This window comes from Osmia lignaria, unplaced genomic scaffold (genome assembly GCF_051020975.1).
Source record: "Osmia lignaria lignaria isolate PbOS001 unplaced genomic scaffold, iyOsmLign1 scaffold0005, whole genome shotgun sequence".
NCBI classification, from domain to species: Eukaryota; Metazoa; Arthropoda; class Insecta; order Hymenoptera; family Megachilidae; genus Osmia; species Osmia lignaria.
In genome coordinates this window covers 15,301,511-15,373,599 of record NW_027478162.1, presented here as the reverse complement: position 1 = coordinate 15,373,599, position 72,089 = coordinate 15,301,511, and positions in this window count along the sequence as shown.

Here is a 72,089-nt window from a genome sequence, read left to right as displayed (position 1 = left end):
CTGGAAGTGGCATTTGCGGCTCGCACTAGTGCAGAGTTATCTCAAAGAAAGGGGCCACGGTGTTTCTGTATCTCTATCATCTTGGTGCGGCTTCGGAACTTTTAAATATCTTGATATATCTCGAGAACTACGCATCTGATCAAAAAATATCATAGAACGTAAAAAGTAGGAAACTTAATGCTCTACAAAAAAGGTCTCTTAACATTTTGCCATTCCTCGCTTCGTTTCCGAGATATTTGCAGATTTATGTCAAGGGAAGGGGCCTGACGGACATATTTCGAGATATTTCTTCTTCTTGTTGTTCTTCTTCTGCACAGCTAAGCTGGAAGTGGCATTTGCAGCTCGCAATAGTGCAGAGATATCTCAAAGAAAGGGGCCACGGTGTTTCTGTATCTCTATTATGTTGGTGCGGCTTCGGAACTTTTAAATATCTTGATATATCTCGAGAACTACGGGTCTGATCAAAAAATATCATAGAACATAAAAAGTAGGAAACATAATTCTCTACAAAAAAGGTCTCTTAACATTTTGCCATAGCTCGCTTCGTTTCCGAGATATTTGCAGATATATCTCAAGGGAAGGGGCCTGACGGACATATTTCGAGATATTTCTTTTTCTTGTTGTTCTTCCTCTGCACAGCTAAGCTGGAAGTGGCATTTGCGGCTCGCACTAGTGCAGAGTTATCTCAAAGAAAGGGGCCACGGTGTTTCTGTATCTCTATTATGTTGGTGCGGCTTCGGAACTTTAAAATATCTTGATATATCTCGAGAACTACGCATCTGATCAAAAAATATCATAGAACATAAAAAGTAGGAAACTTAATTCTCTACAAAAAAGGTCTCTTAACATTTTGCCATAGCTCGCTTCGTTTCCGAGTTATTTGCAGATTTATCTCAAGGGAAGGGGCCTGACGGACATATTTCGAGATATTTCTTCTTCTTGTTGTTCTTCTTCTGCACAGCTAAGCTGGAAGTGGCATTTGCAGCTCGCAATAGTGCAGAGATATCTCAAAGAAAGGGGCCACGGTGTTTCTGTATCTCTATTATGTTGGTGCGGTTTCGGAACTTTTAAATATCTTGATATATCTCGAGAACTACGCATCTGATCAAAAAATATCATAGAACGTAAAAAGTAGGAAACTTAATGCTCTACAAAAAAGGTCTCTTAACATTTTGCCATAGCTCGCTTCGTTTCCGAGATATTTGCAGATTTATGTCAAGGGAAGGGGCCTGACGGACATATTTCGAGATATTTCTTCTTCTTGTTGTTCTTCTTCTGCACAGCTAAGCTGGAAGTGGCATTTGCAGCTCGCAATAGTGCAGAGATATCTCAAAGAAAGGGGCCACGGTGTTTCTGTATCTCTATTATGTTGGTGCGGCTTCGGAACTTTTAAATATCTTGATATATCTCGAGAACTACGTGTCTGATCAAAAAATATCATAGAACATAAAAAGTAGGAAACATAATTCTCTACAAAAAAGGTCTCTTAACATTTTGCCATAGCTCGCTTCGTTTCCGAGATATTTGCAGATTTATCTCAAGGGAAGGGGCCTGACGGACATATTTCGAGATATTTCTTCTTCTTGTTGTTCTTCTTCTGCACAGCTAAGCTGGAAGTGGCATTTGCGGCTCGCACTAGTGCAGAGTTATCTCAAAGAAAGGGGCCACGGTGTTTCTGTATCTCTATTATGTTGGTGCGGCTTCGGAACTTTTAAATATCTTGATATATCTCGAGAACTACGCATCTGATCAAAAAATATCATAGAACATAAAAAGTAGGAAACTTAATTCTCTACAAAAAAGGTCTCTTAACATTTTACCATAGCTCGCTTCGTTTCCGAGATATTTGCAGATTTATCTCAAGAGAAGGGGCCTAACGGACATATTTCGAGATATTTCTTCTTCTTGTTGTTCTTCTTCTGCACAGCTAAGCTGGAAGTGGCATTTGCGGCTCGCACTAGTGCAGAGTTATCTCAAAGAAAGGGGTCACGGTGCTTCTGTATCTCTATTATGTTGGTGTGGTTTCGGAACTTTGAAATATCTTGATATATCTCGAGAACTACGCATCTGATCAAAAAATATCATAGAACGTAAAAAGTAGGAAACTTAATTCTCTACAAATAAGGTCTCTTCACATTTTGCCATAGCTCGCTTCGTTTCCGAGATATTTGCAGATTTATCTCAAGGGAAGGGGCCTGACGGACATATTTCGAGATATTTCCTCTTCTTGTTGTTCTTCTTCTGCACAGCTAAGCTGGAAGTGGCATTTACAGCTCGCAATAGTGCAGAGTTATCTCAAAGAAAGGGGCCACGGTGTTTCTGTATCTCTATTATGTTGGTGCGGCTTCGGAACTTTTAAATATCTTGATATATCTCGAGAACTACGCATCTGATCAAAAAATGTCATAGAACATAAAAAGTAGGAAACTTAATTCTCTACAAAAAAGGTCTCTTAACATTTTGCCATAGCTCTCTTCGTTTCCGAGATATTTCCAGATTTATCTCAAGGGAAGGGGCCTGACGGACATATTTCGAGATATTTCTTCTTCTTGTTGTTCTTCTTCTGCACAGCTAAGCTGGAAGTGGCGTTTGCAGTGCGCTATAGTGCAGAGTTATCTCAAAGAAAGGGGCCACGGTGTTTCTGTATCTCTATTATGTTGGTGCGGCTTCGGAACTTTTAAATATCTTGATATATCTCGAGAACTGCGCATCTGATCAAAAAATATCATAGAACATAAAAAGTAGGAAACTTAATTCTCTACAAAAAAGGTCTCTCAACATTTTGCCATAGCTCGCTTCGTTTCCGAGATATTTGCAGATTTATCTCAAGGGAAGGGGCCTAACGGACATATTTCGAGATATTTCTTCTTGTTGTTCTTCTTCTGCACAGCTAAGCTGGAAGTGGCATTTGCGGCTCGCACTAGTGCAGAGTTATCTCAAAGAAAGGGGCCACGGTGTTTCTGTATCTCTATTATGTTGGTGCGGCTTCGGAACTTTTAAATATCTTGATATATCTCGAGAACTACGCATCTGATCAAAAAATATCATAGAACATAAAAAGTAGGAAACTTAATTCTCTACAAAAAAGGTCTCTTAACATTTTGCCATAGCTCGCTTCGTTTCCGAGATATTTGCATATTTATCTCAAGGGAAGGGGCCTGACGGACATATTTCGAGATATTTCTTCTTCTTGTTGTTCTTCTTCTGCACAGCTAAGCTGGAAGTGGCATTTGCGGCTCGCACTAGTGCAGAGTTATCTCAAAGAAAGGGGCCACGGTGTTTCTGTATCTCTATTATGTTGGTGCGGCTTCGGAACTTTTAAATATCTTGATATATCTCGAGAACTACGCATCTGATCAAAAAATATCATAGAACATAAAAAGTAGGAAACTTAATTCTCTACAAAAAAGGTCTCTTAACATTTTGCCATAGCTCGCTTCGTTTCCGAGATATTTGCATATTTATCTCAAGGGAAGGGGCCTGACGGACATATTTCGAGATATTTCTTCTTCTTGTTGTTCTTCTTCTGCACAGCTAAGCTGGAAGTGGCATTTGCGGCTCGCACTAGTGCAGAGTTATCTCAAAGAAAGGGGCCACGGTGTTTCTGTATCTCTATTATGTTGGTGCGGCTTCGGAACTTTTAAATATCTCGATATATCTCGAAAACTACGCTTCTGATCCAAAAATATCATAGAACATAAAAAGTAGGAAACTTAATTCTCTACAAAAAAGGTCTCTTAACATTTTGCCATAGCTCGCTTCGTTTCCGAGATATTTGCAGATATATCTCAAGGGAAGGGGCCTGACGGACATATTTCGAGATATTTCTTCTTCTTGTTGTTCTTCTTCTGCACAGCTAAGCTGGAAGTGGCATTTGCGGCTCGCACTAGTGCAGAGTTATCTCAAAGAAAGGGGCCACGGTGTTTCTGTATCTCTATTATGTTGGTGCGGCTTCGGAACTTTTAAATATCTCGATATATCTCGAAAACTACGCTCCTGATCAAAAAATATCATAGAACATAAATTGTAGGAAACATAAGTCTCTACAAAAAAGGTCTCTTAGCATTTTGCCATAGCTTGCTTCGTTTCCGAGATATTTGCAGATTTATCTGAAGGGAAAGGGCCTGACGGACATATTTCGAGATATTCCTTCTTCTTGTTGTTCTTCTTCTGCACAGCTAAGCTGGAAGTGGCATTTGCAGCTCGCAATAGTGCAGAGTTATCTCAAAGAAAGGGGCCACTGTGTTTCTGTATCTCTATTATGTTGGTGCGGCTTCGGAACTTTTAAATATCTTGATATATCTCGAGAACTGCGCATCTGATCAAAAAATATCATAGAACATAAAAAGTAGGAAACTTGATTCTCTACAAAAAAGGTCTCTTAACATTTTGCCATAGCTCGCTTCGTTTCCGAGATATTTGCAGATTTATCTGAAGGGAAGGGGCCTAACGGACATATTTCGAGATATTTCTTCTTCTTGTTGTTCTTCTTCTGCACAGCTAAACTGGAAGTGGCATTTCCAGCTCGCAATAGTGCAGAGTTATCTCAAAGAAAGGGGCCACGGTGTTTCTGTATCTCTATTATGTTGGTGCGGCTTCGGAACTTTTAAATATCTTGACATATCTCGAGAACTGCGCATCTGATCAAAAAATATCATAGAACATAAAAAGTAGGAAACTTAATTCTCTACAAAAAAGGTCTCTTAACATTTTGCCATAGCTCGCTTCGTTTCCGAGATATTTGCAGATTTATCTCAAGGGAAGGGGCCTGACGGACATATTTCGAGATATTTCTTCTTCTTGTTGTTCTTCTTCTGCACAGCTAAGCTGGAAGTGGCATTTGCGGGTCGCACTAGTGCAGAGTTATCTCAAAGAAAGGGGCCACGGTGTTTCTGTATCTCTATTATGTTGGTGCGGCTTCGGAACTTTTAAATATCTCGATATATCTCGAAAACTACGCTTCTGATCAAAAAATATCATAGAACATAAATCGTAGGAAACATAATTCTCTACAAAAAAGGTCTCTTAACATTTTGCCATAGCTCGCTTCGTTTCCGAGATATTTGCAGATATATCTCAAGGGAAGGGGCCTGACGGACATATTTCGAGATATTTCTTCTTCTTGTTGTTCTTCCTCTGCACAGCTAAGCTGGAAGTGGCATTTGCAGCTCGCAATAGTGCAGAGTTGTCTCAAAGAAAGGGGCCACGGTGTTTCTGTATCTCTATTATGTTGGTGCGGCTTCGGAACTTTTAAATATCTTGATATATCTCGAGAACTACGCATCTGATCAAAAAATATCATAGAACATAAAAAGTAGGAAACTTAATTCTCTACAAAAAAGGTCTCTTAACATTTTGCCATAGCTCGCTTCGTTTCCGAGATATTTGCATATTTATCTCAAGGGAAGGGGCCTGACGGACATATTTCGAGATATTTCTTCTTCTTGTTGTTCTTCTTCTGCACAGCTAAGCTGGAAGTGGCATTTGCGGCTCGCACTAGTGCAGAGTTATCTCAAAGAAAGGGGCCACGGTGTTTCTGTATCTCTATTATGTTGGTGCGGCTTCGGAACCATTAAATATCTTGATATATCTCGAGAACTACGCATCTGATCAAAAAATATCATAGAACATAAAAAGTAGGAAACTTAATTCTCTACAAAAAAGGTCTCTTAACATTTTGCCATAGCTCGCTTCGTTTCCGAGATATTTGCATATTTATCTCAAGGGAAGGGGCCTGACGGACATATTTCGAGATATTTCTTCTTCTTGTTGTTCTTCTTCTGCACAGCTAAGCTGGAAGTGGCATTTGCGGCTCGCACTAGTGCAGAGTTATCTCAAAGAAAGGGGCCACGGTGTTTCTGTATCTCTATTATGTTGGTGCGGCTTCGGAACGTTTAAATATCTCGATATATCTCGAAAACTACGCTTCTGATCAAAAAATATCATAGAACATAAATTGTAGGAAACATAATTCTCTACAAAAAAGGTCTCTTAACATTTTGCCATAGCTCGCTTCGTTTCCGAGATATTTGCAGATATATCTCAAGGGAAGGGGCCTGACGGACATATTTCGAGATATTTCTTCTTCTTGTTGTTCTTCTTCTGCACAGCTAAGCTGGAAGTGGCATTTACAGCTCGCAATAGTGCAAAGTTATCTCAAAGAAAGGGGCCACGGTGTTTCTGTATCTCTATTATGTTGGTGCGGCTTCGGAACTTTTAAATATCTTGATATATCTCGAGAACTACGCATCTGATCAAAAAATATCATAGAACATAAAAACTAGGAAACTTAATTCTCTACAAAAAAGGTCTCTTAACATTTTGCCATAGCTCGCTTCGTTTCCGAGATATTTGCAGATTTACCTCAAGGGAAGGGGCCTGACGGACATATTTCGAGATATTTCTTCTTCTTGTTGTTCTTCTTCTGCACAGCTAAGCTGGAAGTGGCATTTGCGGCTCGCACTAGTGCAGAGTTATCTCAAAGAAAGGGGCCACGGTGTTTCTGTATCTCTATTATGTTGGTGCGGCTTCGGAACTTTTAAATATCTTGATATATCTCGAGAACTACGCATCTGATCAAAAAATATCATAGAACATAAAAAGTAGGAAACTTAATTCTCTACAAAAAAGGTCTCTTAACATTTTGCCATAGCTCGCTTCGTTTCCGAGATATTTGCAGATTTATCTCAAGGGAAGGGGCCTGACGGACATATTTCGAGATATTTCTTCTTCTTGTTGTTCTTCTTCTGCACAGCTAAGCTGGAAGTGGCATTTGCGGCTCGCACTAGTGCAGAGTTATCTCAAAGAAAGGGGCCACGGTGTTTCTGTATCTCTATTATGTTGGTGCGGCTTCGGAACTTTTAAATATCTCGATATATCTCGAAAACTACGCTCCTGATCAAAAAATATCATAGAACATAAAATGTAGGAAACATAAGTCTCTACAAAAAAGGTCTCTTAGCATTTTGCCATAGCTCGCTTCGTTTCCGAGATATTTGCAGATTTATCTGAAGGGAAAGGGCCTGACGGACATATTTCGAGATATTTCTTCTTCTTGTTGTTCTTCTTCTGCACAGCTAAGCTGGAAGTGGCATTTGCAGCTCGCAATAGTGCAGAGTTATCTCAAAGAAAGGGGCCACTGTGTTTCTGTATCTCTATTATGTTGGTGCGGCTTCGGAACTTTTAAATATCTTGATATATCTCGAGAACTGCGCATCTGATCAAAAAATATCATAGAACATAAAAAGTAGGAAACTTGATTCTCTACAAAAAAGGTCTCTTAACATTTTGCCATAGCTCGCTTCGTTTCCGAGATATTTGCAGATTTATCTCAAGGGAAGGGGCCTGACGGACATATTTCGAGATATTTCTTCTTCTTGTTGTTCTTCTTCTGCACAGCTAAGCTGGAAGTGGCATTTGCGGCTCGCACTAGTGCAGAGTTATCTCAAAGAAAGGGGCCACGGTGTTTCTGTATCTCTATTATGTTGGTGCGGCTTCGGAACGTTTAAATATCTCGATATATCTCGAAAACTACGCTTCTGATCAAAAAATATCATAGAACATAAATTGTAGGAAACATAATTCTCTACAAAAAAGGTCTCTTAACATTTTGCCATAGCTCGCTTCGTTTCCGAGATATTTGCAGATATATCTCAAGGGAAGGGGCCTGACGGACATATTTCGAGATATTTCTTCTTCTTGTTGTTCTTCTTCTGCACAGCTAAGCTGGAAGTGGCATTTACAGCTCGCAATAGTGCAAAGTTATCTCAAAGAAAGGGGCCACGGTGTTTCTGTATCTCTATTATGTTGGTGCGGCTTCGGAACTTTTAAATATCTTGATATATCTCGAGAACTACGCATCTGATCAAAAAATATCATAGAACATAAAAACTAGGAAACTTCATTCTCTACAAAAAAGGTCTCTTAACATTTTGCCATAGCTCGCTTCGTTTCCGAGATATTTGCAGATTTACCTCAAGGGAAGGGGCCTGACGGACATATTTCGAGATATTTCTTCTTCTTGTTGTTCTTCTTCTGCACAGCTAAGCTGGAAGTGGCATTTGCGGCTCGCACTAGTGCAGAGTTATCTCAAAGAAAGGGGCCACGGTGTTTCTGTATCTCTATTATGTTGGTGCGGCTTCGGAACTTTTAAATATCTCGATATATCTCGAAAACTACGCTCCTGATCAAAAAATATCATAGAACATAAATTGTAGGAAACATAAGTCTCTACAAAAAAGGTCTCTTAGCATTTTGCCATAGCTCGCTTCGTTTCCGAGATATTTGCAGATTTATCTGAAGGGAAAGGGCCTGACGGACATATTTCGAGATATTTCTTCTTCTTGTTGTTCTTCTTCTGCACAGCTAAGCTGGAAGTGGCATTTGCAGCTCGCAATAGTGCAGAGTTATCTCAAAGAAAGGGGCCACTGTGTTTCTGTATCTCTATTATGTTGGTGCGGCTTCGGAACTTTTAAATATCTTGATATATCTCGAGAACTGCGCATCTGATCAAAAAATATCATAGAACATAAAAAGTAGGAAACTTAATTCTCTACACAAAAGGTCTCTTAACATTTTGCCATAGCTCGCTTCGTTTCCGAGATATTTGCAGATTTATCTGAAGGGAAGGGGCCTAACGGACATATTTCGAGATATTTCTTCTTCTTGTTGTTCTTCTTCTGCACAGCTAAACTGGAAGTGGCATTTCCAGCTCGCAATAGTGCAGAGTTATCTCAAAGAAAGGGGCCACGGTGTTTCTGTATCTCTATTATGTTGGTGCGGCTTCGGAACTTTTAAATATCTTGATATATCTCGAGAACTGCGCATCTGATCAAAAAATATCATAGAACATAAAAAGTAGGAAACTTAATTCTCTACAAAAAAGGTCTCTTAACATTTTGCCATAGCTCGCTTCGTTTCCGAGATATTTGCAGATTTATCTCAAGGGAAGGGGCCTGACGGACATATTTCGAGATATTTCTTCTTCTTGTTGTTCTTCTTCTGCACAGCTAAGCTGGAAGTGGCATTTGCGGCTCGCACTAGTGCAGAGTTATCTCAAAGAAAGGGGCCACGGTGTTTCTGTATCTCTATTATGTTGGTGCGGCTTCGGAACCATTAAATATCTTGATATATCTCGAGAACTACGCATCTGATCAAAAAATATCATAGAACATAAAAAGTAGGAAACTTAATTCTCTACAAAAAAGGTCTCTTAACATTTTGCCATAGCTCGCTTCGTTTCCGAGATATTTGCATATTTATCTCAAGGGAAGGGGCCTGACGGACATATTTCGAGATATTTCTTCTTCTTGTTGTTCTTCTTCTGCACAGCTAAGCTGGAAGTGGCATTTGCGGCTCGCACTAGTGCAGAGTTATCTCAAAGAAAGGGGCCACGGTGTTTCTGTATCTCTATTATGTTGGTGCGGCTTCGGAACGTTTAAATATCTCGATATATCTCGAAAACTACGCTTCTGATCAAAAAATATCATAGAACATAAATTGTAGGAAACATAATTCTCTACAAAAAAGGTCTCTTAACATTTTGCCATAGCTCGCTTCGTTTCCGAGATATTTGCAGATATATCTCAAGGGAAGGGGCCTGACGGACATATTTCGAGATATTTCTTCTTCTTGTTGTTCTTCTTCTGCACAGCTAAGCTGGAAGTGGCATTTACAGCTCGCAATAGTGCAAAGTTATCTCAAAGAAAGGGGCCACGGTGTTTCTGTATCTCTATTATGTTGGTGCGGCTTCGGAACTTTTAAATATCTTGATATATCTCGAGAACTACGCATCTGATCAAAAAATATCATAGAACATAAAAACTAGGAAACTTAATTCTCTACAAAAAAGGTCTCTTAACATTTTGCCATAGCTCGCTTCGTTTCCGAGATATTTGCAGATTTACCTCAAGGGAAGGGGCCTGACGGACATATTTCGAGATATTTCTTCTTCTTGTTGTTCTTCTTCTGCACAGCTAAGCTGGAAGTGGCATTTGCGGCTCGCACTAGTGCAGAGTTATCTCAAAGAAAGGGGCCACGGTGTTTCTGTATCTCTATTATGTTGGTGCGGCTTCGGAACTTTTAAATATCTCGATATATCTCGAAAACTACGCTCCTGATCAAAAAATATCATAGAACATAAATTGTAGGAAACATAAGTCTCTACAAAAAAGGTCTCTTAGCATTTTGCCATAGCTCGCTTCGTTTCCGAGATATTTGCAAATTTATCTGAAGGGAAAGGGCCTGACGGACATATTTCGAGATATTTCTTCTTCTTGTTGTTCTTCTTCTGCACAGCTAAGCTGGAAGTGGCATTTGCAGCTCGCAATAGTGCAGAGTTATCTCAAAGAAAGGGGCCACTGTGTTTCTGTATCTCTATTATGTTGGTGCGGCTTCGGAACTTTTAAATATCTTGATATATCTCGAGAACTGCGCATCTGATCAAAAAATATCATAGAACATAAAAAGTAGGAAACTTGATTCTCTACAAAAAAGGTCTCTTAACATTTTGCCATAGCTCGCTTCGTTTCCGAGATATTTGCAGATTTATCTCAAGGGAAGGGGCCTGACGGACATATTTCGAGATATTTCTTCTTCTTGTTGTTCTTCTTCTGCACAGCTAAGCTGGAAGTGGCATTTGCGGCTCGCACTAGTGCAGAGTTATCTCAAAGAAAGGGGCCACGGTGTTTCTGTATCTCTATTATGTTGGTGCGGCTTCGGAACGTTTAAATATCTCGATATATCTCGAAAACTACGCTTCTGATCAAAAAATATCATAGAACATAAATTGTAGGAAACATAATTCTCTACAAAAAAGGTCTCTTAACATTTTGCCATAGCTCGCTTCGTTTCCGAGATATTTGCAGATATATCTCAAGGGAAGGGGCCTGACGGACATATTTCGAGATATTTCTTCTTCTTGTTGTTCTTCTTCTGCACAGCTAAGCTGGAAGTGGCATTTACAGCTCGCAATAGTGCAAAGTTATCTCAAAGAAAGGGGCCACGGTGTTTCTGTATCTCTATTATGTTGGTGCGGCTTCGGAACTTTTAAATATCTTGATATATCTCGAGAACTACGCATCTGATCAAAAAATATCATAGAACATAAAAACTAGGAAACTTCATTCTCTACAAAAAAGGTCTCTTAACATTTTGCCATAGCTCGCTTCGTTTCCGAGATATTTGCAGATTTACCTCAAGGGAAGGGGCCTGACGGACATATTTCGAGATATTTCTTCTTCTTGTTGTTCTTCTTCTGCACAGCTAAGCTGGAAGTGGCATTTGCGGCTCGCACTAGTGCAGAGTTATCTCAAAGAAAGGGGCCACGGTGTTTCTGTATCTCTATTATGTTGGTGCGGCTTCGGAACTTTTAAATATCTCGATATATCTCGAAAACTACGCTCCTGATCAAAAAATATCATAGAACATAAATTGTAGGAAACATAAGTCTCTACAAAAAAGGTCTCTTAGCATTTTGCCATAGCTCGCTTCGTTTCCGAGATATTTGCAGATTTATCTGAAGGGAAAGGGCCTGACGGACATATTTCGAGATATTTCTTCTTCTTGTTGTTCTTCTTCTGCACAGCTAAGCTGGAAGTGGCATTTGCAGCTCGCAATAGTGCAGAGTTATCTCAAAGAAAGGGGCCACTGTGTTTCTGTATCTCTATTATGTTGGTGCGGCTTCGGAACTTTTAAATATCTTGATATATCTCGAGAACTGCGCATCTGATCAAAAAATATCATAGAACATAAAAAGTAGGAAACTTAATTCTCTACACAAAAGGTCTCTTAACATTTTGCCATAGCTCGCTTCGTTTCCGAGATATTTGCAGATTTATCTGAAGGGAAGGGGCCTAACGGACATATTTCGAGATATTTCTTCTTCTTGTTGTTCTTCTTCTGCACAGCTAAACTGGAAGTGGCATTTCCAGCTCGCAATAGTGCAGAGTTATCTCAAAGAAAGGGGCCACGGTGTTTCTGTATCTCTATTATGTTGGTGCGGCTTCGGAACTTTTAAATATCTTGATATATCTCGAGAACTGCGCATCTGATCAAAAAATATCATAGAACATAAAAAGTAGGAAACTTAATTCTCTACAAAAAAGGTCTCTTAACATTTTGCCATAGCTCGCTTCGTTTCCGAGATATTTGCAGATTTATCTCAAGGGAAGGGGCCTGACGGACATATTTCGAGATATTTCTTCTTCTTGTTGTTCTTCTTCTGCACAGCTAAGCTGGAAGTGGCATTTGCGGCTCGCACTAGTGCAGAGTTATCTCAAAGAAAGGGGCCACGGTGTTTCTGTATCTCTATTATGTTGGTGCGGCTTCGGAACGTTTAAATATCTCGATATATCTCGAAAACTACGCTTCTGATCAAAAAATATCATAGAACATAAATTGTAGGAAACATAATTCTCTACAAAAAAGGTCTCTTAACATTTTGCCATAGCTCGCTTCGTTTCCGAGATATTTGCAGATATATCTCAAGGGAAGGGGCCTGACGGACATATTTCGAGATATTTCTTCTTCTTGTTGTTCTTCTTCTGCACAGCTAAGCTGGAAGTGGCATTTACAGCTCGCAATAGTGCAAAGTTATCTCAAAGAAAGGGGCCACGGTGTTTCTGTATCTCTATTATGTTGGTGCGGCTTCGGAACTTTTAAATATCTTGATATATCTCGAGAACTACGCATCTGATCAAAAAATATCATAGAACATAAAAACTAGGAAACTTAATTCTCTACAAAAAAGGTCTCTTAACATTTTGCCATAGCTCGCTTCGTTTCCGAGATATTTGCAGATTTACCTCAAGGGAAGGGGCCTGACGGACATATTTCGAGATATTTCTTCTTCTTGTTGTTCTTCTTCTGCACAGCTAAGCTGGAAGTGGCATTTGCGGCTCGCACTAGTGCAGAGTTATCTCAAAGAAAGGGGCCACGGTGTTTCTGTATCTCTATTATGTTGGTGCGGCTTCGGAACTTTTAAATATCTCGATATATCTCGAAAACTACGCTTCTGATCAAAAAATATCATAGAACATAAATTGTAGGAAACATAATTCTCTACAAAAAAGGTCTCTTAACATTTTGCCATAGCTCGCTTCGTTTCCGAGATATTTGCAGATATATCTCAAGGGAAGGGGCCTGACGGACATATTTCGAGATATTTCTTCTTCTTGTTGTTCTTCTTCTGCACAGCTAAGCTGGAAGTGGCATTTGCGGCTCGCACTAGTGCAGAGTTATCTCAAAGAAAGGGGCCACGGTGTTTCTGTATCTCTATTATGTTGGTGCGCCTTCGGAACTTTTAAATATCTCGATATATCTCGAAAACTACGCTTCTGATCAAAAAATATCATAGAACGTAAATTGTAGGAAACATTATTCTCTACAAAAAAGGTCTCTTAACATTTTGCCATAGCTCGCTTCGTTTCCGAGATATTTGCAGATATATCTCAAGGGAAGGGGCCTGACGGACATATTTCGAGATATTTCTTCTTCATGTTGTTCTTCTTCTGCACAGCTAAGCTGGAAGTGGCATTTGCAGCGCGCAATAGTGCAGAGTTATCTCAAAGAAAGGGGCCACGGTGTTTCTGTATCTCTATTATGTTGGTGCGGCTTCGGAACTTTTAAATATCTTGATATATCTCGAGAACTACGCATCTGATCAAAAAATATCATAGAACATAAAAAGTAGGAAACTTAATTCTCTACAAAAACGGTCTCTTAACATTTTGCCATAGCTCTCTTCGTTTCCGAGATATTTGCAGATTTATCTCAAGGGAAGGGGCCTGACGGACATATTTCGAGATATTTCTTCTTCTTGTTGTTCTTCTTCTGCACAGCTAAGCTGGAAGTGGCATTTGCGGCTCGCACTAGTGCACAGTTATCTCAAAGAAAGGGGCCACGGTGTTTCTGTATCTCTATTATGTTGGTGCGGCTTCGGAACTTTTAAATATCTCGATATATCTCGAAAACTACGCTTCTGATCAAAAAATATCATAGAACATAAATTGTAGGAAACATAATTCTCTACAAATAAGGTCTCTTAACATTTTGCCATAGCTCGCTTCGTTTCCGAGATATTTGCAGATTTATCTCAAGGGAAGGGGCCTGACGGACATATTTCGAGATATTACTTCTTCTTGTTGTTCTTCTTCTGCACAGCTAAGCTGGAAGTGGCATTTGCGGCTCGCACTAGTGCAGAGTTATCTCAAAGAAAGGGGCCACGGTGTTTCTGTATCTCTATTATGTTGGTGCGGCTTCGGAACTTTTAAATATCTTGATATATCTCGAGAACTACGCATCTGATCAAAAAATATCATAGAACATAAATAGTAGGAAACTTAATTCTCTACAAAAAAGGTCTCTCAACATTTTGCCATAGCTCTCTTCGTTTCCGAGATATTTGCAGATTTATCTCAAGGGAAGGGGCCTGACGGACATATTTCGAGATATTTCTTATTCTTGTTGTTCTTCTTCTGCACAGCTAAGCTGGAAGTGGCATTTGCAGCTCGCAATAGTGCCGAATTATCTCAAAGAAAGGGGCCACGGTGTTTCTGTATCTCTATTATGTTGGTGCGGCTTCGGAACTTTTAAATATCTTGATATATCTCGAGAACTACGCATCTGATCAAAAAATATCATAGAACATAAAAAGTAGGAAACTTAATTCTCTACAAAAACGGTCTCTTAACATTTTGCCATAGCTCGCTTCGTTTCCGAGATATTTGCAGATTTATCTCAAGGGAAGGGGCCTGACGGACATATTTCGAGATATTTCTTCTTCTTGTTGTTCTTCTTCTGCACAGCTAAGCTGGAAGTGGCATTTGCGGCTCGCACTAGTGCAGAGTTATCTCAAAGAAAGGGGCCACGGTGTTTCTGTATCTCTATTATGTTGGTGCGGCTTCGGAACTTTCAAATATCTTGATATATCTCGAGAACTACGCATCTGATCAAAAAATATCATAGAACATAAATAGTAGGAAACTTAATTCTCTACAAAAAAGGTCTCTCAACATTTTGCCATAGCTCTCTTCGTTTCCGAGATATTTGCAGATTTATCTCAAGGGAAGGGGCCTGACGGACATATTTCGAGATATTTCTTATTCTTGTTGTTCTTCTTCTGCACAGCTAAGCTGGAAGTGGCATTTGCAGCTCGCAATAGTGCAGAGTTATCTCAAAGAAAGGGGCCACGGTGTTTCTGTATCTCTATTATGTTGGTGCGGCTTCGGAACTTTTAAATATCTTGATATATCTCGAGAACTACGCATCTGATCAAAAAATATCATAGAACATAAAAAGTAGGAAACTTAATTCTCTACAAAAACGGTCTCTTAACATTTTGCCATAGCTCGCTTCGTTTCCGAGATATTTGCAGATTTATCTCATGGGAAGGGGCCTGACGGACATATTTCGAGATATTTCTTCTTCTTCTTGTTCTTCTTCTGCACAGCTAAGCTGGAAGTGGCATTTGCGGCTCGCACTAGTGCACAGTTATCTCAAAGAAAGGGGCCACGGTGTTTCTGTATCTCTATTATGTTGGTGCGGCTTCGGAACTTTTAAATATCTTGATATATCTCGAGAACTACGCATCTGATCAAAAAATATCATAGAACATAAAAAGTAGGAAACTTAATTCTCTACAAAAACGGTCTCTTAACATTTTGCCATAGCTCGCTTGGTTTCCGAGATATTTGCAGATTTATCTCAAGGCAAGGGGCCTGACGGACATATTTCGAGATATTTCCTCTTCTTGTTGTTCTTCTTCTGCACAGCTAAGCTGGAAGTGGCATTTGCGGCTCGCACTAGTGCAGAGTTATCTCAAAGAAAGGGGCCACGGTGTTTCTGTATCTCTATTATGTTGGTGCGGCTTCGGAACTTTTAAATATCTTGATATATCTCGAGAACTACGCATCTGATCAAAAAATATCATAGAACATAAATAGTAGGAAACTTAATTCTCTACAAAAAAGGTCTCTTAACATTTTGCCATAGCTCGCTTCGTTTCCGAGATATTTGCAGATTTATCTCAAGGGAAGGGGCCTGACGGACATATTTCGAGATATTTCTTCTTCTTGTTGTTCTTCTTCTGCACAGCTAAGCTGGAAGTGGCATTTGCGGCTCGCACTAGTGCAGAGTTATCTCAAAGAAAGGGGCCACGGTGTTTCTGTATCTCTATTATATTGGTGCGGCTTCGGAACTTTTAAATATCTTGATATATCTCGAGAACTACGCATCTGATCAAAAAATATCATAGAACATAAATAGTAGGAAACTTAATTCTCTACAAAAAAGGTCTCTTAACATTTTGCCATAGCTCGCTTCGTTTCCGAGATATTTGCAGATATATCCCAAGGGAAGGGGCCTGACGGACATATTTCGAGATATTTCTTCTTCTTGTTGTTCTTCTTCTGCACAGCTAAGCTGGAAGTGGCATTTGTAGGTCGCAATAGTGCAGAGTTATCTCAAAGAAAGGGGCCACGGTGTTTCTGTATCTCTATTATGTTGGTGCGCCTTCGGAACTTTTAAATATCTCGATATATCTCGAAAACTACGCTTCTGATCAAAAAATATCATAGAACGTAAATTGTAGGAAACATTATTCTCTACAAAAAAGGTCTCTTAACATTTTGCCATAGCTCGCTTCGTTTCCGAGATATTTGCAGATTTATCTCAAGGGAAGGGGCCTGACGGACATATTTCGAGATATTTCTTCTTCATGTTGTTCTTCTTCTGCACAGGTAAGCTGGAAGTGGCATTTGCAGCGCGCAATAGTGCAGAGTTATCTCAAAGAAAGGGGCCACGGTGTTTCTGTATCTATGTTATGTTGGTGCGGCTTCGGAACTTTTAAATATCTTGATATATCTCGAGAACTACGCATCTGATCAAAAAATATCATACTACATAAAAAGTAGGAAACTTAATTCTCTACAAGAAAGGTCTCTTAACATTTTGCCATAGCTCGCTTCGTTTCCGAGATATTTGCAGATTTATCTCAAGGGAAGGGGCCTGACGGACATATTTCGAGATATTTCTTCTTCTTGTTGTTCTTCTTCTGCACAGCTAAGCTGGAAGTGGCATTTGCGGCTCGCACTAGTGCACAGTTATCTCAAAGAAAGGGGCCACGGTGTTTCTGTATCTCTATTATGTTGGTGCGGCTTCGGAACTTTTAAATATCTCGATATATCTCGAAAACTACGCTTCTGATCAAAAAATATCATAGAACATAAATAGTAGGAAACTTAATTCTCTACAAAAAAGGTCTCTCAACATTTTGCCATAGCTCTCTTCGTTTCCGAGATATTTGCAGATTTATCTCAAGGGAAGGGGCCTGACGGACATATTTCGAGATATTTCTTATTCTTGTTGTTCTTCTTCTGCACAGCTAAGCTGGAAGTGGCATTTGCAGCTCGCAATAGTGCAGAATTATCTCAAAGAAAGGGGCCACGGTGTTTCTGTATCTCTATTATGTTGGTGCGGCTTCGGAACTTTTAAATATCTTGATATATCTCGAGAACTACGCATCTGATCAAAAAATATCATAGAACATAAAAAGTAGGAAACTTAATTCTCTACAAAAACGGTCTCTTAACATTTTGCCATAGCTCGCTTCGTTTCCGAGATATTTGCAGATTTATCTCAAGGGAAGGGGCCTGACGGACATATTTCGAGATATTTCTTCTTCTTGTTGTTCTTCTTCTGCACAGCTAAGCTGGAAGTGGCATTTGCGGCTCGCACTAGTGCAGAGTTATCTCAAAGAAAGGGGCCACGGTGTTTCTGTATCTCTATTATATTGGTGCGGCTTCGGAACTTTTAAATATCTTGATATATCTCGAGAACTACGCATCTGATCAAAAAATATCATAGAACATAAATAGTAGGAAACTTAATTCTCTACAAAAAAGGTCTCTTAACATTTTGCCATAGCTCGCTTCGTTTCCGAGATATTTGCAGATATATCCCAAGGGAAGGGGCCTGACGGACATATTTCGAGATATTTCTTCTTCTTGTTGTTCTTCTTCTGCACAGCTAAGCTGGAAGTGGCATTTGTAGGTCGCAATAGTGCAGAGTTATCTCAAAGAAAGGGGCCACGGTGTTTCTGTATCTCTATTATGTTGGTGCGCCTTCGGAACTTTTAAATATCTCGATATATCTCGAAAACTACGCTTCTGATCAAAAAATATCATAGAACGTAAATTGTAGGAAACATTATTCTCTACAAAAAAGGTCTCTTAACATTTTGCCATAGCTCGCTTCGTTTCCGAGATATTTGCAGATTTATCTCAAGGGAAGGGGCCTGACGGACATATTTCGAGATATTTCTTCTTCATGTTGTTCTTCTTCTGCACAGGTAAGCTGGAAGTGGCATTTGCAGCGCGCAATAGTGCAGAGTTATCTCAAAGAAAGGGGCCACGGTGTTTCTGTATCTATGTTATGTTGGTGCGGCTTCGGAACTTTTAAATATCTTGATATATCTCGAGAACTACGCATCTGATCAAAAAATATCATACTACATAAAAAGTAGGAAACTTAATTCTCTACAAGAAAGGTCTCTTAACATTTTGCCATAGCTCGCTTCGTTTCCGAGATATTTGCAGATTTATCTCAAGGGAAGGGGCCTGACGGACATATTTCGAGATATTTCTTCTTCTTGTTGTTCTTCTTCTGCACAGCTAAGCTGGAAGTGGCATTTGCGGCTCGCACTAGTGCACAGTTATCTCAAAGAAAGGGGCCACGGTGTTTCTGTATCTCTATTATGTTGGTGCGGCTTCGGAACTTTTAAATATCTCGATATATCTCGAAAACTACGCTTCTGATCAAAAAATATCATAGAACATAAATAGTAGGAAACTTAATTCTCTACAAAAAAGGTCTCTCAACATTTTGCCATAGCTCTCTTCGTTTCCGAGATATTTGCAGATTTATCTCAAGGGAAGGGGCCTGACGGACATATTTCGAGATATTTCTTATTCTTGTTGTTCTTCTTCTGCACAGCTAAGCTGGAAGTGGCATTTGCAGCTCGCAATAGTGCAGAGTTATCTCAAAGAAAGGGGCCACGGTGTTTCTGTATCTCTATTATGTTGGTGCGGCTTCGGAACTTTTAAATATCTTGATATATCTCGAGAACTACGCATCTGATCAAAAAATATCATAGAACATAAAAAGTAGGAAACTTAATTCTCTACAAAAACGGTCTCTTAACATTTTGCCATAGCTCGCTTCGTTTCCGAGATATTTGCAGATTTATCTCAAGGGAAGGGGCCTGACGGACATATTTCGAGATATTTCTTCTTCTTGTTGTTCTTCTTCTGCACAGCTAAGCTGGAAGTGGCATTTGCGGCTCGCACTAGTGCAGAGTTATCTCAAAGAAAGGGGCCACGGTGTTTCTGTATCTCTATTATATTGGTGCGGCTTCGGAACTTTTAAATATCTTGATATATCTCGAGAACTACGCATCTGATCAAAAAATATCATAGAACATAAATAGTAGGAAACTTAATTCTCTACAAAAAAGGTCTCTTAACATTTTGCCATAGCTCGCTTCGTTTCCGAGATATTTGCAGATATATCCCAAGGGAAGGGGCCTGACGGACATATTTCGAGATATTTCTTCTTCTTGTTGTTCTTCTTCTGCACAGCTAAGCTGGAAGTGGCATTTGTAGGTCGCAATAGTGCAGAGTTATCTCAAAGAAAGGGGCCACGGTGTTTCTGTATCTCTATTATGTTGGTGCGCCTTCGGAACTTTTAAATATCTCGATATATCTCGAAAACTACGCTTCTGATCAAAAAATATCATAGAACGTAAATTGTAGGAAACATTATTCTCTACAAAAAAGGTCTCTTAACATTTTGCCATAGCTCGCTTCGTTTCCGAGATATTTGCAGATTTATCTCAAGGGAAGGGGCCTGACGGACATATTTCGAGATATTTCTTCTTCATGTTGTTCTTCTTCTGCACAGGTAAGCTGGAAGTGGCATTTGCAGCGCGCAATAGTGCAGAGTTATCTCAAAGAAAGGGGCCACGGTGTTTCTGTATCTATGTTATGTTGGTGCGGCTTCGGAACTTTTAAATATCTTGATATATCTCGAGAACTACGCATCTGATCAAAAAATATCATACTACATAAAAAGTAGGAAACTTAATTCTCTACAAGAAAGGTCTCTTAACATTTTGCCATAGCTCGCTTCGTTTCCGAGATATTTGCAGATTTATCTCAAGGGAAGGGGCCTGACGGACATATTTCGAGATATTTCTTCTTCTTGTTGTTCTTCTTCTGCACAGCTAAGCTGGAAGTGGCATTTGCGGCTCGCACTAGTGCACAGTTATCTCAAAGAAAGGGGCCACGGTGTTTCTGTATCTCTATTATGTTGGTGCGGCTTCGGAACTTTTAAATATCTCGATATATCTCGAAAACTACGCTTCTGATCAAAAAATATCATAGAACATAAATAGTAGGAAACTTAATTCTCTACAAAAAAGGTCTCTCAACATTTTGCCATAGCTCTCTTCGTTTCCGAGATATTTGCAGATTTATCTCAAGGGAAGGGGCCTGACGGACATATTTCGAGATATTTCTTATTCTTGTTGTTCTTCTTCTGCACAGCTAAGCTGGAAGTGGCATTTGCAGCTCGCAATAGTGCAGAATTATCTCAAAGAAAGGGGCCACGGTGTTTCTGTATCTCTATTATGTTGGTGCGGCTTCGGAACTTTTAAATATCTTGATATATCTCGAGAACTACGCATCTGATCAAAAAATATCATAGAACATAAAAAGTAGGAAACTTAATTCTCTACAAAAACGGTCTCTTAACATTTTGCCATAGCTCGCTTCGTTTCCGAGATATTTGCAGATTTATCTCAAGGCAAGGGGCCTGACGGACATATTTCGAGATATTTCTTCTTCTTGTTGTTCTTCTTCTGCACAGCTAAGCTGGAAGTGGCATTTGCGGCTCGCACTAGTGCAGAGTTATCTCAAAGAAAGGGGCCACGGTGTTTCTGTATCTCTATTATGTTGGTGCGGCTTCGGAACTTTTAAATATCTTGATATATCTCGAGAACTACGCATCTGATCAAAAAATATCATAGAACATAAATAGTAGGCAACTTAATTCTCTACAAAAAAGGTCTCTCAACATTTTGCCATAGCTCTCTTCGTTTCCGAGATATTTGCAGATTTATCTCAAGGGAAGGGGCCTGACGGACATATTTCGAGATATTTCTTATTCTTGTTGTTCATCTTCTGCACAGCTAAGCTGGAAGTGGCATTTGCAGCTCGCAATAGTGCAGAGTTATCTCAAAGAAAGGGGCCACGGTGTTTCTGTATCTCTATTATGTTGGTGCGGCTTCGGAACTTTTAAATATCTCGATATATCTCGAAAACTACGCATCTGATCAAAAAATATAATAGAACATAAATTGTAGGAAACATAATTCTCTACAAAAATGTTCTCTTAACATTTTGCCATAGCTCGCTTCGTTTCCGAGATATTTGCAGATTTATCTCAAGGCAAGGGGCCTGACGGACATATTTCGAGATATTTCTTCTTCTTGTTGTTCTTCTTCTGCACAGCTAAGCTGGAAGTGGCATTTGCGGCTCGCACTAGTGCAGAGTTATCTCAAAGAAAGGGGCCACGGTGTTTCTGTATCTCTATTATGTTGGTGCGGCTTCGGAACTTTTAAATATCTTGATATATCTCGAGAACTACGCATCTGATCAAAAAATATCATAGAAAATAAATAGTAGGAAACTTAATTCTCTACAATAAAGGTCTCTCAACATTTTGCCATAGCTCTCTTCGTTTCCGAGATATTTGCAGATTTATCTCAAGGGAAGGGGCCTGACGGACATATTTCGAGATATTTCTTATTCTTGTTGTTCTTCTTCTGCACAGCTAAGCTGGAAGTGGCATTTGCAGCTCGCAATAGTGCAGAGTTATCTCAAAGAAAGGGGCCACGGTGTTTCTGTATCTCTATTATGTTGGTGCGGCTTCGGAACTTTTAAATATCTTGATATATCTCGAGAACTACGCATCTGATCAAAAAATATCATAGAACATAAAAAGTAGGAAACTTAATTCTCTACAAAAACGGTCTCTTAACATTTTGCCATAGCTCGCTTCGTTTCCGAGATATTTGCAGATTTATCTCAAGGGAAGGGGCCTGACGGACATATTTCGAGATATTTCTTCTTCTTGTTGTTCTTCTTCTGCACAGCTAAGCTGGAAGTGGCATTTGCGGCTCGCACTAGTGCAGAGTTATCTCAAAGAAAGGGGCCACGGTGTTTCTGTATCTCTATTATATTGGTGCGGCTTCGGAACTTTTAAATATCTTGATATATCTCGAGAACTACGCATCTGATCAAAAAATATCATAGAACATAAATAGTAGGAAACTTAATTCTCTACAAAAAAGGTCTCTTAACATTTTGCCATAGCTCGCTTCGTTTCCGAGATATTTGCAGATATATCCCAAGGGAAGGGGCCTGACGGACATATTTCGAGATATTTCTTCTTCTTGTTGTTCTTCTTCTGCACAGCTAAGCTGGAAGTGGCATTTGTAGGTCGCAATAGTGCAGAGTTATCTCAAAGAAAGGGGCCACGGTGTTTCTGTATCTCTATTATGTTGGTGCGCCTTCGGAACTTTTAAATATCTCGATATATCTCGAAAACTACGCTTCTGATCAAAAAATATCATAGAACGTAAATTGTAGGAAACATTATTCTCTACAAAAAAGGTCTCTTAACATTTTGCCATAGCTCGCTTCGTTTCCGAGATATTTGCAGATTTATCTCAAGGGAAGGGGCCTGACGGACATATTTCGAGATATTTCTTCTTCATGTTGTTCTTCTTCTGCACAGGTAAGCTGGAAGTGGCATTTGCAGCGCGCAATAGTGCAGAGTTATCTCAAAGAAAGGGGCCACGGTGTTTCTGTATCTATGTTATGTTGGTGCGGCTTCGGAACTTTTAAATATCTTGATATATCTCGAGAACTACGCATCTGATCAAAAAATATCATACTACATAAAAAGTAGGAAACTTAATTCTCTACAAGAAAGGTCTCTTAACATTTTGCCATAGCTCGCTTCGTTTCCGAGATATTTGCAGATTTATCTCAAGGGAAGGGGCCTGACGGACATATTTCGAGATATTTCTTCTTCTTGTTGTTCTTCTTCTGCACAGCTAAGCTGGAAGTGGCATTTGCGGCTCGCACTAGTGCACAGTTATCTCAAAGAAAGGGGCCACGGTGTTTCTGTATCTCTATTATGTTGGTGCGGCTTCGGAACTTTTAAATATCTCGATATATCTCGAAAACTACGCTTCTGATCAAAAAATATCATAGAACATAAATAGTAGGAAACTTAATTCTCTACAAAAAAGGTCTCTCAACATTTTGCCATAGCTCTCTTCGTTTCCGAGATATTTGCAGATTTATCTCAAGGGAAGGGGCCTGACGGACATATTTCGAGATATTTCTTATTCTTGTTGTTCTTCTTCTGCACAGCTAAGCTGGAAGTGGCATTTGCAGCTCGCAATAGTGCAGAATTATCTCAAAGAAAGGGGCCACGGTGTTTCTGTATCTCTATTATGTTGGTGCGGCTTCGGAACTTTTAAATATCTTGATATATCTCGAGAACTACGCATCTGATCAAAAAATATCATAGAACATAAAAAGTAGGAAACTTAATTCTCTACAAAAACGGTCTCTTAACATTTTGCCATAGCTCGCTTCGTTTCCGAGATATTTGCAGATTTATCTCAAGGGAAGGGGCCTGACGGACATATTTCGAGATATTTCTTCTTCTTGTTGTTCTTCTTCTGCACAGCTAAGCTGGAAGTGGCATTTGCGGCTCGCACTAGTGCAGAGTTATCTCAAAGAAAGGGGCCACGGTGTTTCTGTATCTCTATTATATTGGTGCGGCTTCGGAACTTTTAAATATCTTGATATATCTCGAGAACTACGCATCTGATCAAAAAATATCATAGAACATAAATAGTAGGAAACTTAATTCTCTACAAAAAAGGTCTCTTAACATTTTGCCATAGCTCGCTTCGTTTCCGAGATATTTGCAGATATATCCCAAGGGAAGGGGCCTGACGGACATATTTCGAGATATTTCTTCTTCTTGTTGTTCTTCTTCTGCACAGCTAAGCTGGAAGTGGCATTTGTAGGTCGCAATAGTGCAGAGTTATCTCAAAGAAAGGGGCCACGGTGTTTCTGTATCTCTATTATGTTGGTGCGCCTTCGGAACTTTTAAATATCTCGATATATCTCGAAAACTACGCTTCTGATCAAAAAATATCATAGAACGTAAATTGTAGGAAACATTATTCTCTACAAAAAAGGTCTCTTAACATTTTGCCATAGCTCGCTTCGTTCCCGAGATATTTGCAGATTTATCTCAAGGGAAGGGGCCTGACGGACATATTTCGAGATATTTCTTCTTCATGTTGTTCTTCTTCTGCACAGGTAAGCTGGAAGTGGCATTTGCAGCGCGCAATAGTGCAGAGTTATCTCAAAGAAAGGGGCCACGGTGTTTCTGTATCTATGTTATGTTGGTGCGGCTTCGGAACTTTTAAATATCTTGATATATCTCGAGAACTACGCATCTGATCAAAAAATATCATACTACATAAAAAGTAGGAAACTTAATTCTCTACAAGAAAGGTCTCTTAACATTTTGCCATAGCTCGCTTCGTTTCCGAGATATTTGCAGATTTATCTCAAGGGAAGGGGCCTGACGGACATATTTCGAGATATTTCTTCTTCTTGTTGTTCTTCTTCTGCACAGCTAAGCTGGAAGTGGCATTTGCGGCTCGCACTAGTGCACAGTTATCTCAAAGAAAGGGGCCACGGTGTTTCTGTATCTCTATTATGTTGGTGCGGCTTCGGAACTTTTAAATATCTCGATATATCTCGAAAACTACGCTTCTGATCAAAAAATATCATAGAACATAAATAGTAGGAAACTTAATTCTCTACAAAAAAGGTCTCTCAACATTTTGCCATAGCTCTCTTCGTTTCCGAGATATTTGCAGATTTATCTCAAGGGAAGGGGCCTGACGGACATATTTCGAGATATTTCTTATTCTTGTTGTTCTTCTTCTGCACAGCTAAGCTGGAAGTGGCATTTGCAGCTCGCAATAGTGCAGAATTATCTCAAAGAAAGGGGCCACGGTGTTTCTGTATCTCTATTATGTTGGTGCGGCTTCGGAACTTTTAAATATCTTGATATATCTCGAGAACTACGCATCTGATCAAAAAATATCATAGAACATAAAAAGTAGGAAACTTAATTCTCTACAAAAACGGTCTCTTAACATTTTGCCATAGCTCGCTTCGTTTCCGAGATATTTGCAGATTTATCTCAAGGCAAGGGGCCTGACGGACATATTTCGAGATATTTCTTCTTCTTGTTGTTCTTCTTCTGCACAGCTAAGCTGGAAGTGGCATTTGCGGCTCGCACTAGTGCAGAGTTATCTCAAAGAAAGGGGCCACGGTGTTTCTGTATCTCTATTATGTTGGTGCGGCTTCGGAACTTTTAAATATCTTGATATATCTCGAGAACTACGCATCTGATCAAAAAATATCATAGAACATAAATAGTAGGCAACTTAATTCTCTACAAAAAAGGTCTCTCAACATTTTGCCATAGCTCTCTTCGTTTCCGAGATATTTGCAGATTTATCTCAAGGGAAGGGGCCTGACGGACATATTTCGAGATATTTCTTATTCTTGTTGTTCATCTTCTGCACAGCTAAGCTGGAAGTGGCATTTGCAGCTCGCAATAGTGCAGAGTTATCTCAAAGAAAGGGGCCACGGTGTTTCTGTATCTCTATTATGTTGGTGCGGCTTCGGAACTTTTAAATATCTCGATATATCTCGAAAACTACGCATCTGATCAAAAAATATAATAGAACATAAATTGTAGGAAACATAATTCTCTACAAAAATGTTCTCTTAACATTTTGCCATAGCTCGCTTCGTTTCCGAGATATTTGCAGATTTATCTCAAGGCAAGGGGCCTGACGGACATATTTCGAGATATTTCTTCTTCTTGTTGTTCTTCTTCTGCACAGCTAAGCTGGAAGTGGCATTTGCGGCTCGCACTAGTGCAGAGTTATCTCAAAGAAAGGGGCCACGGTGTTTCTGTATCTCTATTATGTTGGTGCGGCTTCGGAACTTTTAAATATCTTGATATATCTCGAGAACTACGCATCTGATCAAAAAATATCATAGAACGTAAAAAGTAGGAAACTTAATTCTCTACAAAAAAGGTCTCTTAACATTTTGCCATAGCTCGCTTCGTTTCCGAGATATTTGCAGATTTGTCTCAAGGGAAGGGGCCTGACGGACATATTTCGAGATATTTCTTCTTCTTGTTGTTCTTCTTCTGCACAGCTAAGCTGGAAGTGGCATTTGCAGCTCGCAATAGTGCAGAGTTATCTCAAAGAAGGGGGCCACGGTGTTTCTGTATCTCTATTATGTTGGTGCGGCTTCGGAACTTTTAAATATCTTGATATATCTCGAGAACTACGCATCTGATCAAAAAATATCATAGAACATAAAACGTAGGAAACTTAATTCTCTACAGAAAAGGTCTCTTAACATTTTGCCATAGCTCGCTTCGTTTCCGAGATATTTGCAGATTTATCTCAAGGGAAGGGGCCTGACGGACATATTTCGAGATATTTCTTCTTCTTGTTGTTCTTCTTCTGCACAGCTAAGCTGGAAGTGGCATTTGCGGCTCGCACTAGTGCACAGTTATCTCAAAGAAAGGGGCCACGGTGTTTCTGTATCTCTATTATGTTGGTGCGGCTTCGGAACTTTTAAATATCTCGATATATCTCGAAAACTACGCTTCTGATCAAAAAATATCATAGAACATAAATTGTAGGAAACATAATTCTCTACAAATAAGGTCTCTTAACATTTTGCCATATCTCGCTTCGTTTCCGAGATATTTGCAGATTTATCTCAAGGGAAGGGGCCTGACGGACATATTTCGAGATATTTCTTCTTCTTGTTGTTCTTCTTCTGCACAGCTAAGCTGGAAGTGGCATTTGCGGCTCGCACTAGTGCAGAGTTATCTCAAAGAAAGGGGCCACGGTGTTTCTGTATCTCTATTATGTTCGTGCGGCTTCGGAACTTTTAAATATCTTGATATATCTCGAGAACTACGCATCTGATCAAAAAATATCATAGAACATAAATAGTAGGAAACTTAATTCTCTACAAAAAAGGTCTGTCAACATTTTGCCATAGCTCTCTTCGTTTCCGAGATATTTGCAGATTTATCTCAAGGGAAGGGGCCTGACGGACATATTTCGAGATATTTCTTATTCTTGTTGTTCTTCTTCTGCACAGCTAAGCTGGAAGTGGCATTTGCAGGTCGCAATAGTGCAGAGTTATCTCAAAGAAAGGGGCGGCGGTGTTTCTGTATCTCTATTATGTTGGTGCGGCTTCGGAACTTTTAACTATCTTGATATATCTCGAGAACTACGCATCTGATCAAAAAATATCATAGAACATAAAAAGTAGGAAACATAATTGTCTACAAAAACGGTCTCTTAACATTTTGCCATAGCTCGCTTCGTTTCCGAGATATTTGCAGATTTATCTCAAGGGAAGGGGCCTGACGGACATATTTCGAGATATTTCTTCTTCTTGTTGTTCTTCTTCTGCACAGCTAAGCTGGAAGTGGCATTTGCGGCTCGCACTAGTGCAGAGTTATCTCAAAGAAAGGGGCCACGGTGTTTCTGTATCTCTATTATATTGGTGCGGCTTCGGAACTTTTAAATATCTTGATATATCTCGAGAACTACGCATCTGATCAAAAAATATCATAGAACATAAATAGTAGGAAACTTAATTCTCTACAAAAACGGTCTCTTAACATTTTGCCATAGCTCGCTTCGTTTCCGAGATATTTGCAGATTTATCTCAAGGGAAGGGGCCTGACGGACATATTTCGAGATATTTCTTCTTCTTGTTGTTCTTCTTCTGCACAGCTAAGCTGAAAGTGGCATTTACAGCTCGCAATAGTGCAAAGTTATCTCAAAGAAAGGGGCCACGGTGTTTCTGTATCTCTATTATGTTGGTGCGGCTTCGGAACTTTTAAATATCTCGATATATCTCGAAAACTACGCTTCTGATCAAAAAATATCATAGAACATAAATTGTAGGAAACTTAATTCTCTACAAAAAAGGTCTCTTAACATTTTGCCATAGCTCTCTTCGTTTCCGAGATATTTGCAGATTTATCTCAAGGGAAGGGGCCTGACGGACATATTTCGAGATATTTCTTCTTCTTGTTGTTCTTCTTCTGCACAGCTAAGCTGGAAGTGGCATTTGCGGCTCGCAATAGTGCAGAGTTATCTCAAAGAAAGGGGCCACGGTGTTTCTGTATCTCTATTATGTTGGTGCGGCTTCGGAACTTTTAAATATCTCGATATATCTCGAAAACTACGCTTCTGATCAAAAAATATCATAGAACATAAATTGCAGGAAACATAATTCTCTACAAATAAGGTCTCTTAACATTTTGCCATAGCTCGCTTCGTTTCCGAGATATTTGCAGATATATCTCAAGGGAAGGGGCCTGACGGACATATTTCGAGATATTTCTTCTTCTTGTTGTTCTTCATCTGCACAGCTAAGCTGAAAGTGGCATTTACAGCTCGCAATAGTGCAAAGTTATCTCAAAGAAAGGGGCCACGGTGTTTCTGTATCTCTATTATGTTGGTGCGGCTTCGGAACTTTTAAATATCTCGATATATCTCGAAAACTACGCTTCTGATCAAAAAATATCATAGAACATAAATTGTAGGAAACTTAATTCTCTACAAAAAAGGTCTGTTAACATTTTGCCATAGCTCTCTTCGTTTCCGAGATATTTGCAGATTTATCTCAAGGGAAGGGGCCTGACGGACATATTTCGAGATATTTCTTCTTCTTGTTGTTCTTCTTCTGCACAGCTAAGCTGGAAGTGGCATTTGCAGCTCCCAATAGTGCAGAGTTATCTCAAAGAAAGGGGCCACGGTGTTTCTGTATCTCTATTATGTTGGTGCGGCTTCGGAACTTTTAAATATCTTGATATATCTCGAGAACTACGCATCTGATCAAAAAATATCATAGAACATAAAAAGTAGGAAACTTAATTCTCTACAAAAAAGGTCTCTTAACATTTTGCCATAGCTCGCTTCGTTTCCGAGATATTTGCAGATATATCCCAAGGGAAGGGGCCTGACGGACATATTTCGAGATATTTCTTCTTCTTGTTGTTCTTCTTCTGCACAGCTAAGCTGGAAGTGGCATTTGTAGGTCGCAATAGTGCAGAGTTATCTCAAAGAAAGGGGCCACGGTGTTTCTGTATCTCTATTATGTTGGTGCGCCTTCGGAACTTTTAAATATCTCGATATATCTCGAAAACTACGCTTCTGATCAAAAAATATCATAGAACGTAAATTGTAGGAAACATTATTCTCTACAAAAAAGGTCTCTTAACATTTTGCCATAGCTCGCTTCGTTTCCGAGATATTTGCAGATTTATCTCAAGGGAAGGGGCCTGACGGACATATTTCGAGATATTTCTTCTTCATGTTGTTCTTCTTCTGCACAGCTAAGCTGGAAGTGGCATTTGCAGCGCGCAATAGTGCAGAGTTATCTCAAAGAAAGGGGCCACGGTGTTTCTGTATCTCTGTTATGTTGGTGCGGCTTCGGAACTTTTAAATATCTTGATATATCTCGAGAACTACGCATCTTATCAAAAAATATCATACTACATAAAAAGTAGGAAACTTAATTCTCTACAAGAAAGGTCTCTCAACATTTTGCCATAGCTCGCTTCGTTTCCGAGATATTTGCAGATTTATCTCAAGGGAAGGGGCCTGACGGACATATTTCGAGATATTTCTTCTTCTTGTTGTTCTTCTTCTGCACAGCTAAGCTGGAAGTGGCATTTGCGGCTCGCACTAGTGCAGAGTTATCTCAAAGAAAGGGGCCACGGTGTTTCTGTATCTCTATTATGTTGGTGCGGCTTCGGAACTTTTAAATATCTTGATATATCTCGAGAACTACGCATCTGATCAAAAAATATCATAGAACATAAATAGTAGGAAACTTAATTCTCTACAAAAACGGTCTCTTAACATTTTGCCATAGCTCGCTTCGTTTCCGAGATATTTGCAGATTTATCTCAAGGGAAGGGGCCTGACGGACATATTTCGAGATATTTCTTCTTCTTGTTGTTCTTCTTCTGCACAGCTAAGCTGGAAGTGGCATTTGCGGCTCGCAATAGTGCAGAGTTATCTCAAAGAAAGGGGCCACGGTGTTTCTGTATCTCTATTATGTTGGTGCGGCTTCGGAACTTTTAAATATCTCGATATATCTCGAAAACTACGCTTCTGATCAAAAAATATCATAGAACATAAATTGTAGGAAACATAATTCTCTACAAATAAGGTCTCTTAACATTTTGCCATAGCTCGCTTCGTTTCCGAGATATTTGCAGATATATCTCAAGGGAAGGGGCCTGACGGACATATTTCGAGATATTTCTTCTTCTTGTTGTTCTTCATCTGCACAGCTAAGCTGAAAGTGGCATTTACAGCTCGCAATAGTGCAAAGTTATCTCAAAGAAAGGGGCCACGGTGTTTCTGTATCTCTATTATGTTGGTGCGGCTTCGGAACTTTTAAATATCTCGATATATCTCGAAAACTACGCTTCTGATCAAAAAATATCATAGAACATAAATTGTAGGAAACTTAATTCTCTACAAAAAAGGTCTCTTAACATTTTGCCATAGCTCTCTTCGTTTCCGAGATATTTGCAGATTTATCTCAAGGGAAGGGGCCTGACGGACATATTTCGAGATATTTCTTCTTCTTGTTGTTCTTCTTCTGCACAGCTAAGCTGGAAGTGGCATTTGCAGCTCCCAATAGTGCAGAGTTATCTCAAAGAAAGGGGCCACGGTGTTTCTGTATCTCTATTATGTTGGTGCGGCTTCGGAACTTTTAAATATCTTGATATATCTCGAGAACTACGCATCTGATCAAAAAATATCATAGAACATAAAAAGTAGGAAACTTAATTCTCTACAAAAAAGGTTTCTTAACATTTTGCCATAGCTCGCTTCGTTTCCGAGATATTTGCAGGTTTATCTCAAGGGAAGGGGCCTAACGGACATATTTCGAGATATTTCTTCTTCTTGTTGTTCTTCTTCTGCACAGCTAAGCTGGAAGTGGCATTTGCGGCTCGCACTAGTACACAGTTATCTCAAAGAAAGGGGCCACGGTGTTTCTGTATCTCTATTATGTTGGTGCGGCTTCGGAACTTTTAAATATCTCGATATATCTCGAAAACTACGCTTCTGATCAAAAAATATCATAGAACATAAATTGTAGGAAACATAATTCTCTACAAAAACCGTCTCTTAACATTTTGCCATAGCTCGCTTCGTTTCCGAGATATTTGCAGATATATCCCAAGGGAAGGGGCCTGACGGACATATTTCGAGATATTTCTTCTTCTTGTTGTTCTTCTTCTGCACAGCTAAGCTGGAAGTGGCATTTGTAGGTCGCAATAGTGCAGAGTTATCTCAAAGAAAGGGGCCACGGTGTTTCTGTATCTCTATTATGTTGGTGCGGCTTCGGAACTTTTAAATATCTTGATATATCTCGAGAACTACGCATCTGATCAAAAAATATCATAGAACATAAAAAGTAGGAAACTTAATTCTCTACAAAAAAGGTCTCTTAACATTTTGCCATAGCTCGCTTCGTTTCCGAGATATTTGCAGATTTATCTCAAGGGAAGGGGCCTGACGGACATATTTCGAGATATTTCTTCTTCTTGTTGTTCTTCTTCTGCACAGCTAAGCTGGAAGTGGCATTTGCAGCGCGCAATAGTGCAGAGTTATCTCAAAGAAAGGGGCCACGGTGTTTCTGTATCTCTGTTATGTTGGTGCGGCTTCGGAACTTTTAAATATCTTGATATATCTCGAGAACTACGCATCTTATCAAAAAATATCATACTACATAAAAAGTAGGAAACTTAATTCTCTACAAGAAAGGTCTCTCAACATTTTGCCATAGCTCGCTTCGTTTCCGAGATATTTGCAGATTTATCTCAAGGGAAGGGGCCTGACGGACATATTTCGAGATATTTCTTCTTCTTGTTGTTCTTCTTCTGCACAGCTAAGCTGGAAGTGGCATTTGCGGCTCGCACTAGTGCAGAGTTATCTCAAAGAAAGGGGCCACGGTGTTTCTGTATCTCTATTATGTTGGTGCGGCTTCGGAACTTTTAAATATCTTGATATATCTCGAGAACTACGCATCTGATCAAAAAATATCATAGAACATAAAAAGTAGGAAACTTAATTCTCTACAAAAAAGGTCTCTTAACATTTTGCCATAGCTCGCTTCGTTTCCGAGATATTTGCAGATTTATCTCAAGGGAAGGGGCCTGACGGACATATTTCGAGATATTTCTTCTTCTTGTTGTTCTTCTTCTGCACAGCTAAGCTGGAAGTGGCATTTGCGGCTCGCACTAGTGCAGAGTTATCTCAAAGAAAGGGGCCACGGTGTTTCTGTATCTCTATTATGTTGGTGCGGCTTCGGAACTTTTAAATATCTCGATATATCTCGAAAACTACGCTTCTGATCAAAAAATATCATAGAACATAAATTGTAGGAAACATAATTCTCTACAAAAAAGGTCTCTTAACATTTTGCCATAGCTCGCTTCGTTTCCGAGATATTTGCAGATATATCTCAAGGGAAGGGGCCTGACGGACATATTTCGAGATATTTCTTCTTCTTGTTGTTCTTCTTCTGCACAGCTAAGCTGAAAGTGGCATTTACAGCTCGCAATAGTGCAAAGTTATCTCAAAGAAAGGGGCCACGGTGTTTCTGTATCTCTATTATGTTGGTGCGGCTTCGGAACTTTTAAATATCTCGATATATCTCGAAAACTACGCTTCTGATCAAAAAATATCATAGAACATAAATTGTAGGAAACTTAATTCTCTACAAAAAAGGTCTCTTAACATTTTGCCATAGCTCTCTTCGTTTCCGAGATATTTGCAGATTTATCTCAAGGGAAGGGGCCTAACGGACATATTTCGAGATATTTCTTCTTCTTGTTGTTCTTCTTCTGCACAGCTATGCTGGAAGTGGCATTTGCGGCTCGCACTAGTGCAGAGTTATCTCAAAGAAAGGGGCCACGGTGTTTCTGTATCTCTATTATGTTGGTGCGGCCTCGGAACTTTTAAATATCTTGATATATCTCGAGAACTACGCATCTGATCAAAAAATATCATAGAACATAAAAAGTAGGAAACTTAATTCTCTACAAAAAAGGTCTCTTAACATTTTGCCATAGCTCGCTTCGTTTCCGAGATATTTGCAGGTTTATCTCAAGGGAAGGGGCCTAACGGACATATTTCGAGATATTTCTTCTTCTTGTTGTTCTTCTTCTGCACAGCTAAGCTGGAAGTGGCATTTGCGGCTCGCACTAGTACACAGTTATCTCAAAGAAAGGGGCCACGGTGTTTCTGTATCTCTATTATGTTGGTGCGGCTTCGGAACTTTTAAATATCTCGATATATCTCGAAAACTACGCTTCTGATCAAAAAATATCATAGAACATAAATTGTAGGAAACATAATTCCCTACAAAAAACGTCTCTTAACATTTTGCCATAGCTCGCTTCGTTTCCGAGATATTTGCAGATATATCCCAAGGGAAGGGGCCTGACGGACATATTTCGAGATATTTCTTCTTCTTGTTGTTCTTCTTCTGCACAGCTAAGCTGGAAGTGGCATTTGTAGGTCGCAATAGTGCAGAGTTATCTCAAAGAAAGGGGCCACGGTGTTTCTGTATCTCTATTATGTTGGTGCGCCTTCGGAACTTTTAAATATCTCGATATATCTCGAAAACTACGCTTCTGATCAAAAAATATCATAGAACGTAAATTGTAGGAAACATTATTCTCTACAAAAAAGGTCTCTTAACATTTTGCCATAGCTCGCTTCGTTTCCGAGATATTTGCAGATTTATCTCAAGGGAAGGGGCCTGACGGACATATTTCGAGATATTTCTTCTTCATGTTGTTCTTCTTCTGCACAGCTAAGCTGGAAGTGGCATTTGCAGCGCGCAATAGTGCAGCGTTATCTCAAAGAAAGGGGCCACGGTGTTTCTGTATCTCTGTTATGTTGGTGCGGCTTCGGAACTTTTAAATATCTTGATATATCTCGAGAACTACGCATCTTATCAAAAAATATCATACTACATAAAAAGTAGGAAACTTAATTCTCTACAAGAAAGGTCTCTCAACATTTTGCCATAGCTCGCTTCGTTTCCGAGATATTTGCAGATTTATCTCAAGGGAAGGGGCCTGACGGACATATTTCGAGATATTTCTTCTTCTTGTTGTTCTTCTTCTGCACAGCTAAGCTGGAAGTGGCATTTGCGGCTCGCACTAGTGCAGAGTTATCTCAAAGAAAGGGGCCACGGTGTTTCTGTATCTCTATTATGTTGGTGCGGCTTCGGAACTTTTAAATATCTTGATATATCTCGAGAACTACGCATCTGATCAAAAAATATCATAGAACATAAATAGTAGGAAACTTAATTCTCTACAAAAACGGTCTCTTAACATTTTGCCATAGCTCGCTTCGTTTCCGAGATATTTGCAGATTTATCTCAAGGGAAGGGGCCTGACGGACATATTTCGAGATATTTCTTCTTCTTGTTGTTCTTCTTCTGCACAGCTAAGCTGAAAGTGGCATTTACAGCTCGCAATAGTGCAAAGTTATCTCAAAGAAAGGGGCCACGGTGTTTCTGTATCTCTATTATGTTGGTGCGGCTTCGGAACTTTTAAATATCTCGATATATCTCGAAAACTACGCTTCTGATCAAAAAATATCATAGAACATAAATTGTAGGAAACTTAATTCTCTACAAAAAAGGTCTCTTAACATTTTGCCATAGCTCTCTTCGTTTCCGAGATATTTGCAGATTTATCTCAAGGGAAGGGGCCTGACGGACATATTTCGAGATATTTCTTCTTCTTGTTGTTCTTCTTCTGCACAGCTAAGCTGGAAGTGGCATTTGCGGCTCGCAATAGTGCAGAGTTATCTCAAAGAAAGGGGCCACGGTGTTTCTGTATCTCTATTATGTTGGTGCGGCTTCGGAACTTTTAAATATCTCGATATATCTCGAAAACTACGCTTCTGATCAAAAAATATCATAGAACATAAATTGTAGGAAACATAATTCTCTACAAATAAGGTCTCTTAACATTTTGCCATAGCTCGCTTCGTTTCCGAGATATTTGCAGATATATCTCAAGGGAAGGGGCCTGACGGACATATTTCGAGATATTTCTTCTTCTTGTTGTTCTTCATCTGCACAGCTAAGCTGAAAGTGGCATTTACAGCTCGCAATAGTGCAAAGTTATCTCAAAGAAAGGGGCCACGGTGTTTCTGTATCTCTATTATGTTGGTGCGGCTTCGGAACTTTTAAATATCTCGATATATCTCGAAAACTACGCTTCTGATCAAAAAATATCATAGAACATAAATTGTAGGAAACTTAATTCTCTACAAAAAAGGTCTCTTAACATTTTGCCATAGCTCTCTTCGTTTCCGAGATATTTGCAGATTTATCTCAAGGGAAGGGGCCTGACGGACATATTTCGAGATATTTCTTCTTCTTGTTGTTCTTCTTCTGCACAGCTAAGCTGGAAGTGGCATTTGCAGCTCCCAATAGTGCAGAGTTATCTCAAAGAAAGGGGCCACGGTGTTTCTGTATCTCTATTATGTTGGTGCGGCTTCGGAACTTTTAAATATCTTGATATATCTCGAGAACTACGCATCTGATCAAAAAATATCATAGAACATAAAAAGTAGGAAACTTAATTCTCTACAAAAAAGGTTTCTTAACATTTTGCCATAGCTCGCTTCGTTTCCGAGATATTTGCAGGTTTATCTCAAGGGAAGGGGCCTAACGGACATATTTCGAGATATTTCTTCTTCTTGTTGTTCTTCTTCTGCACAGCTAAGCTGGAAGTGGCATTTGCGGCTCGCACTAGTACACAGTTATCTCAAAGAAAGGGGCCACGGTGTTTCTGTATCTCTATTATGTTGGTGCGGCTTCGGAACTTTTAAATATCTCGATATATCTCGAAAACTACGCTTCTGATCAAAAAATATCATAGAACATAAATTGTAGGAAACATAATTCTCTACAAAAACCGTCTCTTAACATTTTGCCATAGCTCGCTTCGTTTCCGAGATATTTGCAGATATATCCCAAGGGAAGGGGCCTGACGGACATATTTCGAGATATTTCTTCTTCTTGTTGTTCTTCTTCTGCACAGCTAAGCTGGAAGTGGCATTTGTAGGTCGCAATAGTGCAGAGTTATCTCAAAGAAAGGGGCCACGGTGTTTCTGTATCTCTATTATGTTGGTGCGCCTTCGGAACTTTTAAATATCTCGATATATCTCGAAAACTACGCTTCTGATCAAAAAATATCATAGAACGTAAATTGTAGGAAACATTATTCTCTACAAAAAAGGTCTCTTAACATTTTGCCATAGCTCGCTTCGTTTCCGAGATATTTGCAGATATATCTCAAGGGAAGGGGCCTGACGGACATATTTCGAGATATTTCTTCTTCATGTTGTTCTTCTTCTGCACAGCTAAGCTGGAAGTGGCATTTGCAGCGCGCAATAGTGCAGAGTTATCTCAAAGAAAGGGGCCACGGTGTTTCTGTATCTCTGTTATGTTGGTGCGGCTTCGGAACTTTTAAATATCTTGATATATCTCGAGAACTACGCATCTTATCAAAAAATATCATACTACATAAAAAGTAGGAAACTTAATTCTCTACAAGAAAGGTCTCTCAACATTTTGCCATAGCTCGCTTCGTTTCCGAGATATTTGCAGATTTATCTCAAGGGAAGGGGCCTGACGGACATATTTCGAGATATTTCTTCTTCTTGTTGTTCTTCTTCTGCACAGCTAAGCTGGAAGTGGCATTTGCGGCTCGCACTAGTGCAGAGTTATCTCAAAGAAAGGGGCCACGGTGTTTCTGTATCTCTATTATGTTGGTGCGGCTTCGGAACTTTTAAATATCTTGATATATCTCGAGAACTACGCATCTGATCAAAAAATATCATAGAACATAAAAAGTAGGAAACTTAATTCTCTACAAAAAAGGTCTCTTAACATTTTGCCATAGCTCGCTTCGTTTCCGAGATATTTGCAGATTTATCTCAAGGGAAGGGGCCTGACGGACATATTTCGAGATATTTCTTCTTCTTGTTGTTCTTCTTCTGCACAGCTAAGCTGGAAGTGGCATTTGCAGCGCGCAATAGTGCAGAGTTATCTCAAAGAAAGGGGCCACGGTGTTTCTGTATCTCTGTTATGTTGGTGCGGCTTCGGAACTTTTAAATATCTTGATATATCTCGAGAACTACGCATCTTATCAAAAAATATCATACTACATAAAAAGTAGGAAACTTAATTCTCTACAAGAAAGGTCTCTCAACATTTTGCCATAGCTCGCTTCGTTTCCGAGATATTTGCAGATTTATCTCAAGGGAAGGGGCCTGACGGACATATTTCGAGATATTTCTTCTTCTTGTTGTTCTTCTTCTGCACAGCTAAGCTGGAAGTGGCATTTGCGGCTCGCACTAGTGCAGAGTTATCTCAAAGAAAGGGGCCACGGTGTTTCTGTATCTCTATTATGTTGGTGCGGCTTCGGAACTTTTAAATATCTTGATATATCTCGAGAACTACGCATCTGATCAAAAAATATCATAGAACATAAAAAGTAGGAAACTTAATTCTCTACAAAAAAGGTCTCTTAACATTTTGCCATAGCTCGCTTCGTTTCCGAGATATTTGCAGATTTATCTCAAGGGAAGGGGCCTGACGGACATATTTCGAGATATTTCTTCTTCTTGTTGTTCTTCTTCTGCACAGCTAAGCTGGAAGTGGCATTTGCGGCTCGCACTAGTGCAGCGTTATCTCAAAGAAAGGGGCCACGGTGTTTCTGTATCTCTATTATGTTGGTGCGGCTTCGGAACTTTTAAATATCTCGATATATCTCGAAAACTACGCTTCTGATCAAAAAATATCATAGAACATAAATTGTAGGAAACATAATTCTCTACAAATAAGGTCTCTTAACATTTTGCCATAGCTCGCTTCGTTTCCGAGATATTTGCAGATATATCTCAAGGGAAGGGGCCTGACGGACATATTTCGAGATATTTCTTCTTCTTGTTGTTCTTCATCTGCACAGCTAAGCTGAAAGTGGCATTTACAGCTCGCAATAGTGCAAAGTTATCTCAAAGAAAGGGGCCACGGTGTTTCTGTATCTCTATTATGTTGGTGCGGCTTCGGAACTTTTAAATATCTCGATATATCTCGAAAACTACGCTTCTGATCAAAAAATATCATAGAACATAAATTGTAGGAAACTTAATTCTCTACAAAAAAGGTCTCTTAACATTTTGCTATAGCTCTCTTCGTTTCCGAGATATTTGCAGATTTATCTCAAGGGAAGGGGCCTGACGGACATATTTCGAGATATTTCTTCTTCTTGTTGTTCTTCTTCTGCACAGCTAAGCTGGAAGTGGCATTTGCAGCTCCCAATAGTGCAGAGTTATCTCAAAGAAAGGGGCCACGGTGTTTCTGTATCTCTATTATGTTGGTGCGGCTTCGGAACTTTTAAATATCTTGATATATCTCGAGAACTACGCATCTGATCAAAAAATATCATAGAACATAAAAAGTAGGAAACTTAATTCTCTACAAAAAAGGTTTCTTAACATTTTGCCATAGCTCGCTTCGTTTCCGAGATATTTGCAGGTTTATCTCAAGGGAAGGGGCCTAACGGACATATTTCGAGATATTTCTTCTTCTTGTTGTTCTTCTTCTGCACAGCTAAGCTGGAAGTGGCATTTGCGGCTCGCACTAGTACACAGTTATCTCAAAGAAAGGGGCCACGGTGTTTCTGTATCTCTATTATGTTGGTGCGGCTTCGGAACTTTTAAATATCTCGATATATCTCGAAAACTACGCTTCTGATCAAAAAATATCATAGAACATAAATTGTAGGAAACATAATTCTCTACAAAAACCGTCTCTTAACATTTTGCCATAGCTCGCTTCGTTTCCGAGATATTTGCAGATATATCCCAAGGGAAGGGGCCTGACGGACATATTTCGAGATATTTCTTCTTCTTGTTGTTCTTCTTCTGCACAGCTAAGCTGGAAGTGGCATTTGTAGGTCGCAATAGTGCAGAGTTATCTCAAAGAAAGGGGCCACGGTGTTTCTGTATCTCTATTATGTTGGTGCGCCTTCGGAACTTTTAAATATCTCGATATATCTCGAAAACTACGCTTCTGATCAAAAAATATCATAGAACGTAAATTGTAGGAAACATTATTCTCTACAAAAAAGGTCTCTTAACATTTTGCCATAGCTCGCTTCGTTTCCGAGATATTTGCAGATATATCTCAAGGGAAGGGGCCTGACGGACATATTTCGAGATATTTCTTCTTCATGTTGTTCTTCTTCTGCACAGCTAAGCTGGAAGTGGCATTTGCAGCGCGCAATAGTGCAGAGTTATCTCAAAGAAAGGGGCCACGGTGTTTCTGTATCTCTGTTATGTTGGTGCGGCTTCGGAACTTTTAAATATCTTGATATATCTCGAGAACTACGCATCTTATCAAAAAATATCATACTACATAAAAAGTAGGAAACTTAATTCTCTACAAGAAAGGTCTCTCAACATTTTGCCATAGCTCGCTTCGTTTCCGAGATATTTGCAGATTTATCTCAAGGGAAGGGGCCTGACGGACATATTTCGAGATATTTCTTCTTCTTGTTGTTCTTCTTCTGCACAGCTAAGCTGGAAGTGGCATTTGCGGCTCGCACTAGTGCAGAGTTATCTCAAAGAAAGGGGCCACGGTGTTTCTGTATCTCTATTATGTTGGTGCGGCTTCGGAACTTTTAAATATCTTGATATATCTCGAGAACTACGCATCTGATCAAAAAATATCATAGAACATAAAAAGTAGGAAACTTAATTCTCTACAAAAAAGGTCTCTTAACATTTTGCCATAGCTCGCTTCGTTTCCGAGATATTTGCAGATTTATCTCAAGGGAAGGGGCCTGACGGACATATTTCGAGATATTTCTTCTTCTTGTTGTTCTTCTTCTGCACAGCTAAGCTGGAAGTGGCATTTGCAGCGCGCAATAGTGCAGAGTTATCTCAAAGAAAGGGGCCACGGTGTTTCTGTATCTCTGTTATGTTGGTGCGGCTTCGGAACTTTTAAATATCTTGATATATCTCGAGAACTACGCATCTTATCAAAAAATATCATACTACATAAAAAGTAGGAAACTTAATTCTCTACAAGAAAGGTCTCTCAACATTTTGCCATAGCTCGCTTCGTTTCCGAGATATTTGCAGATTTATCTCAAGGGAAGGGGCCTGACGGACATATTTCGAGATATTTCTTCTTCTTGTTGTTCTTCTTCTGCACAGCTAAGCTGGAAGTGGCATTTGCGGCTCGCACTAGTGCAGAGTTATCTCAAAGAAAGGGGCCACGGTGTTTCTGTATCTCTATTATGTTGGTGCGGCTTCGGAACTTTTAAATATCTTGATATATCTCGAGAACTACGCATCTGATCAAAAAATATCATAGAACATAAAAAGTAGGAAACTTAATTCTCTACAAAAAAGGTCTCTTAACATTTTGCCATAGCTCGCTTCGTTTCCGAGATATTTGCAGATTTATCTCAAGGGAAGGGGCCTGACGGACATATTTCGAGATATTTCTTCTTCTTGTTGTTCTTCTTCTGCACAGCTAAGCTGGAAGTGGCATTTGCGGCTCGCACTAGTGCAGCGTTATCTCAAAGAAAGGGGCCACGGTGTTTCTGTATCTCTATTATGTTTGTGCGGCTTCGGAACTTTTAAATATCTTGATATATCTCGAGAACTACGCATCTGATCAAAAAATATCATAGAACATAAAAAGTAGGAAACTTAATTCTCTACAAACAAGGTCTCTTAACATTTTGCCATAGCTCGCTTCGTTTCCGAGATATTTGCAGGTTTATCTCAAGGGAAGGGGCCTAACGGACATATTTCGAGATATTTCTTCTTCTTGTTGTTCTTCTTCTGCACAGCTAAGCTGGAAGTGGCATTTGCGGCTCGCACTAGTGCAGAGTTATCTCAAAGAAAGGGGCCACGGTGTTTCTGTATCTCTATTATGTTGGTGCGGCCTCGGAACTTTTAAATATCTTGATATATCTCGAGAACTACGCATCTGATCAAAAAATATCATAGAACATAAAAAGTAGGAAACTTAATTCTCTACAAAAAAGGTCTCTTAACATTTTGCCATAGCTCGCTTCGTTTCCGAGATATTTGCAGATTTATCTCAAGGGAAGGGGCCTGACGGACATATTTCGAGATATTTCTTCTTCTTGTTGTTCTTCTTCTGCACAGCTAAGCTGGAAGTGGCATTTGCGGCTCGCAATAGTGCAAAGTTATCTCAAAGAAAGGGGCCACGGTGTTTCTGTATCTCTATTATGTTGGTGCGGCTTCGGAACTTTTAAATATCTTGATATATCTCGAGAACTACGCATCTGATCAAAAAATATCATGGAACATAAAAAGTAGGAAACTTAATTCTCTACAAAAAAGGTCTCTTAACATTTTGCCATAGCTCCCTTCGTTTCCGAGATATTTGCAGATTTATCTCAAGGGAAGGGGCCTGACGGACATATTTCGAGATATTTCTTCTTCTTGTTGTTCTTCTTCTGCACAGCTAAGCTGGAAGTGGCATTTGTAGGTCGCAATAGTGCAGAGTTATCTCAAAGAAAGGGGCCACGGTGTTTCTGTATCTCTATTATGTTGGTGCGCCTTCGGAACTTTTAAATATCTCGATATATCTCGAAAACTACGCTTCTGATCAAAAAATATCATAGAACGTAAATTGTAGGAAACATTATTCACTACAAAAAAGGTCTCTTAACATTTTGCCATAGCTCGCTTCGTTTCCGAGATATTTGCAGATTTATCTCAAGGGAAGGGGCCTGACGGACATATTTCGAGATATTTCTTCTTCTTGTTGTTCTTCTTCTGCACAGCTAAGCTGGAAGTGGCATTTGCAGCTCCCAATAGTGCAGAGTTATCTCAAAGAAAGGGGCCACGGTGTTTCTGTATCTCTATTATGTTGGTGCGGCTTCGGAACTTTTAAATATCTTGATATATCTCGAGAACTACGCATCTGATCAAAAAATATCATAGAACATAAAAAGTAGGAAACTTAATTCTCTACAAAAAAGGTCTCTTAACATTTTGCTATAGCTCGCTTCGTTTCCGAGATATTTGCAGATATATCTCAAGGGAAGGGGCCTGACGGACATATTTCGAGATATTTCTTCTTCTTGTTGTTCTTCTTCTGCACAGCTAAGCTGAAAGTGGCATTTACAGCTCGCAATAGTGCAAAGTTATCTCAAAGAAAGGGGCCACGGTGTTTCTGTATCTCTATTATGTTGGTGCGGCTTCGGAACTTTTAAATATCTCGATATATCTCGAAAACTACGCTTCTGATCAAAAAATATCATAGAACATAAATTGTAGGAAACTTAATTCTCTACAAAAAAGGTCTCTTAACATTTTGCCATAACTCTCTTCGTTTCCGAGATATTTGCAGATTTATCTCAAGGGAAGGGGCCTGACGGACATATTTCGAGATATTTCTTCTTCTTGTTGTTCTTCTTCTGCACAGCTAAGCTGGAAGTGGCATTTGCAGCTCGCAATAGTGCAGAGTTATCTCAAAGAAAGGGGCCACGGTGTTTCTGTATCTCTATTATGTTTGTGCGGCTTCGGAACTTTTAAATATCTTGATATATCTCGAGAACTACGCATCTGATCAAAAAATATCATAGAACATAAAAAGTAGGAAACTTAATTCTCTACAAACAAGGTCTCTTAACATTTTGCCATAGCTCGCTTCGTTTCCGAGATATTTGCAGGTTTATCTCAAGGGAAGGGGCCTAACGGACATATTTCGAGATATTTCTTCTTCTTGTTGTTCTTCTTCTGCACAGCTAAGCTGGAAGTGGCATTTGCGGCTCGCACTAGTGCAGAGTTATCTCAAAGAAAGGGGCCACGGTGTTTCTGTATCTCTATTATGTTGGTGCGGCTTCGGAACTTTTAAATATCTTGATATATCTCGAGAACTACGCATCTGATCAAAAAATATCATAGAACATAAAAAGTAGGAAACTTAATTCTCTACAAAAAAGGTCTCTTAACATTTTGCCATAGCTCGCTTCGTTTCCGAGATATTTGCAGATTTATCTCAAGGGAAGGGGCCTGACGGACATATTTCGAGATATTTCTTCTTCTTGTTGTTCTTCTTCTGCACAGCTAAGCTGGAAGTGGCATTTGCGGCTCGCCCTAGTGCAGCGTTATCTCAAAGAAAGTGGCCACGGTGTTTCTGTATCTCTATTATGTTGGTGCGGCTTCGGAACTTTTAAATATCTTGATATATCTCGAGAACTACGCATCTGATCAAAAAATATCATAGAACATAAAAAGTAGGAAACTTAATTCTCTACAAAAAAGGTCTCTTAACATTTTGCCATAGCTCGCTTCGTTTCCGAGATATTTGCAGATTTATCTCAAGGGAAGGGGCATGACGGACATATTTCGAGATATTTCTTCTTCTTGTTGTTCTTCTTCTGCACAGCTAAGCTGGAAGTGGCATTTGCGGCTCGCACTAGTGCAGAGTTATCTCAAAGAAAGGGGCCACGGTGTTTCTGTATCTCTATTATGTTGGTGCGGCTTCGGAACTTTTAAATATCTCGATATATCTCGAAAACTACGCTTCTGATCAAAAAATATCATAGAACATAAATTGTAGGAAACATAATTCTCTACAAAAAACGTCTCTTAACATTTTGCCATAGCTCGCTTCGTTTCCGAGATATTTGCAGATATATCCCAAGGGAAGGGGCCTGACGGACATATTTCGAGATATTTCTTCTTCTTGTTGTTCTTCTTCTGCACAGCTAAGCTGGAAGTGGCATTTGTAGGTCGCAATAGTGCAGAGTTGTCTCAAAGAAAGGGGCCACGGTGTTTCTGTATCTCTATTATGTTGGTGCGCCTTCGGAACTTTTAAATATCTCGATATATCTCGAAAACTACGCTTCTGATCAAAAAATATCATAGAACGTAAATTGTAGGAAACATTATTCTCTACAGAAAACGTCTCTTAACATTTTGCCATAGCTCGCTTCGTTTCCGAGATATTTGCAGATTTATCTCAAGGGAAGGGGCCTGACGGACATATTTCGAGATATTTCTTCTTCATGTTGTTCTTCTTCTGCACAGCTAAGCTGGAAGTGGCATTTGCAGCGCGCAATAGTGCAGAGTTATCTCAAAGAAAGGGGCCACGGTGTTTCTGTATCTCTGTTCTGTTGGTGCGGCTTCGGAACTTTTAAATATCTTGATATATCTCGAGAACTACGCATCTTATCAAAAAATATCATACTACATAAAAAGTAGGAAACTTAATTCTCTACAAGAAAGGTCTCTTAACATTTTGCCATAGCTCGCTTCGTTTCCGAGATATTTGCAGATTTATCTCAAGGGAAGGGGCCTGACGGACATATTTCGAGATATTTCTTCTTCTTGTTGTTCTTCTTCTGCACAGCTAAGCTGGAAGTGGCATTTGCGGCTCGCACTAGTGCAGAGTTATCTCAAAGAAAGGGGCCACGGTGTTTCTGTATCTCTATTATGTTGGTGCGGCTTCGGAACTTTTAAATATCTCGATATATCTCGAAAACTACGCTTCTGATCAAAAAATATCATAGAACATAAATTGTAGGAAACATAATTCTCTACAAGAAAGGTCTCTCAACATTTTGCCATAGCTCGCTTCGTTTCCGAGATATTTGCAGATTTATCTCAAGGGAAGGGGCCTGACGGACATATTTCGAGATATTTCTTCTTCTTGTTGTTCTTCTTCTGCACAGCTAAGCTGGAAGTGGCATTTGCGGCTCGCACTAGTGCAGAGTTATCTCAAAGAAAGGGGCCACGGTGTTTCTGTATCTCTATTATGTTGGTGCGGCTTCGGAACTTTTAAATATCTTGATATATCTCGAGAACTACGCATCTGATCAAAAAATATCATAGAACATAAAAAGTAGGAAACTTAATTCTCTACAAAAAAGGTCTCTTAACATTTTGCCATAGCTCGCTTCGTTTCCGAGATATTTGCAGATTTATCTCAAGGGAAGGGGCCTGACGGACATATTTCGAGATATTTCTTCTTCTTGTTGTTCTTCTTCTGCACAGCTAAGCTGGAAGTGGCATTTGCGGCTCGCACTAGTGCAGCGTTATCTCAAAGAAAGGGGCCACGGTGTTTCTGTATCTCTATTATGTTGGTGCGGCTTCGGAACTTTTACATATCTTGATATATCTCGAGAACTACGCATCTGATCAAAAAATATCATAGAACATAAAAAGTAGGAAACTTAATTCTCTACAAAAAAGGTCTCTTAACATTTTGCCATAGCTCGCTTCGTTTCCGAGATATTTGCAGATTTATCTCAAGGGAAGGGGCATGACGGACATATTTCGAGATATTTCTTCTTCTTGTTGTTCTTCTTCTGCACAGCTAAGCTGGAAGTGGCATTTGCGGCTCGCACTAGTGCAGAGTTATCTCAAAGAAAGGGGCCACGGTGTTTCTGTATCTCTATTATGTTGGTGCGCCTTCGGAACTTTTAAATATCTCGATATATCTCGAAAACTACGCTTCTGATCAAAAAATATCATAGAACGTAAATTGTAGGAAACATTATTCACTACAAAAAAGGTCTCTTAACATTTTGCCATAGCTCGCTTCGTTTCCGAGATATTTGCAGATTTATCTCAAGGGAAGGGGCCTGACGGACATATTTCGAGATATTTCTTCTTCTTGTTGTTCTTCTTCTGCACAGCTAAGCTGGAAGTGGCATTTGCAGCTCCCAATAGTGCAGAGTTATCTCAAAGAAAGGGGCCACGGTGTTTCTGTATCTCTATTATGTTGGTGCGGCTTCGGAACTTTTAAATATCTTGATATATCTCGAGAACTACGCATCTGATCAAAAAATATCATAGAACATAAAAAGTAGGAAACTTAATTCTCTACAAAAAAGGTCTCTTAACATTTTGCCATAGCTCGCTTCGTTTCCGAGATATTTGCAGATATATCTCAAGGGAAGGGGCCTGACGGACATATTTCGAGATATTTCTTCTTCTTGTTGTTCTTCTTCTGCACAGCTAAGCTGAAAGTGGCATTTACAGCTCGCAATAGTGCAAAGTTATCTCAAAGAAAGGGGCCACGGTGTTTCTGTATCTCTATTATGTTGGTGCGGCTTCGGAACTTTTAAATATCTCGATATATCTCGAAAACTACGCTTCTGATCAAAAAATATCATAGAACATAAATTGTAGGAAACTTAATTCTCTACAAAAAAGGTCTCTTAACATTTTGCCATAACTCTCTTCGTTTCCGAGATATTTGCAGATTTATCTCAAGGGAAGGGGCCTGACGGACATATTTCGAGATATTTCTTCTTCTTGTTGTTCTTCTTCTGCACAGCTAAGCTGGAAGTGGCATTTGCAGCTCGCAATAGTGCAGAGTTATCTCAAAGAAAGGGGCCACGGTGTTTCTGTATCTCTATTATGTTTGTGCGGCTTCGGAACTTTTAAATATCTTGATATATCTCGAGAACTACGCATCTGATCAAAAAATATCATAGAACATAAAAAGTAGGAAACTTAATTCTCTACAAACAAGGTCTCTTAACATTTTGCCATAGCTCGCTTCGTTTCCGAGATATTTGCAGGTTTATCTCAAGGGAAGGGGCCTAACGGACATATTTCGAGATATTTCTTCTTCTTGTTGTTCTTCTTCTGCACAGCTAAGCTGGAAGTGGCATTTGCGGCTCGCACTAGTGCAGAGTTATCTCAAAGAAAGGGGCCACGGTGTTTCTGTATCTCTATTATGTTGGTGCGGCTTCGGAACTTTTAAATATCTTGATATATCTCGAGAACTACGCATCTGATCAAAAAATATCATAGAACATAAAAAGTAGGAAACTTAATTCTCTACAAAAAAGGTCTCTTAACATTTTGCCATAGCTCGCTTCGTTTCCGAGATATTTGCAGATTTATCTCAAGGGAAGGGGCCTGACGGACATATTTCGAGATATTTCTTCTTCTTGTTGTTCTTCTTCTGCACAGCTAAGCTGGAAGTGGCATTTGCGGCTCGCCCTAGTGCAGCGTTATCTCAAAGAAAGTGGCCACGGTGTTTCTGTATCTCTATTATGTTGGTGCGGCTTCGGAACTTTTAAATATCTTGATATATCTCGAGAACTACGCATCTGATCAAAAAATATCATAGAACATAAAAAGTAGGAAACTTAATTCTCTACAAAAAAGGTCTCTTAACATTTTGCCATAGCTCGCTTCGTTTCCGAGATATTTGCAGATTTATCTCAAGGGAAGGGGCATGACGGACATATTTCGAGATATTTCTTCTTCTTGTTGTTCTTCTTCTGCACAGCTAAGCTGGAAGTGGCATTTGCGGCTCGCACTAGTGCAGAGTTATCTCAAAGAAAGGGGCCACGGTGTTTCTGTATCTCTATTATGTTGGTGCGGCTTCGGAACTTTTAAATATCTCGATATATCTCGAAAACTACGCTTCTGATCAAAAAATATCATAGAACATAAATTGTAGGAAACATAATTCTCTACAAAAAACGTCTCTTAACATTTTGCCATAGCTCGCTTCGTTTCCGAGATATTTGCAGATATATCCCAAGGGAAGGGGCCTGACGGACATATTTCGAGATATTTCTTCTTCTTGTTGTTCTTCTTCTGCACAGCTAAGCTGGAAGTGGCATTTGTAGGTCGCAATAGTGCAGAGTTGTCTCAAAGAAAGGGGCCACGGTGTTTCTGTATCTCTATTATGTTGGTGCGCCTTCGGAACTTTTAAATATCTCGATATATCTCGAAAACTACGCTTCTGATCAAAAAATATCATAGAACGTAAATTGTAGGAAACATTATTCTCTACAGAAAACGTCTCTTAACATTTTGCCATAGCTCGCTTCGTTTCCGAGATATTTGCAGATTTATCTCAAGGGAAGGGGCCTGACGGACATATTTCGAGATATTTCTTCTTCATGTTGTTCTTCTTCTGCACAGCTAAGCTGGAAGTGGCATTTGCAGCGCGCAATAGTGCAGAGTTATCTCAAAGAAAGGGGCCACGGTGTTTCTGTATCTCTGTTCTGTTGGTGCGGCTTCGGAACTTTTAAATATCTTGATATATCTCGAGAACTACGCATCTTATCAAAAAATATCATACTACATAAAAAGTAGGAAACTTAATTCTCTACAAGAAAGGTCTCTTAACATTTTGCCATAGCTCGCTTCGTTTCCGAGATATTTGCAGATTTATCTCAAGGGAAGGGGCCTGACGGACATATTTCGAGATATTTCTTCTTCTTGTTGTTCTTCTTCTGCACAGCTAAGCTGGAAGTGGCATTTGCGGCTCGCACTAGTGCAGAGTTATCTCAAAGAAAGGGGCCACGGTGTTTCTGTATCTCTATTATGTTGGTGCGGCTTCGGAACTTTTAAATATCTCGATATATCTCGAAAACTACGCTTCTGATCAAAAAATATCATAGAACATAAATTGTAGGAAACATAATTCTCTACAAGAAAGGTCTCTCAACATTTTGCCATAGCTCGCTTCGTTTCCGAGATATTTGCAGATTTATCTCAAGGGAAGGGGCCTGACGGACATATTTCGAGATATTTCTTCTTCTTGTTGTTCTTCTTCTGCACAGCTAAGCTGGAAGTGGCATTTGCGGCTCGCACTAGTGCAGAGTTATCTCAAAGAAAGGGGCCACGGTGTTTCTGTATCTCTATTATGTTGGTGCGGCTTCGGAACTTTTAAATATCTTGATATATCTCGAGAACTACGCATCTGATCAAAAAATATCATAGAACATAAAAAGTAGGAAACTTAATTCTCTACAAAAAAGGTCTCTTAACATTTTGCCATAGCTCGCTTCGTTTCCGAGATATTTGCAGATTTATCTCAAGGGAAGGGGCCTGACGGACATATTTCGAGATATTTCTTCTTCTTGTTGTTCTTCTTCTGCACAGCTAAGCTGGAAGTGGCATTTGCGGCTCGCACTAGTGCAGCGTTATCTCAAAGAAAGGGGCCACGGTGTTTCTGTATCTCTATTATGTTGGTGCGGCTTCGGAACTTTTACATATCTTGATATATCTCGAGAACTACGCATCTGATCAAAAAATATCATAGAACATAAAAAGTAGGAAACTTAATTCTCTACAAAAAAGGTCTCTTAACATTTTGCCATAGCTCGCTTCGTTTCCGAGATATTTGCAGATTTATCTCAAGGGAAGGGGCATGACGGACATATTTCGAGATATTTCTTCTTCTTGTTGTTCTTCTTCTGCACAGCTAAGCTGGAAGTGGCATTTGCGGCTCGCACTAGTGCAGAGTTATCTCAAAGAAAGGGGCCACGGTGTTTCTGTATCTCTATTATGTTGGTGCGGCTTCGGAACTTTTAAATATCTCGATATATCTCGAAAACTACGCTTCTGATCAAAAAATATCATAGAACATAAATTGTAGGAAACATAATTCTCTACAAAAAAGGTCTCTTAACATTTTGCCATTGCTCGCTTCGTTTCCGAGATATTTGCAGATATATCCCAAGGGAAGGGGCCTGACGGACATATTTCGAGATATTTCTTCTTCTTGTTGTTCTTCTTCTGCACAGCTAAGCTGGAAGTGGCATTTGTAGGTCGCAATAGTGCAGAGTTGTCTCAAAGAAAGGGGCCACGGTGTTTCTGTATCTCTATTATGTTGGTGCGCCTTCGGAACTTTTAAATATCTCGATATATCTCGAAAACTACGCTTCTGATCAAAAAATATCATAGAACGTAAATTGTAGGAAACATTATTCTCTACAGAAAACGTCTCTTAACATTTTGCCATAGCTCGCTTCGTTTCCGAGATATTTGCAGATTTATCTCAAGGGAAGGGGCCTGACGGACATATTTCGAGATATTTCTTCTTCATGTTGTTCTTCTTCTGCACAGCTAAGCTGGAAGTGGCATTTGCAGCGCGCAATAGTGCAGAGTTATCTCAAAGAAAGGGGCCACGGTGTTTCTGTATCTCTGTTCTGTTGGTGCGGCTTCGGAACTTTTAAATATCTTGATATATCTCGAGAACTACGCATCTTATCAAAAAATATCATACTACATAAAAAGTAGGAAACTTAATTCTCTACAAGAAAGGTCTCTTAACATTTTGCCATAGCTCGCTTCGTTTCCGAGATATTTGCAGATTTATCTCAAGGGAAGGGGCCTGACGGACATATTTCGAGATATTTCTTCTTCTTGTTGTTCTTCTTCTGCACAGCTAAGCTGGAAGTGGCATTTGCGGCTCGCACTAGTGCAGAGTTATCTCAAAGAAAGGGGCCACGGTGTTTCTGTATCTCTATTATGTTGGTGCGGCTTCGGAACTTTTAAATATCTCGATATATCTCGAAAACTACGCTTCTGATCAAAAAATATCATAGAACATAAATTGTAGGAAACATAATTCTCTACAAGAAAGGTCTCTCAACATTTTGCCATAGCTCGCTTCGTTTCCGAGATATTTGCAGATTTATCTCAAGGGAAGGGGCCTGACGGACATATTTCGAGATATTTCTTCTTCTTGTTGTTCTTCTTCTGCACAGCTAAGCTGGAAGTGGCATTTGCGGCTCGCACTAGTGCAGAGTTATCTCAAAGAAAGGGGCCACGGTGTTTCTGTATCTCTATTATGTTGGTGCGGCTTCGGAACTTTTAAATATCTTGATATATCTCGAGAACTACGCATCTGATCAAAAAATATCATAGAACATAAAAAGTAGGAAACTTAATTCTCTACAAAAAAGGTCTCTTAACATTTTGCCATAGCTCGCTTCGTTTCCGAGATATTTGCAGATTTATCTCAAGGGAAGGGGCCTGACGGACATATTTCGAGATATTTCTTCTTCTTGTTGTTCTTCTTCTGCACAGCTAAGCTGGAAGTGGCATTTGCGGCTCGCACTAGTGCAGCGTTATCTCAAAGAAAGGGGCCACGGTGTTTCTGTATCTCTATTATGTTGGTGCGGCTTCGGAACTTTTACATATCTTGATATATCTCGAGAACTACGCATCTGATCAAAAAATATCATAGAACATAAAAAGTAGGAAACTTAATTCTCTACAAAAAAGGTCTCTTAACATTTTGCCATAGCTCGCTTCGTTTCCGAGATATTTGCAGATATATCTCAAGGGAAGGGGCCTGACGGACATATTTCGAGATATTTCTTCTTCTTGTTGTTCTTCTTCTGCACAGCTAAGCTGAAAGTGGCATTTACAGCTCGCAATAGTGCAAAGTTATCTCAAAGAAAGGGGCCACGGTGTTTCTGTATCTCTATTATGTTGGTGCGGCTTCGGAACTTTTAAATATCTCGATATATCTCGAAAACTACGCTTCTGATCAAAAAATATCATAGAACATAAATTGTAGGAAACTTAATTCTCTACAAAAAAGGTCTCTTAACATTTTGCCATAGCTCTCTTCGTTTCCGAGATATTTGCAGATTTATCTCAAGGGAAGGGGCCTGACGGACATATTTCGAGATATTTCTTCTTCATGTTGTTCTTCTTCTGCACAGCTAAGCTGGAAGTGGCATTTGCAGCGCGCAATAGTGCAGAGTTATCTCAAAGAAAGGGGCCACGGTGTTTCTGTATCTCTGTTCTGTTGGTGCGGCTTCGGAACTTTTAAATATCTTGATATATCTCGAGAACTACGCATCTTATCAAAAAATATCATACTACATAAAAAGTAGGAAACTTAATTCTCTACAAGAAAGGTCTCTTAACATTTTGCCATAGCTCGCTTCGTTTCCGAGATATTTGCAGATTTATCTCAAGGGAAGGGGCCTGACGGACATATTTCGAGATATTTCTTCTTCTTGTTGTTCTTCTTCTGCACAGCTAAGCTGGAAGTGGCATTTGCGGCTCGCACTAGTGCAGAGTTATCTCAAAGAAAGGGGCCACGGTGTTTCTGTATCTCTATTATGTTGGTGCGGCTTCGGAACTTTTAAATATCTCGATATATCTCGAAAACTACGCTTCTGATCAAAAAATATCATAGAACATAAATTGTAGGAAACATAATTCTCTACAAGAAAGGTCTCTCAACATTTTGCCATAGCTCGCTTCGTTTCCGAGATATTTGCAGATTTATCTCAAGGGAAGGGGCCTGACGGACATATTTCGAGATATTTCTTCTTCTTGTTGTTCTTCTTCTGCACAGCTAAGCTGGAAGTGGCATTTGCGGCTCGCACTAGTGCAGAGTTATCTCAAAGAAAGGGGCCACGGTGTTTCTGTATCTCTATTATGTTGGTGCGGCTTCGGAACTTTTAAATATCTTGATATATCTCGAGAACTACGCATCTGATCAAAAAATATCATAGAACATAAAAAGTAGGAAACTTAATTCTCTACAAAAAAGGTCTCTTAACATTTTGCCATAGCTCGCTTCGTTTCCGAGATATTTGCAGATTTATCTCAAGGGAAGGGGCCTGACGGACATATTTCGAGATATTTCTTCTTCTTGTTGTTCTTCTTCTGCACAGCTAAGCTGGAAGTGGCATTTGCGGCTCGCACTAGTGCAGCGTTATCTCAAAGAAAGGGGCCACGGTGTTTCTGTATCTCTATTATGTTGGTGCGGCTTCGGAACTTTTACATATCTTGATATATCTCGAGAACTACGCATCTGATCAAAAAATATCATAGAACATAAAAAGTAGGAAACTTAATTCTCTACAAAAAAGGTCTCTTAACATTTTGCCATAGCTCGCTTCGTTTCCGAGATATTTGCAGATATATCTCAAGGGAAGGGGCCTGACGGACATATTTCGAGATATTTCTTCTTCTTGTTGTTCTTCTTCTGCACAGCTAAGCTGAAAGTGGCATTTACAGCTCGCAATAGTGCAAAGTTATCTCAAAGAAAGGGGCCACGGTGTTTCTGTATCTCTATTATGTTGGTGCGGCTTCGGAACTTTTAAATATCTCGATATATCTCGAAAACTACGCTTCTGATCAAAAAATATCATAGAACATAAATTGTAGGAAACTTAATTCTCTACAAAAAAGGTCTCTTAACATTTTGCCATAGCTCTCTTCGTTTCCGAGATATTTGCAGATTTATCTCAAGGGAAGGGGCCTGACGGACATATTTCGAGATATTTCTTCTTCTTGTTGTTCTTCTTCTGCACAGCTAAGCTGGAAGTGGCATTTGCAGCTCGCAATAGTGCAGAGTTATCTCAAAGAAAGGGGCCACGGTGTTTCTGTATCTCTATTATGTTTGTGCGGCTTCGGAACTTTTAAATATCTTGATATATCTCGAGAACTACGCATCTGATCAAAAAATATCATAGAACATAAAAAGTAGGAAACTTAATTCTCTACAAACAAGGTCTCTTAACATTTTGCCATAGCTCGCTTCGTTTCCGAGATATTTGCAGGTTTATCTCAAGGGAAGGGGCCTAACGGACATATTTCGAGATATTTCTTCTTCTTGTTGTTCTTCTTCTGCACAGCTAAGCTGGAAGTGGCATTTGCGGCTCGCACTAGTGCAGAGTTATCTCAAAGAAAGGGGCCACGGTGTTTCTGTATCTCTATTATGTTGGTGCGGCTTCGGAACTTTTAAATATCTTGATATATCTCGAGAACTACGCATCTGATCAAAAAATATCATAGAACATAAAAAGTAGGAAACTTAATTCTCTACAAAAAAGGTCTCTTAAGATTTTGCCATAGCTCGCTTCGTTTCCGAGATATTTGCAGATTTATCTCAAGGGAAGGGGCATGACGGACATATTTCGAGATATTTCTTCTTCTTGTTGTTCTTCTTCTGCACAGCTAAGCTGGAAGTGGCATTTGCGGCTCGCACTAGTGCAGAGTTATCTCAAAGAAAGGGGCCACGGTGTTTCTGTATCTCTATTATGTTGGTGCGGCTTCGGAACTTTTAAATATCTCGATATATCTCGAAAACTACGCTTCTGATCAAAAAATATCATAGAACATAAATTGTAGGAAACATAATTCTCTACAAAAAAGGTCTCTTAACATTTTGCCATAGCTCGCTTCGTTTCCGAGATATTTGCAGATATATCTCAAGGGAAGGGGCCTGACGGACATATTTCGAGATATTTCTTCTTCTTGTTGTTCTTCTTCTGCACAGCTAAGCTGAAAGTGGCATTTACAGCTCGCAATAGTGCAAAGTTATCTCAAAGAAAGGGGCCACGGTGTTTCTGTATCTCTATTATGTTGGTGCGGCTTCGGAACTTTTAAATATCTCGATATATCTCGAAAACTACGCTTCTGATCAAAAAATATCATAGAACATAAATTGTAGGAAACTTAATTCTCTACAAAAAAGGTCTCTTAACATTTTGCCATAGCTCTCTTTGTTTCCGAGATATTTGCAGATTTATCTCAAGGGAAGGGGCCTGACGGACATATTTCGAGATATTTCTTCTTCTTGTTGTTCTTCTTCTGCACAGCTAAGCTGGAAGTGGCATTTGCAGCTCGCAATAGTGCAGAGTTATCTCAAAGAAAGGGGCCACGGTGTTTCTGTATCTCTATTATGTTTGTGCGGCTTCGGAACTTTTAAATATCTTGATATATCTCGAGAACTACGCATCTGATCAAAAAATATCATAGAACATAAAAAGTAGGAAACTTAATTCTCTACAAACAAAGTCTCTTAACATTTTGCCATAGCTCGCTTCGTTTCCGAGATATTTGCAGGTTTATCTCAAGGGAAGGGGCCTAACGGACATATTTCGAGATATTTCTTCTTCTTGTTGTTCTTCTTCTGCACAGCTAAGCTGGAAGTGGCATTTGCGGCTCGCACTAGTGCAGAGTTATCTCAAAGAAAGGGGCCACGGTGTTTCTGTATCTCTATTATGTTGGTGCGGCTTCGGAACTTTTAAATATCTTGATATATCTCGAGAACTACGCATCTGATCAAAAAATATCATAGAACATAAAAAGTAGGAAACTTAAATCTCTACAAAAAAGGTCTCTTAACATTTTGCCATAGCTCGCTTCGTTTCCGAGATATTTGCAGATTTATCTCAAGGGAAGGGGCCTGACGGACATATTTCGAGATATTTCTTCTTCTTGTTGTTCTTCTTCTGCACAGCTTAGCTGCAAGTGGCATTTGCGGCTCGCCCTAGTGCAGCGTTATCTCAAAGAAAGTGGCCACGGTGTTTCTGTATCTCTATTATGTTGGTGCGGCTTCGGAACTTTTAAATATCTTGATATATCTCGAGAACTACGCATCTGATCAAAAAATATCATAGAGCATAAAAAGTAGGAAACTTAATTCTCTACAAAAAAGGTCTCTTAACATTTTGCCATAGCTCGCTTCGTTTCCGAGATATTTGCAGATTTATCTCAAGGGAAGGGGCATGACGGACATATTTCGAGATATTTCTTCTTCTTGTTGTTCTTCTTCTGCACAGCTAAGCTGGAAGTGGCATTTGCGGCTCGCACTAGTGCAGAGTTATCTCAAAGAAAGGGGCCACGGTGTTTCTGTATCTCTATTATGTTGGTGCGGCTTCGGAACTTTTAAATATCTCGATATATCTCGAAAACTACGCTTCTGATCAAAAAATATCATAGAACATAAATTGTAGGAAACATAATTCTCTACAAAAAACGTCTCTTAACATTTTGCCATAGCTCGCTTCGTTTCCGAGATATTTGCAGATATATCCCAAGGGAAGGGGCCTGACGGACATATTTCGAGATATTTCTTCTTCTTGTTGTTCTTCTTCTGCACAGCTAAGCTGGAAGTGGCATTTGTAGGTCGCAATAGTGCAGAGTTATCTCAAAGAAAGGGGCCACGGTGTTTCTGTATCTCTATTATGTTGGTGCGCCTTCGGAACTTTTAAATATCTCGATATATCTCGAAAACTACGCTTCTGATCAAAAAATATCATAGAACGTAAATTGTAGGAAACATTATTCTCTACAGAAAACGTCTCTTAACATTTTGCCATAGCTCGCTTCGTTTCCGAGATATTTGCAGATTTATCTCAAGGGAAGGGGCCTGACGGACATATTTCGAGACATTTCTTCTTCATGTTGTTCTTCTTCTGCACAGCTAAGCTGGAAGTGGCATTTGCAGCGCGCAATAGTGCAGAGTTATCTCAAAGAAAGGGGCCACGGTGTTTCTGTATCTCTGTTATGTTGGTGCGGCTTCGGAACTTTTAAATATCTTGATATATCTCGAGAACTACGCATCTTATCAAAAAATATCATACTACATAAAAAGTAGGAAACTTAATTCTCTACAAGAAAGGTCTCTTAACATTTTGCCATAGCTCGCTTCGTTTCCGAGATATTTGCAGATTTATCTCAAGGGAAGGGGCATGACGGACATATTTCGAGATATTTCTTCTTCTTGTTGTTCTTCTTCTGCACAGCTAAGCTGGAAGTGGCATTTGCGGCTCGCACTAGTGCAGAGTTATCTCAAAGAAAGGGGCCACGGTGTTTCTGTATCTCTATTATGTTGGTGCGGCTTCGGAACTTTTAAATATCTCGATATATCTCGAAAACTACGCTTCTGATCAAAAAATATCATAGAACATAAATTGTAGGAAACATAATTCTCTACAAAAAACGTCTCTTAACATTTTGCCATAGCTCGCTTCGTTTCCGAGATATTTGCAGATATATCCCAAGGGAAGGGGCCTGACGGACATATTTCGAGATATTTCTTCTTCTTGTTGTTCTTCTTCTGCACAGCTAAGCTGGAAGTGGCATTTGTAGGTCGCAATAGTGCAGAGTTATCTCAAAGAAAGGGGCCACGGTGTTTCTGTATCTCTATTATGTTGGTGCGCCTTCGGAACTTTTAAATATCTCGATATATCTCGAAAACTACGCTTCTGATCAAAAAATATCATAGAACGTAAATTGTAGGAAACATTATTCTCTACAGAAAACGTGTCTTAACATTTTGCCATAGCTCGCTTCGTTTCCGAGATATTTGCAGATTTATCTCAAGGGAAGGGGCCTGACGGACATATTTCGAGACATTTCTTCTTCATGTTGTTCTTCTTCTGCACAGCTAAGCTGGAAGTGGCATTTGCAGCGCGCAATAGTGCAGAGTTATCTCAAAGAAAGGGGCCACGGTGTTTCTGTATCTCTGTTATGTTGGTGCGGCTTCGGAACTTTTAAATATCTTGATATATCTCGAGAACTACGCATCTTATCAAAAAATATCATACTACATAAAAAGTAGGAAACTTAATTCTCTACAAGAGAGGTCTCTTAACATTTTGCCATAGCTCGCTTCGTTTCCGAGATATTTGCAGATTTATCTCAAGGGAAGGGGCCTGACGGACATATTTCGAGATATTTCTTCTTCTTGTTGTTCTTCTTCTGCACAGCTAAGCTGGAAGTGGCATTTGCGGCTCGCAATAGTGCAGAGTTATCTCAAAGAAAGGGGCCACGGTGTTTCTGTATCTCTGTTATGTTGGTGCGGCTTCGGAACTTTTAAATATCTTGATATATCTCGAGAACTACGCATCTTATCAAAAAATATCATACTACATAAAAAGTAGGAAACTTAATTCTCTACAAGAAAGGTCTCTTAACATTTTGCCATAGCTCGCTTCGTTTCCGAGATATTTGCAGATTTATCTCAAGGGAAGGGGCCTGACGGACATATTTCGAGATATTTCTTCTTCTTGTTGTTCTTCTTCTGCACAGCTAAGCTGGAAGTGGCATTTGTAGGTCGCAATAGTGCAGAGTTATCTCAAAGAAAGGGGCCACGGTGTTTCTGTATCTCTATTATGTTGGTGCGCCTTCGGAACTTTTAAATATCTCGATATATCTCGAAAACTACGCTTCTGATCAAAAAATATCATAGAACGTAAATTATAGGAAACATTATTCTCTACAAAAAAGGTCTCTTAACATTTTGCCATAGCTCGCTTCGTTTCCGAGATATTTGCAGATTTATCTCAAGGGAAGGGGCCTGACGGACATATTTCGAGATATTTCTTCTTCTTGTTGTTCTTCTTCTGCACAGCTAAGCTGGAAGTGGCATTTGCAGCTCGCAATAGTGCAGAGTTATCTCAAAGAAAGGGGCCACGGTGTTTCTGTATCTCTATTATGTTTGTGCGGCTTCGGAACTTTTAAATATCTTGATATATCTCGAGAACTACGCATCTGATCAAAAAATATCATAGAACATAAAAAGTAGGAAACTTAATTCTCTACAAAAAAGGTCTCTTAACATTTTGCAATAGCTCGCTTCGTTTCCGAGATATTTGCAGATTTATCTCAAGGGAAGGGGCCTGACGGACATATTTCGAGATATTTCTTCTTCTTGTTGTTCTTCTTCTGCACAGCTAAGCTGGAAGTGGCATTTGCGGCTCGCCCTAGTGCAGCGTAATCTCAAAGAAAGTGGCCACGGTGTTTCTGTATCTCTATTATGTTGGTGCGGCTTCGGAACTTTTAAATATCTCGATATATCTCGAAAACTACGCTTCTGATCAAAAAATATCATACAACATAAATTGTAGGAAACATAATTCTCTACAAAAAACGTCTATTAACATTTTGCCATAGCTCGCTTCGTTTCCGAGATATTTGCAGATATATCCCAAGGGAAGGGGCCTGACGGACATATTTCGAGATATTTCGTCTTCTTGTTGTTCTTCTTCTGCACAGCTAAGCTGGAAGTGGCATTTGTAGGTCGCAATAGTGCAGAGTTATCTCAAAGAAAGGGGCCACGGTGTTTCTGTATCTCTATTATGTTGGTGCGCCTTCGGAACTTTTAAATATCTCGATATATCTCGAAAACTACGCTTCTGATCAAAAAATATCATAGAACGTAAATTGTAGGAAACATTATTCTCTACAGAAAACGTCTCTTAACATTTTGCCATAGCTCGCTTCGTTTCCGAGATATTTGCAGATTTATCTCAAGGGAAGGGGCCTGACGGACATATTTCGAGATATTTCTTCTTCATGTTGTTCTTCTTCTGCACAGCTAAGCTGGAAGTGGCATTTGCAGCGCGCAATAGTGCAGAGTTATCTCAAAGAAAGGGGCCACGGTGTTTCTGTATCTCTGTTATGTTGGTGCGGCTTCGGAACTTTTAAATATCTTGATATATCTCGAGAACTACGCATCTTATCAAAAAATATCAGACTACATAAAAAGTAGGAAACTTAATTCTCTACAAGAAAGGTCTCTTAACATTTTGCCATAGCTCCCTTCGTTTCCGAGATATTTGCAGATTTATCTCAAGGGAAGGGGCCTGACGGACATATTTCGAGATATTTCTTCTTCTTGTTGTTCTTCTTCTGCACAGCTAAGCTGGAAGTGGCATTTGCGGCTCGCAATAGTGCAGAGTTATCTCAAAGAAAGGGGCCACGGTGTTTCTGTATCTCTGTTATGTTGGTGCGGCTTCGGAACTTTTAAATATCTTCATATATCTCGAGAACTACGCATCTTATCAAAAAATATCATACTACATAAAAAGTAGGAAACTTAATTCTCTACAAGAAAGGTCTCTTAACATTTTGCCATAGCTCGCTTCGTTTCCGAGATATTTGCAGATTTATCTCAAGGGAAGGGGCCTGACGGACATATTTCGAGATATTTCTTCTTCTTGTTGTTCTTCTTCTGCACAGCTAAGCTGGAAGTGGCATTTGCGGCTCGCACTAGTGCAGAGTTATCTCAAAGAAAGGGGCCACGGTGTTTCTGTATCTCTATTATGTTGGTGCGGCTTCGGAACTTTTAAATATCTCGATATATCTCGAAAACTACGCTTCTGATCAAAAAATATCATAGAACATAAATTGTAGGAAACATAATTCTCTACAAAAAAGGTCTCTTAACATTTTGCCATAGCTCGCTTCGTTTCCGAGATATTTGCAGATATATCTCAAGGGAAGGGGCCTGACGGACATATTTCGAGATATTTCTTCTTCTTGTTGTTCTTCTTCTGCACTGCTAAGCTGAAAGTGGCATTTACAGCTCGCAATAGTGCAAAGTTATCTCAAAGAAAGGGGCCACGGTGTTTCTGTATCTCTATTATGTTGGTGCGGCTTCGGAACTTTTAAATATCTTGATATATCTCGAGAACTACGCATCTGATCAAAAAATATCATAGAACATAAAAGGTAGGAAACTTAATTCTCTACAAAAAAGGTCTCTTAATATTTTGCCATAGCTCCCTTCGTTTCCGAGATATTTGCAGATTTATCTCAAGGGAAGGGGCCTGACGGACATATTTCGAGATATTTCTTCTTCTTGTTGTTCTTCTTCTGCACAGCTAAGCTGGAAGTGGCATTTGCGGCTGGCACTAGTGCAGCGTTATCTCAAAGAAAGGGGCCACGGTGTTTCTGTATCTCTATTATGTTGGTGCGGCTTCGGAACTTTTAAATATCTTGATATATCTCGAGAACTACGCATCTGATCAAAAAATATCATAGAACATAAAATGTAGGAAACTTAATTCTCTACAAAAAAGGTCTCTTAACATTTTGCCATAGCTCGCTTCGTTTCCGAGATATTTGCAGGTTTATCTCAAGGGAAGGGGCCTAACGGACATATTTCGAGATATTTCTTCTTCTTGTTGTTCTTCTTCTGCACAGCTAAGCTGGAAGTGGCATTTGCGGCTCGCACTAGTGTAGAGTTATCTCAAAGAAAGGGGCCACGGTGTTTCTGTATCTCTATTATGTTGGTGCGGCTTCGGAACTTTTAAATATCTTGATATATCTCGAGAACTACGCATCTGATCAAAAAATATCATAGAACATAAAAAGTAGGAAACTTAATTCTCTACAAAAAAGGTCTCTTAACATTTTGCCATAGCTCGCTTCGTTTCCGAGATATTTGCAGATTTATCTCAAGGGAAGGGGCCTGACGGACATATTTCGAGATATTTCTTCTTCTTGTTGTTCTTCTTCTGCACAGCTAAGCTGGAAGTGGCATTTGCGGCTCGCCCTAGTGCAGCGTTATCTCAAAGAAAGTGGCCACGGTGTTTCTGTATCTCTATTATGTTGGTGCGGCTTCGGAACTTTTAAATATCTTGATATATCTCGAGAACTACGCATCTGATCAAAAAATATCATAGAACATAAAAAGTAGGAAACTTAATTCTCTACAAAAAAGGTCTCTTAACATTTTGCCATAGCTCGCTTCGTTTCCGAGATATTTGCAGATTTATCTCAAGGGAAGGGGCATGACGGACATATTTCGAGATGTTTCTTCTTCTTGTTGTTCTTCTTCTGCACAGCTAAGCTGGAAGTGGCATTTGCGGCTCGCACTAGTGCAGAGTTATCTCAAAGAAAGGGGCCACGGTGTTTCTGTATCTCTATTATGTTGGTGCGGCTTCGGAACTTTTAAATATCTCGATATATCTCGAAAACTACGCTTCTGATCAAAAAATATCATAGAACATAAATTGTAGGAAACATAATTCTCTACAAAAAACGTCTCTTAACATTTTGCCATAGCTCGCTTCGTTTCCGAGATATTTGCAGATATATCCCAAGGGAAGGGGCCTGACGGACGTATTTCGAGATATTTCTTCTTCTTGTTGTTCTTCTTCTGCACAGCTAAGCTGGAAGTGGCATTTGTAGGTCGCAATAGTGCAGAGTTATCTCAAAGAAAGGGGCCACGGTGTTTCTGTATCTCTATTATGTTGGTGCGCCTTCGGAACTTTTAAATATCTCGATATATCTCGAAAACTACGCTTCTGATCAAAAAATATCATAGAGCGTAAATTGTAGGAAACATTATTCTCTACAAAAAAGGTCTCTTAACATTTTGCCATAGCTCGCTTCGTTTCCGAGCTATTTGCAGATTTATCTCAAGGGAAGGGGCCTGACGGACATATTTCGAGATATTTCTTCTTCTTGTTGTTCTTCTTCTGCACAGCTAAGCTGGAAGTGGCATTTGCAGCTCCCAATAGTGCAGAGTTATCTCAAAGAAAGGGGCCACGGTGTTTCTGTATCTCTATTATGTTGGTGCGGCTTCGGAACTTTTAAATATCTTGATATATCTCGAGAACTACGCATCTGATCAAAAAATATCATAGAACATAAAAAGTAGGAAACTTAATTCTCTACAAAAAAGGTCTCTTAACATTTTGCCATAGCTCGCTTCGTTTCCGAGATATTTGCAGGTTTATCTCAAGGGAAGGGGCCTAACGGACATATTTCGAGATATTTCTTCTTCTTGTTGTTCTTCTTCTGCACAGCTAAGCTGGAAGTGGCATTTGCGGCTCGCACTAGTGCAGCGTTATCTCAAAGAAAGGGGCCACGGTGTTTCTGTATCTCTATTATGTTGGTGCGGCTTCGGAACTTTTAAATATCTTGATATATCTCGAGAACTACGCATCTGATCAAAAAATATCATAGAACATAAAAAGTAGGAAACTTAATTCTCTACAAAAAAGGTCTCTTAACATTTTGCCATAGCTCGCTTCGTTTCCGAGATATTTGCAGATTTATCTCAAGGGAAGGGGCATGACGGACATATTTCGAGATATTTCTTCTTCTTGTTGTTCTTCTTCTGCACAGCTAAGCTGGAAGTGGCATTTGCGGCTCGCACTAGTGCAGAGTTATCTCAAAGAAAGGGGCCACGGTGTTTCTGTATCTCTATTATGTTGGTGCGGCTTCGGAACTTTTAAATATCTCGATATATCTCGAAAACTACGCTTCTGATCAAAAAATATCATAGAACATAAATTGTAGGAAACATAATTCTCTACAAAAAAGGTCTCTTAACATTTTGCCATAGCTCGCTTCGTTTCCGAGATATTTGCAGATATATCTCAAGGGAAGGGGCCTGACGGACATATTTCGAGATATTTCTTCTTCTTGTTGTTCTTCTTCTGCACAGCTAAGCTGAAAGTGGCATTTACAGCTCGCAATAGTGCAAAGTTATCTCAAAGAAAGGGGCCACGGTGTTTCTGTATCTCTATTATGTTGGTGCGGCTTCGGAACTTTTAAATATCTCGATATATCTCGAAAACTACGCTTCTGATCAAAAAATATCATAGAACATAAATTGTAGGAAACTTAATTCTCTACAAAAAAGGTCTCTTAACATTTAGCCATAGCTCTCTTCGTTTCCGAGATATTTGCAGATTTATCTCAAGGGAAGGGGCCTGACGGACATATTTCGAGATATTTCTTCTTCTTGTTGTTCTTCTTCTGCACAGCTAAGCTGGAAGTGGCATTTGCAGCTCGCAATAGTGCAGAGTTATCTCAAAGAAAGGGGCCACGGTGTTTCTGTATCTCTATTATGTTTGTGCGGCTTCGGAACTTTTAAATATCTTGATATATCTGGAGAACTACGCATCTGATCAAAAAATATCATAGAACATAAAAAGTAGGAAACTTAATTCTCTACAAACAAGGTCTCTTAACATTTTGCCATAGCTCGCTTCGTTTCCGAGATATTTGCAGGTTTATCTCAAGGGAAGGGGCCTAACGGACATATTTCGAGATATTTCTTCTTCTTGTTGTTCTTCTTCTGCACAGCTAAGCTGGAAGTGGCATTTGCGGCTCGCACTAGTGCCGAGTTATCTGAAAGAAAGGGGCCACGGTGTTTCTGTATCTCTATTATGTTGGTGCGGCTTCGGAACTTTTAAATATCTTGATATATCTCGAGAACTACGCATCTGATCAAAAAATATCATAGAACATAAAAAGTAGGAAACTTAATTCTCTACAAAAAAGGTCTCTTAACATTTTGCCATAGCTCGCTTCGTTTCCGAGATATTTGCAGGTTTATCTCAAGGGAAGGGGCCTAACGGACATATTTCGAGATATTTCTTCTTCTTGTTGTTCTTCTTCTGGACAGCTAAGCTGGAAGTGGCATTTGCGGCTCGCACTAGTGCAGCGTTATCTCAAAGAAAGGGGCCACGGTGTTTCTGTATCTCTATTATGTTGGTGCGGCTTCGGAACTTTTAAATATCTTGATATATCTCGAGAACTACGCATCTGATCAAAAAATATCATAGAACATAAAAAGTAGGAAACTTAATTCTCTACAAGAAAGGTCTCTTAACATTTTGCCATAGCTCGCTTCGTTTCCGAGATATTTGCAGATTTATCTCAAGGGAAGGGGCCTGACGGACATATTTCGAGATATTTCTTCTTCTTGTTGTTCTTCTTCTGCACAGCTAAGCTGGAAGTGGCATTTGCGGCTCGCACTAGTGCAGAGTTATCTCAAAGAAAGGGGCCACGGTGTTTCTGTATCTCTATTATGTTGGTGCGGCTTCGGAACTTTTAAATATCTCGATATATCTCGAAAACTACGCTTCTGATCAAAAAATATCATAGAACATAAATTGTAGGAAACATAATTCTCTACAAAAAAGGTCTCTTAACATTTTGCCATAGCTCGCTTCGTTTCCGAGATATTTGCAGATATATCTCAAGGGAAGGGGCCTGACGGACATATTTCGAGATATTTCTTCTTCTTGTTGTTCTTCTTCTGCACAGCTAAGCTGAAAGTGGCATTTACAGCTCGCAATAGTGCAAAGTTATCTCAAAGAAAGGGGCCACGGTGTTTCTGTATCTCTATTATGTTGGTGCGGCTTCGGAACTTTTAAATATCTCGATATATCTCGAAAACTACGCTTCTGATCAAAAAATATCATAGAACATAAATTGTAGGAAACTTAATTCTCTACAAAAAAGGTCTCTTAACATTTTGCCATAGCTCTCTTCGTTTCCGAGATATTTGCAGATTTATCTCAAGGGAAGGGGCCTGACGGACATATTTCGAGATATTTCTTCTTCTTGTTGTTCTTCTTCTGCACAGCTAAGCTGGAAGTGGCATTTGCAGCTCGCAATAGTGCAGAGTTATCTCAAAGAAAGGGGCCACGGTGTTTCTGTATCTCTATTATGTTTGTGCGGCTTCGGAACTTTTAAATATCTTGATATATCTCGAGAACTACGCATCTGATCAAAAAATATCATAGAACATAAAAAGTAGGAAACTTAATTCTCTACAAACAAGGTCTCTTAACATTTTGCCATAGCTCGCTTCGTTTCCGAGATATTTGCAGGTTTATCTCAAGGGAAGGGGCCTAACGGACATATTTCGAGATATTTCTTCTTCTTGTTGTTCTTCTTCTGCACAGCTAAGCTGGAAGTGGCATTTGCGGCTCGCACTAGTGCCGAGTTATCTCATAGAAAGGGGCCACGGTGTTTCTGTATCTCTATTATGTTGGTGCGGCTTCGGAACTTTTAAATATCTTGATATATCTCGAGAACTACGCATCTGATCAAAAAATATCATAGAACATAAAAAGTAGGAAACTTAATTCTCTACAAAAAAGGTCTCTTAACATTTTGCCATAGCTCGCTTCGTTTCCGAGATATTTGCAGATTTATCTCAAGGGAAGGGGCCTGACGGACATATTTCGAGATATTTCTTCTTCTTGTTGTTCTTCTTCTGCACAGCTAAGCTGGAAGTGGCATTTGCGGCTCGCCCTAGTGCAGCGTAATCTCAAAGAAAGTGGCCACGGTGTTTCTGTATCTCTATTATGTTGGTGCGGCTTCGGAACTTTTAAATATCTTGATATATCTCGAGAACTACGCATCTGATCAAAAAATATCATAGAACATAAAAAGTAGGAAACTTAATTCTCTACAAAAAAGGTCTCTTAACATTTTGCCATAGCTCGCTTCGTTTCCGAGATATTTGCAGATTTATCTCAAGGGAAGGGGCATGACGGACATATTTCGAGATATTTCTTCTTCTGTTGTTCTTCTTCTGCACAGCTAAGCTGGAAGTGGCATTTGCGGCTCGCACTAGTGCAGCGTTATCTCAAAGAAAGGGGCCACGGTGTTTCTGTATCTCTATTATGTTGGTGCGGCTTCGGAACTTTTAAATATCTTGATATATCTCGAGAACTACGCATCTGATCAAAAAATATCATAGAACATAAAAAGTAGGAAACTTAATTCTCTACAAAAAAGGTCTCTTAACATTTTGCCATAGCTCGCTTCGTTTCCGAGATATTTGCAGATTTATCTCAAGGGAAGGGGCATGACGGACATATTTCGAGATATTTCTTCTTCTTGTTGTTCTTCTTCTGCACAGCTAAGCTGGAAGTGGCATTTGCGGCTCGCACTAGTGCAGAGTTATCTCAAAGAAAGGGGCCACGGTGTTTCTGTATCTCTATTATGTTGGTGCGGCTTCGGAACTTTTAAATATCTCGATATATCTCGAAAACTACGCTTCTGATCAAAAAATATCATAGAACATAAATTGTAGGAAACATAATTCTCTACAAAAAAGGTCTCTTAACATTTTGCCATAGCTCGCTTCGTTTCCGAGATATTTGCAGATATATCTCAAGGGAAGGGGCCTGACGGACATATTTCGAGATATTTCTTCTTCTTGTTGTTCTTCTTCTGCACAGCTAAGCTGAAAGTGGCATTTACAGCTCGCAATAGTGCAAAGTTATCTCAAAGAAAGGGGCCACGGTGTTTCTGTATCTCTATTATGTTGGTGCGGCTTCGGAACTTTTAAATATCTCGATATATCTCGAAAACTACGCTTCTGATCAAAAAATATCATAGAACATAAATTGTAGGAAACTTAATTCTCTACAAAAAAGGTCTCTTAACATTTAGCCATAGCTCTCTTCGTTTCCGAGATATTTGCAGATTTATCTCAAGGGAAGGGGCCTGACGGACATATTTCGAGATATTTCTTCTTCTTGTTGTTCTTCTTCTGCACAGCTAAGCTGGAAGTGGCATTTGCAGCTCGCAATAGTGCAGAGTTATCTCAAAGAAAGGGGCCACGGTGTTTCTGTATCTCTATTATGTTTGTGCGGCTTCGGAACTTTTAAATATCTTGATATATCTGGAGAACTACGCATCTGATCAAAAAATATCATAGAACATAAAAAGTAGGAAACTTAATTCTCTACAAACAAGGTCTCTTAACATTTTGCCATAGCTCGCTTCGTTTCCGAGATATTTGCAGGTTTATCTCAAGGGAAGGGGCCTAACGGACATATTTCGAGATATTTCTTCTTCTTGTTGTTCTTCTTCTGCACAGCTAAGCTGGAAGTGGCATTTGCGGCTCGCACTAGTGCCGAGTTATCTCAAAGAAAGGGGCCACGGTGTTTCTGTATCTCTATTATGTTGGTGCGGCTTCGGAACTTTTAAATATCTTGATATATCTCGAGAACTACGCATCTGATCAAAAAATATCATAGAACATAAAAAGTAGGAAACTTAATTCTCTACAAAAAAGGTCTCTTAACATTTTGCCATAGCTCGCTTCGTTTCCGAGATATTTGCAGGTTTATCTCAAGGGAAGGGGCCTAACGGACATATTTCGAGATATTTCTTCTTCTTGTTGTTCTTCTTCTGCACAGCTAAGCTGGAAGTGGCATTTGCGGCTCGCACTAGTGCAGCGTTATCTCAAAGAAAGGGGCCACGGTGTTTCTGTATCTCTATTATGTTGGTGCGGCTTCGGAACTTTTAAATATCTTGATATATCTCGAGAACTACGCATCTGATCAAAAAATATCATAGAACATAAAAAGTAGGAAACTTAATTCTCTACAAGAAAGCTCTCTTAACATTTTGCCATAGCTCGCTTCGTTTCCGAGATATTTGCAGATTTATCTCAAGGGAAGGGGCCTGACGGACATATTTCGAGATATTTCTTCTTCTTGTTGTTCTTCTTCTGCACAGCTAAGCTGGAAGTGGCATTTGCGGCTCGCACTAGTGCAGAGTTATCTCAAAGAAAGGGGCCACGGTGTTTCTGTATCTCTATTATGTTGGTGCGGCTTCGGAACTTTTAAATATCTCGATATATCTCGAAAACTACGCTTCTGATCAAAAAATATCATAGAACATAAATTGTAGGAAACATAATTCTCTACAAAAAAGGTCTCTTAACATTTTGCCATAGCTCGCTTCGTTTCCGAGATATTTGCAGATATATCTCAAGGGAAGGGGCCTGACGGACATATTTCGAGATATTTCTTCTTCTTGTTGTTCTTCTTCTGCACAGCTAAGCTGAAAGTGGCATTTACAGCTCGCAATAGTGCAAAGTTATCTCAAAGAAAGGGGCCACGGTGTTTCTGTATCTCTATTATGTTGGTGCGGATTCGGAACTTTTAAATATCTCGATATATCTCGAAAACTACGCTTCTGATCAAAAAATATCATAGAACATAAATTGTAGGAAACTTAATTCTCTACAAAAAAGGTCTCTTAACATTTTGCCATAGCTCTCTTCGTTTCCGAGATATTTGCAGATTTATCTCAAGGGAAGGGGCCTGACGGACATATTTCGAGATATTTCTTCTTCTTGTTGTTCTTCTTCTGCACAGCTAAGCTGGAAGTGGCATTTGCAGCTCGCAATAGTGCAGAGTTATCTCAAAGAAAGGGGCCACGGTGTTTCTGTATCTCTATTATGTTTGTGCGGCTTCGGAACTTTTAAATATCTTGATATATCTCGAGAACTACGCATCTGATCAAAAAATATCATAGAACATAAAAAGTAGGAAACTTAATTCTCTACAAACAAGGTCTCTTAACATTTTGCCATAGCTCGCTTCGTTTCCGAGATATTTGCAGGTTTATCTCAAGGGAAGGGGCCTAACGGACATATTTCGAGATATTTCTTCTTCTTGTTGTTCTTCTTCTGCACAGCTAAGCTGGAAGTGGCATTTGCGGCTCGCACTAGTGCCGAGTTATCTCAAAGAAAGGGGCCACGGTGTTTCTGTATCTCTATTATGTTGGTGCGGCTTCGGAACTTTTAAATATCTTGATATATCTCGAGAACTACGCATCTGATCAAAAAATATCATAGAACATAAAAAGTAGGAAACTTAATTCTCTACAAAAAAGGTCTCTTAACATTTTGCCATAGCTCGCTTCGTTTCCGAGATATTTGCAGATTTATCTCAAGGGAAGGGGCCTGACGGACATATTTCGAGATATTTCTTCTTCTTGTTGTTCTTCTTCTGCACAGCTAAGCTGGAAGTGGCATTTGCGGCTCGCCCTAGTGCAGCGTAATCTCAAAGAAAGTGGCCACGGTGTTTCTGTATCTCTATTATGTTGGTGCGGCTTCGGAACTTTTAAATATCTTGATATATCTCGAGAACTACGCATCTGATCAAAAAATATCATAGAACATAAAAAGTAGGAAACTTAATTCTCTACAAAAAAGGTCTCTTAACATTTTGCCATAGCTCGCTTCGTTTCCGAGATATTTGCAGATTTATCTCAAGGGAAGGGGCATGACGGACATATTTCGAGATATTTCTTCTTCTTGTTGTTCTTCTTCTGCACAGCTAAGCTGGAAGTGGCATTTGCGGCTCGCACTAGTGCAGAGTTATCTCAAAGAAAGGGGCCACGGTGTTTCTGTATCTCTATTATGTTGGTGCGGCTTCGGAACTTTTAAATATCTCGATATATCTCGAAAACTACGCTTCTGATCAAAAAATATCATACAACATAAATTGTAGGAAACATAATTCTCTACAAAAAACGTCTATTAACATTTTGCCATAGCTCGCTTCGTTTCCGAGATATTTGCAGATATATCCCAAGGGAAGGGGCCTGACGGACATATTTCGAGATATTTCTTCTTCTTGTTGTTCTTCTTCTGCACAGCTAAGCTGGAAGTGGCATTTGTAGGTCGCAATAGTGCAGAGTTATCTCAAAGAAAGGGGCCACGGTGTTTCTGTATCTCTATTATGTTGGTGCGCCTTCGGAACTTTTAAATATCTCGATATATCTCGAAAACTACGCTTCTGATCAAAAAATATCATAGAACGTAAATTGTAGGAAACATTATTCTCTACAGAAAACGTCTCTTAACATTTTGCCATAGCTCGCTTCGTTTCCGAGATATTTGCAGATTTATCTCAAGGGAAGGGGCCTGACGGACATATTTCGAGATATTTCTTCTTCATGTTGTTCTTCTTCTGCACAGCTAAGCTGGAAGTGGCATTTGCAGCGCGCAATAGTGCAGAGTTATCTCAAAGAAAGGGGCCACGGTGTTTCTGTATCTCTGTTATGTTGGTGCGGCTTCGGAACTTTTAAATATCTTGATATATCTCGAGAACTACGCATCTTATCAAAAAATATCAGACTACATAAAAAGTAGGAAACTTAATTCTGTACAAGAAAGGTCTCTTAACATTTTGCCATAGCTCCCTTCGTTTCCGAGATATTTGCAGATTTATCTCAAGGGAAGGGGCCTGACGGACATATTTCGAGATATTTCTTCTTCTTGTTGTTCTTCTTCTGCACAGCTAAGCTGGAAGTGGCATTTGCGGCTCGCAATAGTGCAGAGTTATCTCAAAGAAAGGGGCCACGGTGTTTCTGTATCTCTGTTATGTTGGTGCGGCTTCGGAACTTTTAAATATCTTCATATATCTCGAGAACTACGCATCTTATCAAAAAATATCATACTACATAAAAAGTAGGAAACTTAATTCTCTACAAGAAAGGTCTCTTAACATTTTGCCATAGCTCGCTTCGTTTCCGAGATATTTGCAGATTTATCTCAAGGGAAGGGGCCTGACGGACATATTTCGAGATATTTCTTCTTCTTGTTGTTCTTCTTCTGCACAGCTAAGCTGGAAGTGGCATTTGCGGCTCGCACTAGTGCAGAGTTATCTCAAAGAAAGGGGCCACGGTGTTTCTGTATCTCTATTATGTTGGTGCGGCTTCGGAACTTTTAAATATCTCGATATATCTCGAAAACTACGCTTCTGATCAAAAAATATCATAGAACATAAATTGTAGGAAACATAATTCTCTACAAAAAAGGTCTCTTAACATTTTGCCATAGCTCGCTTCGTTTCCGAGATATTTGCAGATATATCTCAAGGGAAGGGGCCTGACGGACATATTTCGAGATATTTCTTCTTCTTGTTGTTCTTCTTCTGCACAGCTAAGCTGAAAGTGGCATTTACAGCTCGCAATAGTGCAAAGTTATCTCAAAGAAAGGGGCCACGGTGTTTCTGTATCTCTATTATGTTGGTGCGGCTTCGGAACTTTTAAATATCTTGATATATCTCGGGAACTACGCATCTGATCAAAAAATATCATAGAACATAAAAAGTAGGAAACTTAATTCTCTACAAAAAAGGTCTCTTAATATTTTGCCATAGCTCCCTTCGTTTCCGAGATATTTGCAGATTTATCTCAAGGGAAGGGGCCTGACGGACATATTTCGAGATATTTCTTCTTCTTGTTGTTCTTCTTCTGCACAGCTAAGCTGGAAGTGGCATTTGCGGCTGGCACTAGTGCAGCGTTATCTCAAAGAAAGGGGCCACGGTGTTTCTGTATCTCTATTATGTTGGTGCGGCTTCGGAACTTTTAAATATCTTGATATATCTCGAGAACTACGCATCTGATCAAAAAATATCATAGAACATAAAAAGTAGGAAACTTAATTCTCTACAAAAAAGGTCTCTTAACATTTTGCCATAGCTCGCTTCGTTTCCGAGATATTTGCAGGTTTATCTCAAGGGAAGGGGCCTAACGGACATATTTCGAGATATTTCTTCTTCTTGTTGTTCTTCTTCTGCACAGCTAAGCTGGAAGTGGCATTTGCGGCTCGCACTAGTGCAGAGTTATCTCAAAGAAAGGGGCCACGGTGTTTCTGTATCTCTATTATGTTGGTGCGGCTTCGGAACTTTTAAATATCTTGATATATCTCGAGAACTACGCATCTGATCAAAAAATATCATAGAACATAAAAAGTAGGAAACTTAATTCTCTACAAAAAAGGTCTCTTAACATTTTGCCATAGCTCGCTTCGTTTCCGAGATATTTGCAGATTTATCTCAAGGGAAGGGGCCTGACGGACATATTTCGAGATATT